Genomic DNA, 72089 nt, shown 5'->3' with positions numbered 1-72089 from the left:
GAAATACACTTATTTCAAACTAATTCTTCAAACAATCTTGGTAAAATGTAGAACTTTTTCATATTGCGTTATTGTTTATCTTTTAGTGTCTTTTAAAATGTGAAGTCTTCACGAGGGGTTCATAGCATCTATTCCATAAACTTTATAATTACCACAAAGATTTTATTGTCAATTGAAGTTTAGCCTCTTCCTGTAAGTTTCTGATCTATGGTTTATCTGTTAATTCTTTTTCTACGTAAAGAACTTACGTAGGGTCTTCTTGGTCCTCTACTACTAAAAACATTGTCATTTCTTCCCTGTATGTTCTTTTTCAATTGATCTCATTTTCCTTTTCAGAAATATTTGCTTTCAGATTTACTTCAGTCTTCATTTCCTTCATTCTCATCATCCTGGCTCTCTCTAATGAGGTTGTACTTCCTTACCTTCACCCAATCCCCACTGGATGACCTTCCTCCCACCTTTCTGATCAGATGCTTTGTGGAGGACATGTGTGTTTTCCTGCTGCCACCATCTCAGTCCAAGTATGACGTGTGTGAAGGGGCGAGCAAGAGAGTGACAAGTGAGCATTATTAAGTCACTGAATTTGCTTTTTTTGACCTGACTTAAACCCAATACAGATCTGCTCTTTCTAAGTTTTAATAGAATTTGTAGAAGAGATTTAAAAACAAAAATAGCTAGCATCACTCTATCCCATTGGCTGCAAAAACCACTACTGGATTCCAGAGTAGTCACTTTCCTCTTTGGAAACTTGCATCTGTCAGAATTCTTTTGAACGTAAATGACAGAAAATTCCTTCCAACGTGACTCGGGCAAACAGGAAGATTTTCATCTCACTCTGCTGAACAGGCCCAGAGGACACCACTGGGAGCTGGGTTCACTCCTCTTCTGGCTCATTTATGCACCATACTGCTTCCATTCTCAGAATTCTCTCAAAGATGGCTGTGAGGGCATCCATTCCCAGTGAAAAAACAAAATCCCAGAGTTTCTTCTGGGACAATACATTTTTGAAAAGTGGGTAATGACTTCTCTATATAGCAGCAAAATGAAAGATTTAACTGTCCCTGTAAACGCCTTTGGGTTTAAGGTAACTTTTGAGTTACTTTCTATGGTACATACCCAATAGAAGTGTTAACTGAGTGATAAAGGAGCACGTGAATATTTACGTCCCAGTGTTAATTGCTCCAGGAAAAAAAAAAAAAATTTCCAGTGTAAAGGAAAGGAAGATGAATGAGAAGAAGGAAGAAGAGAGGAAAGGGTATTATTTTGGTGACCTAGATTTGGATTTTATCTCAAGCTGCTAATAGATGCATAACCTGAGCAAATTACTTGGTATTTTTATGGCTCAGTTTCTCTCCACCATGGAGATAATACTTGTGGAGTGCTTTTCTCCCAGTACCATGCTGCTGAAATGCAATGCTGTCGGTTAAGCTCTTTACACAGCTTGCATGTAGAAAGCTCTTAATAAATATCAGTTATCATTATTAGTTTAATTATCATTAAACCTGAAACATAATAATAGACTCTCAGATGCTGGTTTCCTCCATTTTTACTCTGTTCATTCTTTCCTTTAGCTGTAGTATTTAGTTTTATTCTATTAGTTTATTCTATTCAAGGACTGACCCAGGTTTTGTGGGGCCTAAATCTCATACAGTTTTGAAGGCCTTTTAAGAGAAAGCATGTAACATTGTGAATAAAAATTAGAGACACGTTTAAATTTGAAAATTTAAATTTAAAAAATGATAATAAACTACAAATACATAAATAATGGTAAATCGTGTTATAAATATCACAAATCCAGAAAATGGATAATATTTTAATTTTAATAAATTACCTCCAGACACACTTCTAAACTACTTATTTTTCTTCTTTGGTTGCTGTATCCTGTCACAGCAGTTTTTTGTTTTTTTTTTAATACAGCAGTTTTATAATGTTTTCAATGGGGAGAATAAAAAAATAATCCAGTCTTTTCTTAGGATGGCCAGTCAAATTCATTTTTAAAGTATTGATGGTTTAGCAAAGTTTCTTTCAGCTTTACAGCTCGTGAGTGATAATGCCACACAGGTAACTCCAGCTCCAGTTTCGCTGAGATAGCACTACTTTTAGGGGCAGATCCTCAGATGATTGTAGCGCTTTGATCTCGATCTGGATGTTCCTTGGTAGCTTCGATTTCTAGGTTGGCCAAGTCCAAGCTACTGCTGTTTCCTGTCGCACCGCTGCCACTTGTCCTGGTGTGGGCAGGAGGAGGAGGTGGTGAAGACCCATGAAATCCTGTCAGTGAGAGACCCTTGAGTGGGGAGCAGGGCAGAGTTTCATTCACGTCCTTTTCCTTGGCATCAGAGAGTCTGGATACTCTTTGAGGTTTTCCTGGGACAGGGTTTTCACTGGGCCCTGGAGGATGTAGAGGTAGGGTAACCTGTAAACCTCATCTATGGATCTAAGATCACACACCAAGAGGGCAGAGAGATGATGCCCCATTTTGGCGTGCTGATTCTTCCCTGTGTCGGATTTAACTAGCAATTAAAAATATAGGATGCAGGCAATATTTGGGAAAAACTAAAAAATTATTCACCGTTTATCTGAAATTCAAATTTAACTGGGCATCCTGTATTTATTTGGCAACACTAACACTGTGGGCCTACATGGCAGCTTTGGAAAGAGTCCATGCAAATAAGATGCCCTGAAAGTTAAGTTTCCTCAGCCTCATTTTAAATCTGCCCTCTGATTCTAGTGTAAAGCTTAACATTTTTTCCTGTTAAATGGGATGTTGAATCTAAAGTACCTGATTTGAATAGAAGCTCAAAAAGATGTTTTTTGTTTCCTTTTTCCTTTAATTTTTTTCAATTTGGCTCATTATTCTAACATGTTGATTATTTAGGGTCTTAATTCTATAGCACATTATAGTACTAGTTTTGTCTGATCCTTAAATTATGGTCAGTCAGCTCCCTTAACATTACAACACAGGCAAATTATCTTTGTTGTTGAAGATTGTAAGAACTGTCAATTCTGAGTCCTACTGCATTTGTAAAACAGAAGGCCTAGTAAGGGCTAGATTCCCAAACTAGAGAATTTAAATTTATTCTTTGATTATGGGAATCCTCTCACAATGTATACATATATTAAACCATCACATTGTACAGTTTAAATAGATTACAATTTTATTTGTCAATTATACCCAATAAAGCTAAAAAATAAAACTCAACACTTGAAAGCAAAAACCTACATACCTCACTTATGTGGGATTTGGTCAAGAATTATGTTCAGTTCTAGTTGTGGTTATCAGCTTTTGGCACCTCAGGCCATAAAAGAAACAAATGTGGAATGTACTAGACCACCTGGAAAGAAAAAATAATTCTTAGGTAAGAAAAGCTTACACAGCTTTCTATGTAAAATGTCATTGCTTATAAAAATGAGAATTTTTTTTAAAAAACTGTAGTCTTGAAAAAATACAAAATTTAAGAGAACAAGAAACCTAGAGAAATTTATTTTCTATTCTAGCATTTATTATTTCCAATGACAATATTTGATTGGGTCTATTTATTCTATTTGTGTGGATTTAATATGGGGAGCCCCTAAGGGAAGATTTTTTTTTGGGGGGGGTAAAACATCTCAAAGGTGGTCTTTCTGCCCCCTAGGGTTGGTTACATGAATAGTCGCTTTGGCTCATGCACTGTGACCTTGGCCAATCAGCTATGGCTAGAGAAGGAGGTTTGGATTTACTCAGTACACAGCATAATCTATAGCAATTTAGGAGTAAAGAATTGGCTTGGGTCACTCTCTCAATGGTAGACAGATGCCTTAAGATTTATAACTTCCACCTGAAATCTGATAAGAACAACAGGCTATTGATTTTCATCAAAACCATAGAAAAATATTGATGAGGATGAGGCCAGGAAGAGAGAACTAAAGCCCATCATTAGACTAGTCTGCACCCTTTGGATGGGGATATCATCATTCAATCACTCACAGCTAACTGTTCTAATATCTAGACCATCTCCCCCTTCCCATTGTGTACATGAGGCTATCATGAAAAAGTTTGCTAGTAACTTGTTAAAATCTACTTTATAACATCTTCTTCCACTTACCAAATTTAGTAATACTGTCAAAAACCAAGCAATGATGTTGGTCTGCAGTGACTTGTTCTTGATGAAGCCATTCTAATTCTGGTCTTCACTGCTTCCTTTTCTAAGTGTTCACGTATTTTTTTAAAAAACTATCTCTTCTAGGATTTTTGTCAAGCCCTATAATCTGTAATTCAATAAATCTACTTTCTTCCTCTTCTGAAAACTGTAGCAACACTTTCCATTCTTCAGTCTCCTGGCATGTCTCCTGTTTTCCACGGTTTTCCAATGATTACCCGCAGAGTGGTTCAGTAATTATAGCCACACATTCTCTATGTTCCCTGAGACGCAGTTTAGCCAGGCCAAGAGATTTGAAATAATCAGAGCAACTAGGAACTCTCTCATGATTTCTCCTGCTTCCTAGGTTTCAAATCATTAATATTTACTCTCCACTTTTCCTGATTCCATGAGTTGGCAGAGATAGATGCTTATGGGATCCTTAATAGTTGCCATTGGTCACATCTAGTTCCAAGTCTTTGGAAGGACCTGCACCTAATCTTCAGAGGCAGAGTCAAAGGCACAATCTGAGGCACAACTAATAAACACTTAATATTTTATACTCTTAGAAGTTGCTTACAACTGTGATGCTTCACTTCTGTGACCACCAGAAGCACGAAGACCATGGCAGTCTATTATTGCATGTTCTATTGTTTCCGGAGTATATTTATTTAATAATTATGAAGTAAAGCCTAAAAAGCCTGGTGCCAGCAAGTTCTAGTTCAAGATGGCAATGTAGGAGTATCCTGAACTGACTTCCTCTCACAGACACACCAGATCTACAGCTACATATAGAAAAATCTCCTCTGAAGGAAACCTGAAAACTAGGTGAGCAATTCCTACACATTAGGTAAATGAGAAAATCCCACACTGAAATACGTAGGAGAGGCTGAGACAATCTCACTGTAATTCCCACCCCTGGCATGGCAACCTACAAGTGGAAGGGAACCCATAACCCTGAGTGTCTCCCTGAGGAGCTAAAGATTTGAACTCCATATCAGGCATCCCAACTTTTAAGACCTGATCCTAAGAGATTGGCCCCCAAAATATCAAGCTTTGAAAGCCAAGAGGGCTTGTGTCCACAAGACCCACAAGGCTCTAGTGAATTGAGAAACAATTCTTTAAGGGCTTGCATAGATTTGGCTACTCCCAAGGACCAGAGCCGAGGCAGCTGATGGAAAAACACTCAGTCTTCCTATGAAAGAGTCCTATTTGCTTATCTTCATAACTACGGCCTGAAAACAGACTCTAACTAAAAATATATCTAAGGGCCTACTATAATCCTCTCCAAAGACCTCGGAGAGTAGGTACTATCTTTACCTTCTCCCTCGGCCTCACTCCCAGTCACCAGTATCTCTTGGAAAGGAATTGGTACACACATCTGGTGCCCCCTTTTCTGCAGCTTCTACCCAGGGAACACCCCTTGATCACCTGCCTCTGGTGGCCAGCAGGGCCTATGTTTGCAGGTCTCATAGCACTGTAACAAATGGAGAAACAGTTTTTTGGGGTTTAAGATTTTTTTTAAAGCTTATTTTTCAGATTTACAGAAAAATTGCAGAATTTCCATAAACCCCACACACAATTTCTGCTATTATTATTAACGTAATAACAATAATAATATTATTATTAACATCTAACATTAGTATGGTACTTTTTTAAAGTTTTTTTATTCTTGAATTTTATTTTATTGTTTTATACTGCAGGTTATTATTTATTTTATACATATTAGTGTATATATGTCAATCCCAATCTCCCAATTCATCTCACCCCCCCCAACCTTCCCCCCTTGGTGTCCATACGTTTGTTCTCTACATCTGTGTCTCTATCTCTGCCTTGCAAACCAGTTCATCTGTACCATTTTTCTAGATTCCACATACGTGCATTAGTATGCGTTAATATACGATATTTGTTTTTCTCTTCCTGACATACTTCACTCTGTATGACAGTCTCTAGGTCTATCCACGTCTCTACAAATGACCCAATTTCATTCCTTTTTATGGCTGAGTAATATTCCATTGTATATATGTACCACATCTTTATCCATTTGTCTGTCAATGGGCATTTAGGTTGCTTCCATGACCTGGCTATTGTAAATAGTGCTGCAATGAACATTGGGGTGCATGTGTCTTTTTGAATTATGTTTTTTTTCTGGGTATAGACCCAGTAGTGGGATTCCTGGGTCATATGGTAATTATATTTTTAGTTTTTTAAGGAACATCCATACTGTTCTCCATAGTGGCTGTATCAATTTACATTCCCACCAACAGTGCAAGAGGGTTCCTTTTTCTCCACACTCTCTAGAGCATTTGCTCTTTGTAGATTTTCTGATGATGCCCATTCTAAGTGATGTGAGGCGATACCTCACTGTAGTTTTGATTTGCATTTCTCTAATAATTAGTGATGTTAAGCAGCTTTTCATGTGCCTCTTGGCCATCTGTATGTACAGAACTAGGACAGAAAATCTTAAAATTTGTATGAAGATACAAAAGACCCAGAATAGCCAAAGCAATCTTGAGGGAAAAAAATGGAGCTGGAGGAATCTGGCTCCCAGAATTCAGACTGTACTACAAAGCTACAGTAATCAAGACAATCAATATGGTATTGGCACAAAAACAGAAATAAGTCAATAGAACAAGACAGAAAGCCCAGAGATAAACCCACACACCTAAGGTCAATTAATCTATGACAGAGGAGGCAAGGATATACAATGGAGAAAAGACAGTCTCTTCAACCAGTGGTGCTGGGAAAACTGGACAGCTATGTGTAAAAGAATGAAATTAGAACACTCCCTAAAACCATATCCAAAAATAAAATCAAAATGGGTTAATGACCTAAATGTAAGACCGGATACTATAAAACTCTTAGAGGAAAACATAGGAAGAACACTCTTTGACATAAGGCACAGTAAGATCTTTTTTGACCCACCTCCTAGAGTAATGGAAATAAAAACAAAAATAAACAAATGGGACCTAATGAAACTTAAAAGCTTTTGCACAGCAGAGGAAACCATAAACAAGATGAAAAGACAACCCTCAGAATGGGAGAAGATATTTGCAAATGAATCAATGGACAAAGGATTAATCTCCAAAATATATAAACAGCTCATGCAGCTCAATATTAAAAAAAAAACAAACAGCCCAATCAAAAAATGGGCAGAAGACCTAAATAGACATTTCTCCAAAGAGAAACAGTTTTTTAACCAGAGCACAGTACAGAGACAGCAGACTAAAATACACCCCCAGTCTTTCTGTGAAAGCCTATCTTCCTAGCTGTGGCCTGATGGTTTATAATTAAATACAGATTTAAGGGCTTAGTACCATCCTCTCCAGAGACTGGGAAGACAGATGGTGCCATCTTTGTGCTCCCCCTCTGCCCCAAGCCAGGTTGCTGGTATCCCTGAGAAAGGAGCTTGTGTACACATCTGGTGACCTGGCCTTTGGGGCTGTCACCCAGAAGACACATCCCTTGACAGCCTCGATTTGGTGGCAAGTAGAGCTTTGTGTTCACAGTTTCAACAGGATGGTAGAAAACAATAAGACAGTCCTTAACTGGCGGTTACCCCAGAGCTCAATGCAGAGGGGGCAGACAGACATGCTCATCTCACAGTCTTCCTCTTAAAGAGCAGTATTTGCCTACTTTAAAACCTGCTGCCTGAGGGTCTGGTTTCTAGTCAGCCTGAATCTAGGTGCCAACTGAAATCCTCCCGTTTGGGACACTGACAGGTCTTTGCACACCCTCAACTATGGGGAGCCACCAGGAATAAAGTTGGCTACTTGGGTAATCAGAGCTTTGAGAGACAGTCAAGAGCTAGGACAGGGCTGATCACCTATATGAGGCCATTCCTTCAAGACTGGAAGACGTGGTTGTTTTATCTAATCAGAGAAACCAGCACAGAGAGAGAAGGAATATGAAGAAAGAGGAATATATTCCAAACAAAAGAACAAGACAAAACTACAGAAAAAGACCTTAATGGAGATTAAGTGATTAACATGACAAAGAATTTTAAATGATGGTCATTAAGATGCTTACTGAGCTCAGGAGAAGAATGGATGAACAAAGTGAGAATTTCAACAAAAAAATAGAAAATATAAGAAAGTACCAAATAGAATTCAGAGCTGAAGAATACAATATCTGCACCGAAAAATACACTACAGGGGTTCAACAGCCGAGTAGACGAAGCAGAAGAAAGGATCCACATACTCAAAAATAGGGCAGTAGGACTCAACCAATCAGAGCAGCAGAAAGAAAAATGAAAAAAAGTGAAGATCACTTAAGGCACTTATGGGGCAACCTCAAGCAGATCAACATTTTAATATTATAGGGATCCCAGAAGGAGAAGAAAGAGAGGAAGGGGCAGAAAACTCATTTGAAGAAATAATGGCTAAAAACATCCCTAACCTGGGAAAGGAAACAGACATCCAGGAAGTCTAGAGAGTCACAAGTACGATGAACCCAAAGACTCACACCAATACACACTATTGTTAAATTGTAAATAGCTAAGACAAGGAGAAAATCTTGAAGCAGCAAGAGAAAAACAACTTGTTACATACAAAGGGAACCCCAAAGGACTACCAGCAGATTTTTCAGCAGAAATGTTGCAGGGTGGAAGAGAGTGGCACAATATTCAAAGTGTTGGAAGAAAAAACTGCCAACTAAAAATATTCTACCCAGCAAAGTTGTCCTTCAAAATTGAAGGAGAGAGAAAGTTTTCCAGATAAGCAAAAGCTAAAGGACTTCATCAACACTTGACTGGCCTTACAGGAAATATTAAAGGGACGTCTTTAAATTGAAAAGGAAGAATGCTAATTAGTAACTGGAAAATGTATGAAAGTATAACTCTCACTGGTAAAGGTAAGTATATAATAAAATTCAGAACAATCTACTGTAAGACTGGTGAGTTAATCACTTATAGCGCTAGTATGAAGGTTAAAAGACAAAAATAGTAAAAATAACCAACACTAGAAAAATTTGTTAATGGATACAAAAGATAAAAAGATGTAAATTATGACCTCTAAAACAAAATGTGGGGGGGATGGAGTAAAAATGTAGAGCTTTAGAATGCATTCAAACTTAAGTAGTTATAAACTTAAAAGAAACTGTTTTATATAGCTACATGGTAACTACAAAGCAAAAACCTATAGTAGATATACAAAAGAGAAAGAGAAAGAAATCTAAGCATACCACTACAGAAAATCATCCATTTACAAAAGGGAGAGAGCAAGAGAAGACAGGAACAAATGGATAACAAAACAGCCAGAAAACAGTTAACAAAATGACAATAAGGACATACCTATCAATAATTATCTTAAATGTAAATGGCAAGCAAATGACACACAGTGGATGAATAGCTAAAAAAAAAAAACAACCCATCTATATACTGCCTACCAGAGACTCACTTCAGATGTTAAGGATGCACAAAGACTGAAAATAAAGGGATAGAAAAATATACTCTATGCTGATGCAAACCAAAAGAGGCTGAGGTAGTTATATTTGTATCAGAAAAAAAATAGATTTTAAGACAAAGACTGTAATAAGACACAAAGACAGCCATTATCTAATAATAAATGGGTCCATCCAAAAAGAGGCTATAGGATTTGTAAAAATGTATACACCCAACATTGGAGCACTTAAATATATAAAGCAAATATAAACAGACCTAAAGGGAGAAATAGACAACAATACAACAATATTAGGGGACTTAATATTCCACCTTTCTTCGATGAATAGATCATGAAAACCAAAAAAAAAAATCAATAAGGAAACATTGGCCTTAATGAGATGTTATACCAGATACATTTAACAGACACATACAGAAAATTCCATCTAAAAGCAACAGAATATACATCTTCTCAAGAGCACATGGTACATTCTCTGGGATAGATCATGTTAGGCCACAAAAGAAGTCTTAATAGATTTAAAATCATAATCTTTTTTACCACAACATTATGAAACTAAAAGTCAATTATTAGAAGAAAACTAGAAAATTCACAAATATGTGGAGATTATACAACATGCTGTTGAACAACCAATGGGTTAAAGAAAAAAAAAGAGAAATAAAAACATATCTTGAGACGAATGAAAATACAACATACCAAAATTATGGGTTTCAGCAAAAGCAGTTCTAAGAGGAAAGTTTCTAGTGATAAATGCCTACATCAAGAAACAAACATCTTGGATAAACAACCTAACTTTACACCTCAAGGAATTAGAAAAGGAAAAAAACCTAAGCCTAAAGTTAGTAGAAAAGTAAACAAAGATGGAGTGAAAATAAATGAAATAGAGATTAAAAAGACAACAGAAAATGTCAATAAAATTTCGAACTGGCTGTTTAAAAAGATAAGCAGAATAGACAAACCTTTAGCTAGACTCACTGAGAAAGAGAGAGAGAGGAGTCATATATAAAACCAAAGTGAAAGAGGAGACTACAACTGATACTACAGATACAAAGGATGATAAAAGACTACTATGAACAATTATATGCCGACGAATTGGACAACTTAGAAGAAAAATTTTTAAAAAGCCTAGAAACATACAACCTACCAAGACTGAATCATGAAATATAGAAAACTTAAAACAAACCAATTACTAGTAAGGATATTGAATCAGTAGTCAAAAAATCTCTCAACAGAAGTCCAGGACATGATGGCTTCACTGGTGAATTCTACCAAACATCTAAAGAAAAATTAATACTAATTCTTCTCAAATTCTTCCAAAAAACAGAAGACAATGGACCAATCTAAACTCATTTTATGAGGTCAACATCACCCAAAAACCAAAACCAGATAAGAACCATACAAGAAAATTATGGGTCAATACCCCTGATGAACATAGATGTAAACATTCTCAACAAAATATTAGCAAACCAAATTCAACAATATATTAAAAGGACCATACACCATGATCAACTGGGATTTATTCCAGGGATGTAGTCATGGTACAACATCCACAAAAATCAATGTGATATGCCACATTAACAAAACAAAGGATAAAAATCATATGGTCATCTCAGCAGATGCACAAAAATATGCTGACAAAACTCAACATCCATTTACAATAAAGACTTTCAAAAAAGTGGGTAAAGAGGGAATGTCCCTCAACATAATAAAAGCCATATATGACAAGTCCACAGCTAATAATATACTCAACAGTGGTAAGCTGAAAGCTTTTCTTCTAAGATCAGGAATAAGAAGGATGCTGACTCTCACCACTCTTTTTTTTTTTTTTTGAGGTACACGGGCCTCTCACTGTTGTGGCCTCTCCCATTGCAGAGCACAGGCTCCGGACGCGCAGGCTCAGCGGCCATGGCTTACAGGCCTAGCCGCTCTGCAGCACGTGGGATCTTCCCGGACCGGGGCACGAACCCACATCCCCTGTATCGGCAGGCAGACTCAACCACTGCGCCACCGGGGAAGCCCCTCACCACTCTTATTCAACATAGTATTGGATATCTTAGCTACATAAATCAGACAAGAAAAAGAAATAAAAGTCACCCAAATTGGAAAGGAAGAAGTAAAACTGTCACTAATTGCAAATGACATATTATAGAAAACCCTAAAAACCCCACCAAAAAACTATTGGAATAAATGAACTCAGTAAAGTTGCAGGATACGAGAATCAGTTGCATTACTATACACTAAGAATGAACTATTAAAAAGAGAAATTGAGGGCTTCCCTGGTGGCGCAGTGGTTGAGAGTCCACCTGCCGATGCAGGGGACACGGGCTAGTGCCCCGGTCCGGGAAGATCCCACATGCTGTGGAGCGGCTGGGCCCGTGAGCCGTGGCCACTGAGCCTGCACGTCCGGAGCCTGTGCTCCACAACGGGAGAGGCCACAGCAGTGAGAGGCCCGCGTACAGAAAAGAAAAAAAAAAAGAGAGAAATGGAGAAAACAATCTCATTTATAATTGCATTAAAAAGGATAAAATACCTAGGTATTAAATTAACCAAAAAGGTGAAAGAGCTATACACTGAAAGCTATAAGATATTAATGAAAGAAATTACAGATGACACAAATAAGTGGAAAGATATTCCATGATAATGGATTGGAAGAATACCATTCAAATGCCATACTAGCCAAACTGACCTACAGATTTAATGCAATTCCTATCAAAATTCCAATGGCATTTTTCACAGAAATAGAACAATCCTAAAATTTGCTTTGAACCACAAAAGACCCCCCAATAGCCAAAGCAATCTTGAGAAAGAACAAAGCTGGAGGCCTCATGCTCCCTGACCTCTAATTCTATTACAAACTACAATAATCAAAACAGAATGGTACTGGCATAAAAACAGACACACCAATCAATGAAAGAGAACAGAAAGCCCATAAATAAACCCACATTTATATGGGTAATTCATCTATGGCAAAGGAGGCAAGAATATAAAATGGGCAGAAGACAGCCTCTTCAATAAATGGTGCTGGGAAAACTGGATAGCTACATGTAAAAGAATGAAACTGGACCACTATCTTACACCATACACAAAAATTAACTCAAAGTGGATTAAAGACTTGAATGTAAACCGTGAAACCATAAAACTTCTAGAAGAAGACAAAGCAGGGACTTTCCTGGTGGCGCAGTGGATAAGACTTTGCGCTCCCAATGCAGGGGGCCCAAGTTCAATCCCTGGTCAGAGAACTAGATCCCACATGCATGCCGCAACTGAGAGTTCACATGCCACAACTAAGGAGCCAGAGAGTTGCAACTAAGGAGCCCACAAGCTGCAACTAAGACCTGGCACAACCAAATAAATAAATATTTAACAACAAAAAAAGGAAGAAAACAAAGCATTGAGCCTCTTGACATTGGTCCTGATGATGATTTTTTGGATTTGACACCAAAAGCAAAGACAACAAAACTAAAAATAAGTGGGGCTGCATCAAACTAAGAAGCTCCTGCACAGCAAAGGAAACTATCAACAAAATTAAAAGGTAAAAAATAAAATAGGAGAAAATATTTGGAAATCATGTATCAGATAAGGGCTTAATATGCAAAATATATAAAGAACCATACAACTCAATGGCAAAAAACCCCAAGCAATCTGACTAAAAAATTGGCAAAGGATCTGAATAGACATTTTTCCAAAGAAGACATACAGATGGCCAACAGGTACATAAAAAGATGCTCAACATCACTAATCAGAGACATGCAAGTCAAAACCACAATGAGATATCACCTCATACATTAGAAAGGCTATTATTAAAAAGACACAAAATGTTAAGCATTGGTGAGGAGAAAAGGGAAACCTTATCCACCGTTAATGGGAACGTAAATTGGTGCAGCCACTATGGAGAAGAGTATGGAGGTTCCCCAAAAAATTAAAATTAGAACTACCATACAATCCAGCAATTGCACTTCTGGGTATTTATCCAAGGAAAATAAAAACACTAACTGGAAAAGTTATCTACACCCTGATGTTCACTGCAGGATTATTTACAATAGCCAAGATACAGAAACAACCTAAGTGTCCACTGATGGATAAATGGATAAAGAAGATGTGGTATATGTATACACACACACACACACACACACACACACACACACACAAAATGGAATATCATTCAGCCATCAATAGAATGAAATCTTGCCATTTACAACAACATCAATGGATATTAAGGGCATTATGCTAAGTGAAATAAGTCAGACAAAGACAAATATTGCATGATCTCACTTACGTGTGGAATCTTAAAAACAAACAAACAAACAACAACAAAGCTCATAGATACAAAGAAGGGACTGGTGGTGGCCAAAAGTGGTGGGTGACACTACTAGGCATATACCCAGGGAAAACCACAATTCAAAAAGATACATGCACCCCAATGTTCATTGCAGCACTATTTACAATAGCCAGGTCATGGAAGCAGCCTAAATGCCCATTGACAGATGAATGGATAAAGAAGATGTGGTACATATATACAATGGAATATTACTCAGCCATAATAAGGAACGAAATTGGGTCACTTGTAGAGATGTAGATGGATCTAGAGACTGTCATACAGAGTGAAGTAAGTCAGAAAGACAAAAACAAATACCGTATATTAACGCATATATGTGGAACCTAGAAGAATGGTACAGATGAACCGGTTTTCAGGGCAGAAACTGAGACACAGATGTAGAGAACAACCATATGGACACCAAGCGGGGAAAGTGGTGGGGGGGCAGGGGTGGTGGTGAGATGAATTGGGAGATTGGGATTGACATGTATACACTGATGTGTATAAAACTGATGACTAATAAGAACCTGCTGTTTAAAAATATAAATAAAATAAAATTCAAAAATTAAAAAAAATAGGGGGGTGGGTGAGGGGTGGGTAAAATGAGTGAAGGGGCTCAAAAAGTACACACTTCCAGTTATAAAATAAGTCCTGGAGATGTAAGTTACAACATGGTTACTATAATTAAGATACTGTTTTATATATTTGAGAGTTGCTATGCTAAGAGAATAGATTTTAAAAGTTCTTATCACAAAAAAAGAAAATAATTTGTAACCATATGTAGTGATGGTCATTAACTAGACTTACTGTGGTGGTCATTTCACAATATACAAATACCGAATGTTGTACACCTGAACCTAATATAATGATACCTGTCAATTACATCTCAATTTTTTTAAAAACAAAGGGCTGGTGGGGACTTCCCTGGTAGTTCCGTGGTTAAGACTCCACACTTCTGCTGCAGGGGGTGCGGGTTAGATCGCTGGTGGGGGAACTAAGATCCCACATGAGGCCAAAAAAAAAGGCCTGGTGCTCTTTTCTTCATGAAAAGAACCTGAACTGTTTGCTTGTTTCTTCGTTTTATTTTGTTTTTATTCTCCCTCACTTAAATAATGATGTGATAATGGTTTATAATGATATCTCATTTCACAATCAAGTGATAGTAAAAGAAACGTTAAGATTACAGCCTAATTGGAATGAGAAATCTAAATCTTTGTGTGATACATTGGAATATAAAAGTGAAAAAAGAGTAGCTAGTTCCTATATTAAACAAGCACAATCAGCAAGCCTTTGATACTGCTTTTTTCTGTTAACATTGCTGATATCAGAACCTGAAATGAGTTCCCACAGAGAAAATTTGATAAAAAGTGTTCAGGATACAAGCACTGCTTTGATGCCCCAAGTCTAACACAATGTCAGACACTTAGTAGCCACATTACAATGTTTGCTTAATTGAGTTTACATGCCACATGAAAAAAATGCAAGTTAGGGGCTTCCCTGGTGGCACAGTGGTTGGGAGTCCGCCTGCCGATGCAGGGGACGCGGGTTCGTGCCCCGGTCCGGGGGGATCACCGTGCCGCGGAGCGGCTGGGCCTGTGAGCCATGGCCGCTGGGCCTGCACGTCCGGAGCCTGTGCTCCGCAACGGGAGAGGCCACGGCCGTGAGAAGCCCGCGAACAGCAAAAACAAACAAACCATAAATGCAAGTTAAATCTTGGACTCTGAAAACCATTATAATTATTTCACAGAAAGCAAGGGTTCAGGGAAAGAGAAAGGGGATTAGGACTGAACATACGTTATGGGGACTGTAAGGGCAACAAATGGAAATATGTTGCATAACAAAATATTTTACCTTTTATTGGCATTTGAAGCAGCACAATAAGGAGAAAACTTTTTCTTTCTGCCAGTGTTCTTTAAAAACATGGGATAGAAAGAAACATTTCAGGCAGATAGGAGCTAAAAACCCCAGCTTCATGGCTATTGGAAACGGGCTTTGTTGTTGTTAAGAGCTTACCTGCTGGTACAGATCTGTAGAATTTAGGGACTTAATTCTTACCATTTCCCAGCTGAGTTCATATGAGACTACAGAAGTCACAAGTCACAAGCAGTCCTCAAAACTGATGGCTTCCCCACGGAGGCTTGCTTGTAACCTCGAAGGAGACTCAGAATCTGAACCTTCTCGTACCTGTTCTCGAAAGGAATGGGAGGAGAGGAATGAGCTACGCCTGCCTGGTTCTTTATTTCAAGCTCATCAGCTAGGTAAACGCACTCCACCTGGAACTTTGCGTGCAAAGGGCGGAGCATGAGACTTCTGCCTGGAGAAATTCTTCCTCGTGAAAACCAGAGAGTCAGAAAATTGTTTTGGCTCAAGAGTATTTTAACACTTTTTGGCTTACAATGTGTTTACATATTCAACTCCTTCCCAAACTCTAGAAGGTAAGCAGGGCACATATTATCTCTGTTTTTGTAATTACGAAGTTGAGATGCAGTAATGCTGTCTCACAGTCACCTGAAAGTCATTACACCAGAATGAATCTATAATCTAACACCCACCCTTCCCCAACACCTAACTGGTAGTTCCTCAGGAGTCAGATAATGAGGAGTAATCCTTGATGATTTCCAGGTTGTAATCCTTTCACCTAAGATGATTTCAACAGCCTCTATCTACCTACCATCTATCTATGGGAGAAGCGGAGCAGTGAGGGAATTTGGAATGAGGAGCCTTTGGCAGAACCTGTGTTAGCTCCAGCCCTAGTGACACAAATAAGTCTCTCGTCCCCTTAGCTGAGTGTCAATAGTGTGATTTTTGGGGGTGGAAGTGAGGAAGACTTTTTAAAGATAAATGCACACATCATAAGCATAGCACTCAATGAATTTTTACAAGAAATCTCATCTGCAACAATGAAGCAGCATAGTTTAAAATCTTTTAACAGAATGGTAGCATATATATCTTATAAGTGAACAGCTCAATAAATTTTCACAAATTGAACCTGTGTGTAACCAACACCAATCAAAAGAATGTTACCATCTCTTCTAATCTCTTGTTCTCTTTTGATTACCCCCACCCAAGGGTAACTTTATCTGAACTTCTAAGAGAATATATTAATTTTTAAACTTTTTAGGAATGGGCTCATATAGGATGTATTCTTGTGTCTGGCTTCCTTTGCTCAACATTATTTTTGTGATGTGTATCCGTATTATCGTGTGTATTTGTAGATCACCCATTCTCATTAGTGTATTGTACTACATCGTGTGGACCTACCTGTTTAGTCATCCTTTCTGCTTTGGATAGCATCTGGGTAGTTTACAATTTGGAGCTATTATGAATAGTACTGATGTGAACATTCTTATTCAATATCTTTTGGTGGACAAATGTACTTACTTATCCTGGGTCTACGTCTAGAGTGGTATTGCTAGCTCAGAGGCATGCAATTGTTTGGCATTTGTAGGTGCTAGCCATTTTCCACAGCGTTTACTCATTTATACTCCCACTGCAATATATAAGACTTCCAGTTGCTTCACATTCTCACAAGTTGTTGCTATAGGCCTCCAAAATGTCCACATCTTAATCCCTGGAACATGTAACTATGTTATCTTTCCTGGCAAAAAGAACTTTGGAGATCCATACTGGAAATCCACTATTAATTCAGTTTCTTTCTGAGGATCTTCTCAGTTCTTTACTATTAAAATCTTGAATAACCCTCACATTGTAAGCATGAAGATTATCAGAAAAAATTATTTGAACCACTGCAGAGGGGAGACATCTGAGGGACTTTGGTTCCAGACAGTGGGAATCATGGTGAAGTTTTTATAATGTGTATGGAAGAAATGATTCGGTTTAAAGTTGAAAAAACCAAAACCTCAGAACACCTGGGGTACATTTTAAAGTTATTTATATCTGACATGATAAGCAGTAATTAACATTCATAAACTATCAGTTTCTCTTACATTAGTCATATTTTGGATTTTCTATATCTATTCAAAATGTTTTCTGAACCTCATGTCAGAAAGTCAGACATGTCTGTTAAAGCAGAACAATTTTTAGACAGCATATCTTCACATTGAATGGGAGGCTAACAAAATAGTGAAATTGGCAATGATGCAAAACTGAATTGAGTCACATATAATCATACTTTAGAACTTCATGTCAATAAGATTAGCTCACCAGAGTTCTTCATTTAATTTACTAGGTCATAAATTCAGTTTTCTTGTAACAATATAAAAGGGACTTAAACACATCATGTGAGTACTTTTAGATATTTCCTCATAGTTGTGCATTCATTAAAGTTGACGTTCTCCTTTAAGGAGGATGATGTTTCTGATTTTATATTTTGTATTTTTACCAACTGGCTTTTCTCTCTGTGCATGTGTTTCAGTTCTTTTTCTTCAAAGTGTTTATATTTCCTTATTACTTCATCTTCCTAATACCTCCTATGCCCTCTTCTGAAATCCATGGCTGTTTCCCCTCTCTCCCACCTCTCAAGCATGTATAGAAAGTAGAATACACATATGTGTGTGTGTGTGCATGTATGGATGGATGGGTGGATGGATGGATGCAGGTCTGGTGCCCATGTGGAACCAATCATCTGTGGAGGGGAGAGGAATTGGGGGCCAATGAGAGTTAAGCACTACTACTTATGACTGTCCCTTAGGCAGGGCAGCTTCCTTAGAGAGAGCAGTGTATGTGACTCTCCTGTGACTGATATCCTTAGCACATTCTTTGCCTTCTTCTCCATCTCTTCTCCTGTGCTGTTCTTTAAATTACTGTTGCTTTCACCAACTCCTTTCACTCTTTCAATTTTTCCTGGGTGACCTCATGGCTTTAACAGCACTTGCTCTATCTTTAGCTCAAATGACTTAAATGAACTCCAGATTCTGGATATCACATAGGCACTAAACTCAGCATATTCCAAAAGAAACCCATATTTTACATCTCCATGCTGTAAACTGTTCCTTTTCCTGTATATCTTATGTCAGAACTATGAAATGCATATAAATATTTGTTTTATTTATATATAATATTTAACATGATATAAAACACACATGCTATAATTAACTTACTGTGTTTTATCACCATGGCCAAAATCTCCCTTACTTTAACATAAATCCAATTAGTTCATAAAGATATTATAAAATAAAAAACACAAAAATGTATATAGAGACAAGCAAGTTTTCCTCTCATTTCTGACCTCCAGACTACAGTTCTCTTCCTCATAAGTAACCATCGTTCCCAATATCAGCTGCATCTTTGCAAAGATATCCTTTGTATAAATTTCTATGCATGCATATTTTTCTTAAAGTGTACATCCTGCATTATATTCTTCTAAAAGTTTGGGAATCATTTGTGCATACTGTTTTTTCCTTGCTTTTTTTTTTTCACTAACAATATGACTTGAATATTTAAAAATAAAATAAACACAGAAATATTTGTAGTTAGAATTTACATAAGAGAAACTGCTTATAGTTTTCTCATTTGGGTTCTTAAAACTAATTGTACTTTAATCCTGTTAAAATATATGCTTTCAAGGAGGAAGTACTTTAAGCTACTGGTGAGTTGAAGTTTGTTTTATATACTTTTTATTATTAAACTAATATATTTTTATTAAAGATATTTATGTATGTTTTCACTTATTATCTAGAAGCTATACATTTTTACATCTTTAGCTACTTTTTTCATATGTACCACTCTATTTCTAAACAACAAGCTCATCTTTAAAAATACATTCTATTTCACCAATTCTAGACATCATCCACTGATATTGTTTTTGTTAAAAAAAATGGGTTAACTCTCTTACACAGTCCCTCTTCTATTAATTCCCCTACTCCAATCTTCTAATATAATTATATAAGAATTTTGATTAAAGAGGTCAAGGTGGTGAAACAGGAAGATGTGGAACTCATCTTCCCCCATGAACACGTGGAACAATGCTAATGGAAACCTAGCTGGAGACTGGCAGAAAGATTCCTGTACAACCAAGGCTGTAAGAAAGAGCCACATGGAATCAGGTAGGAAGGGAAAAGTGATTAGGTCAGGACTTGTGCCCCTGGGAGGGAACTTACAAGAGGAAGGAGATTACACGGGTAGAGATTCTCCCTGGGGAGTGAGCAGTTTGAGCCACATATTGGGCACCCCAGCCCTGGGGTCTGACACTGGGAAGATGAGTACCCTTGGCTGATTGGAGGGCTGGTGGGACTAACAGGAGTGCTGTGGAAAGCTTGGACACCACTTGTGAGGAGTGCACACATGCTTGCTTACTCCCAAAACAGGGCAGAGAGGGCAGATTGAAACTACATCTAATGTTTCCCATGACCACTCAGCTTGCACCCCTGTCTGAACCTAGTGACTGCCCTGGCTGCACTTGCCTCATGTCACAGTCCACACTGGGGTGAGAGCTGCTGCAGCCAAGGGGAGAGCTTGGCTGTGAGGCACAAAGGTGGCTCAGACCTGGAGCGGCATCTGAGCTGAGTGGGGCCAGCCCCTACTGGTGCTTACAAGGCAGCACATCAGAAGTGGTTCTAGTTGCTGACGGTAGCTGGGGCTGACACAGCCTGTGCCCAGACCCACATCAAGTGCCCGCACCAGCCCCTCTTATTCCAGCACTGTTCACCTCTGGGGACAGGGTGCTAGTGCTGAGAGAGGGGAGAGCACACACTTAAAGAGAAAGGAGCCATCTCAAACCTGACCCTCAGGGTTTCTGCTCCAGAAACTTGGAACCTGCCCCGACACCAGACAGGGCAATGACAGCCACTGAGCAGAGGAGAAGCCCCAGCTCACATCTGGCTCTGGCCCTAGCCTCTTCATCTCAAGCCCCAGTTCCCGCCAAGCTGGTAGTTGCCAGCACACCCTGCGGAAAGACATGACTTGTGCTCATGTCAGATCCAGCTCTCCCGCCAAAGCCACAGGGCACACACAGACTGTATAGGAACACTCCCACACAAGGAAGCCCCTTCAAGGCTGCATAGAAAACTGGTTCACCTAAGTTCATAGAGACAGAGAAAGACAAGCAGAATGAGAAGACAGAGGAATTTGTTTCAACTGAAAGAGCAAGAGAAAACACCTAAAAAAATAACTAACAAAACAGAAATAATTGACCAGAAAACGAGTTCAAAACACTAGTAATAACAATGTTAACATAATTAAGGGAAAAGAATAGATGAATGGAGTCAGAATTTTAACAAGGAACCAGAAAATATAAAAAAGAACCAGTCAGAAGTGAAGAATACAATAACGGAAATGAAAAACACACTAGAAGAAATGAACAGCAGACTAGATGATAAAGAAGAACATATAAGTGATTTGGAAGATAGAATAATGGAAATCACCCAATCAGAACAGCAAAAAGAAAAACAAATTTAAAAATGAAGACAGTTTAAGGGACCTCTGAGACAACATCAAACATACCAACATTTGCATTGTAGGGGTCCCAGAAGAAGAAGAGAGAGAAGGGGGTTGAAAATGTATTTGATAAAATTATGGCTGAAAACTTTCCAAACCTGAAGAAGGAAACAGATACTCAGGTATAGGAAGCACAGAAGGTCCTAAACAAGATGAACCCAAACAGACCCACACCAAGATATTTCACAATTAAAATGGCAAAAATTAAAGGTAGAGAATTCTAGGTGCTATCCTGGTGGCACAGTGGTTGAGAGTCCGCCTGCCAATGCAGGGGACACGGGTTCGTGCCCTGGTCCGGGAAGATCCCACATGCTGCAGAACGGCTAGGCCTGTGGGCCATGGCCACTGAGCCTGCGCGTCTGGAGCCTGTGCTCCACAACAGGAGAGGCCACAACAGTGAGAGCCCCGGATACTGGAAAAAAAAAAAAAAAAGGTAGAGAATTCTAAAGGTAGCAAGAGAAAAACAAAAAGTCATATACGAGGGAACCCCCATGAGGTTATCAGCTGATTTTTCTGCAGAAACTTTGCAGGCCAGAAGAGAGTGGCATGATATACTCAAAGTGCTGAAACATGAGATACCCTTACCAGCAAGATTATTATTTATAATTGAAGGAGATATAAAGAACTTCTCATATAAGCAAAAATCAAAGGACTTCATCAATATTAAGCTGACCCTAAAATAAATGTTGAAGGGTCTTCTCTAAGTGGGAAAGAAAAAGCTATAACAAGAAGTAAGTATCTATAGGAAAGGAAAAATCCCACTAGCGAAGGCAAGTTTATAGTAAAGCCTGAGGATTAACCATGTAAATAAGCTAGTACAAAGATTAAAAGACAAAAAAATGCAAAATCAAGTATAACTACAATAATCAGTAAAGGGATAAACATGAAGATGTAAAATATAACATCAAAAACACAAAATGAGGGGGAGGGAAGTAAAAAATGTATATATTTTAGAATGTGTTTGAACTCAAATGACTACTAATTTATAAGAAGTAGATATAGTTATAAGTCAACATATAGGAATCCCATGGTAACCACAAATCAAAAACCTGCAATAGATACACAAAAACTAGAGAGAAAGGAACACAAGCATACCACTAAAGAAAATCATCAAGCCACAAGAGAAGAAAATAAAACAAGAAGAAAACAGAGAAGAACTACAAAAACAACCAGAAAATGAGTAACAAAATGGCAATAAGTACATACCTATCAATAATCACTTTATATGTCAACGGATTAAATGCTCTAATCAAAAGACATAGTGTTGCTGATTGGATAACAAAGCAAGACCCCTGTAATGCTACATACAAGAGACTTGCTTCAGAGTTAAAGACAGACTGAAAGTGAGGGAATGGTAAAAGATATTTCATGCAAATGAAAGTAACAAGAAAGTGGGGTAGCAATGCTCATATCAGACAAAATAGACTTTAACAAAGTATATAACAAGAGACACAAAGGGTACTATATAATGATAAAGGGATCAATACAAGAAGAGGATATAATACTTATTAACATATATGCACCTAATATAGGAGCATCTAAATATATAAAGCAAATATTAAGGGACATAAAGAGAGAAATTGACGATAATACAATAATAGTAGGGGACTTTAACACCCCACTTACATCAATGGACAGATCATCCAGACAGAAAATCAATAAGGAAACAGTGGTTTTAAATGACACATTAGACTAGTTAAATATATATCTTCAGAATATTCCACCCCAAAACAACAGAATACACCTTCTTTTCAAGTGCACATGGAACATTCTCCAGGATAGATAACATGCTGGGTCATGAAACAAGTCTCAACAAATGCAAGGGGATAGAAATTACATTAAGCATTTTTTGTGACTGCAACAATAAGAAACTAGAAATCAATTACAGGAAGAAAAATGGGAAAAGCACAAACAAGTGGAGACTAAACAACATGCTACTAAAAAAACCAATGGGTCAATGAAGAAATCAAAAAGAAAATCATAAAATATCTCAAGACAAATAAAAATGGAAACACAACTTTCCAAAATCTAGGGGATATGACAAAAGCAGTTCTAAGAGGGAAGTATATAGCAATACAGGCCTACATTTAGAAACAAGAAAAATCTCAAGTAAACAACCTAACTTACCACCTAAAAGAATTAGAAAAAGAAGAAAAAATAAAACCCAAAGTCAGGAGAAGGAAAGAAATAATAAAGATCAGAAAGGAAATGAATAAAATGGAGACCAAAAATAGAAAAGGTGACTGAAACCCAGAGCTCCTTTTTCAAAAAGATGAACAAAGTCAATAAATCTTTAACTAGGCTCATCAAGAAAAAAGAGAGAGGATCCAAATAAACAAAATAAGAAATGAAAGTGGAGATATAACAAAAAATATCACAGAGATACAAAAAAATCATAAGAGAATATGATGAACAGTTATATGCAAACAAATTGGACAACCTAGAAGAGATAAAAAAAACGTCTAGAAACACACAACCTTGCAAGACTGAATCAGGAAAAAATAGACAATCTGAACAGAACAATCACTAGTAGTGAAATTCAATTTGTAATTAAAAAAACAAACAAAAAAAAACTCCTAGCAAACAAAAGCCCAGCACTGGATGGCTTCAGAGGGGAATTCTATCAAACATATAAAGAAGAGCTAATACATATCCTCAAAATATTCCAAAAAACTGAAGAGGATGGAAGATTCCCAAATTCATTCTATGAGGCCACCATTACCTTGATGCCAAAACCAGACAATGACACTAAGAAAAAAGAAAATTACAGCCCAAAATCTCTGATGAATATAGATGCAAAAATCCTTTTAAAAAATTAGGAAACAAAATTCAACACTATATAAAAAGAACAATACAACATGATCAAGTGGGATTTGTTCCAGTGATGCAAGGATGGCTCAATATTCACAAATCAATCAATGTGATACACCACATTAGAAAAGGAAGGATAAAAACCACAGAATCATCTCAACAGACACAGAAAAAGCTTTTGACAAACTTCAACATCCATTCATGATAAAAACTCTTATTAACATTGGTATAGAAGGAACATAATAAAGGCCACTTATGACAAACCCACAGCTAACATTATACTCAACAGTGAAAAACCTGAAGTCTTTTCTCTAAAATCAGGAACAAGACAAGAATGCCCACTCTCACCACTTCTACTAACATAGTATTGGAAGTCCTTGCCACAGCAATCAGACAAGGAAAAGAAATAAAAGACATCCCAAGTGGAAGGGAAGATGTAAAACTGTCACTATTTGCAGATGACATGATATAGATACAGAAAACCCTAAAGTCTCCACCAAAAAACTATTAAAACTAACAAATCAATTCAGGAAAGTTGCAGGATACAAGATTAATATATGGAAATCTGTTGCTTTTCTATATACAGATAGAGAAGGCAAGAAAAAAATCTCATTTAAAACTGCATCAAAAACAATAAAATACCTTGGAATAAACTTAATCAAGGAGGTGAAAGACCTCTGAAAACTATAAAACATTGATGAAGGAAACTGAATATGATAAAAAGGAATGGAAAGATATCCCATGTTCTTGGATTAGAAGAATTAATATTGTTAAAGTATCTGTAGTACCCAAAGCAACATACAGATTTAATGCAATCCCTGTCAAAATACTCATGACGTTTTTCACAGAACTAGAACAGATAATCCTAAAATTTATTTTTAAATTTTTTTTCTAATTAATTAATTAAGGCTGTGTTGGGTTTTGGTGCTGTACATGGGCTTTCTCTAGTTGTGGCGAGTGGGGTTTACTCTTTGTTGCAGTGTGCAGGCTTCTCATTGTGGTGGCTTCTCTTGTTGTGGAGCATGGGCTCTAGGTGCACGGGCTTCAGTAGTTGTAGCACGCAGGCTCAGTCATTGTGGTTTGCGGGCTCTAGAGCACAAGCTCGTTAGTTGTGGTGCACAGGCTTAGGTGCTCCACAGCATGTGGGATCTTCCCGGACCAGGACACGAACCCATGTCCCCTGCATTGGCAGGTGGATTCTTAACCACTACACCACCAGGGAAGCCCAATCCTAAAATTTATATGGAACCACAAAAGATCCTGAATTGCCAAAGCCATCTTGAGAAAAAAACAAAAACAAAGCTGAGGTATCACACTCCCTGACTTCAGACTATACTACTTAGCTACAGTAATCAAAACAGCATGGTACTGGCATGAAAACAGACACAAAAAGATAGATCAGTAGGACAGAATAGATAGCCCAGAAATAAATCCACACATATATTTTCAAATAATTAATCTACAACAAGTGAGGCAAGAATATACAAGAAAAAAAAGACAGTCTCTTCAATAAGTGGTGCTGGGAAAACTGGACAGCTGTATATAAAGAATGAAATTAGAACACTTTCCCACATCACATACAAAAATAAATTTAAAATGGATTAAAGACCTAAAATTAAGACCCGAAATCATACAACTCCTAGAAGAAAACACAGGCAGAACCTTCTTCAATTTAAATCATAGCAATATTTTTTGTGTGTGTGGATCTGTCTCCTAATGCAAAGGAAACAAAAGCAAAAATAAACAGATGACACCTAATTAAAAGTAAAAGCTTTCACACAGCAAAAGAAAGCATCAACAAAACGGAAAGACAACCTACTGAATGGGATAAAATATTTGCAAATTATATGCCTGATAAGGAGTTAATGTCCAAAATGTATTAATAGCTCATACAACTCAGTATCAAAAAAATAAACAACCCAATTAAAACTGGGCAAAAGACCTGAAGGGACATTTGTCCAAAGAAACAAACAAACACATGAAAAAAGGCTCAACACCACTAATCATCAAATACAAGTCAAAACCACAAAGAGATATCACCTCATACCTGTTAAAATGGCTATAACCGAAAATTCTACAAATAAAAACTGTTGGCGAGGATGTAAACAAAAGGGAACTGTAGTACACTGTTGGTAGCAATGTAAATTGGTACAAACACTATGGACAACAGTATGGAGCTCCTCAAAAAACTAAAAACAGAACTAGCATACAATCCACCAATTCCACTGGTAAGTATATATCTGAAGAAAATTAAAACACTAACTTGAAGAGATACACGCCCCCCAATGTTCATAGCCATATTATTTACAATTGCCAAGATGAGTAAGCAACCTAAGTGTCCATCAACAGATGAATAGATAAAAAAGATGTAATGTATATATACAATGGGATATTTACTCAGCCATAAAAAAGAATGAAATTTTGCCATTTGCAACAACACGATGGACTTGGAGGGTACTATGATAAGTGAAATAAGAGAAAGACAAATATTGTATGATATCACTTATATGTGGAATCTAAAAAAAAAACCAAAAAACAAAACTAGTGAATATAAAGAAAAAGAATAGACTCACGGATACAGAGAATGAACTAGTGGTTACCAGTCAGGAGAGGGAAGGGGGAAGGGGCACGATAGGGATATGGGATTAAGAGTTACAAATCACTATGTATAAAATAAATAGCAACGAGGATATACTTTATAGCACAGGGGAATATAGCCCTTATTTTGTAATAACTTTAAATGGGGTATAATCTATGAAAATATTGAATCACTATGTTGTACATCTGAAACTAATATGATATTGTAAATCAACCATACTTCAATTTAAAAACTAAAGAATTTTGGTTAAATTGAGACTAAGTTTTACATTATTATTACATTGTAAGAATTCTCTTCTGTGTCAAGTGATGGTCTATGATTATCATTTGTATTTTTCCTGGAATATATAATAAATGTCTGTTTCCTCATTTACTTATGTTCTATGTGTCTACTGATTTTTTTCTCCAAATGCTAAAACATGTCTGTCAAATTCTATTAATATTTGCTGCCGACTCAAACGCATCAGGGCAATACTTACTTTGGAGCACATCCTGCAGAGGCCTCTGATCTGCCCTAGTTGCTCTTAGTAGCTCTCCAGGCTGCTACAGCATAGTGGCCTTACTCGGATTTCCTTTATCGCTTTCCTTCACAGGGTTTCCCGTCTTCTGTATCTTACATATTCCTTCTTTTGGTACTGCAACCTCTAAAACTTTTTTAAGAGTGCATGGGACGTAAACATGTTGCATGTTTGCAAGGATATAGTCAACTCCCATGTCTAAATGACAGTTTGGTGGGGTAAAACTTTTAAATCAAAGACTATTTTTCACGGAGAATTTAAAAGGCATTGCTCTGTATCTCTCCTTCCCCTACATTTTAGGTTTGCTGCTGAAAGTCTAATGTTATTTGATTTTCCATTCCTCTCTTCAACGAGCTGTTTTCTCTTCCTAAAATCTTTGCGGGTCTTCTCTTTTTTTTATATCCCAGAGTTCTAAAATTTTATCATGGTGTGCCATGTTGTGTATCATCCATTGTACTGTGTATGAGATAAACCCTTCCCATCTGGAGATTTTTGTCCTTTGATTCTGGAAACTGTCTTATATTAGTTCTGTAATTTTCTCTCCTTTGTTTTCTTTGCTTTTTCATCCTTGAATGATTGAGATGTTGGGCCTTCTATACTGATCCTCTAACTTTCTTAACTTAAAAAATTTTTTTCTGTCTTTTTGTTCTAGCTTTCTGAGAAATTTCCACAACTTTATCTTCCAAATCTGCTGTTGAATTTTTATTTTAGTTATTCTAATAATTGTTTTAAAGTTCTTATTTCGTTCCTTTTAAATAAACTTTTATTATTGCTTCGTGATTGAAATACATTCTCTAATTTTTTGAGATAAATGATATATTTTTTCCAGTTTTCTTGTGCTCCTTGCATATGCTGTTTTCTCTGGCCTCCATTTCTGTTATTTTTGGCCTGTTCTTATATCAGAGACTTTTCTCAAGTACATGGCAATGCTTTGCTCCCCACTCGTATTTACAAGGAGACTCTAAGAAGCAAATGGAATCATGGAGTGTAAGCACAGTCAGCTAGTAGACTTTACTGTAGGTTAACAAGGCAGCAAGGTGGTCTTATTACAGGAAACATGATGTGTATTCTCTTGAACTGTTCAGTTTCACAGTGAAAACTCCTATAATCCTCTGCCTTATTTTTTTTTTAACTTTTCATGACCCTTTATTCAGAAATGAATTCTGAGAAACCAAAAGCACAAACAACAATAGAAAAATAGGTAAATTGGACTTCATCAAATTTTAAAACTATCGTGTATCAAAGTACATTATCGATAAAGTGCAAATACAAACTGCAAATGGGTGAAAATATTGGCAAATCATATACCATTTGTTTTTACATCTTTATTGGAGTATAATTGCTTTACAATGGTGTGTTAGTTTCTGCTTTATAACAAAGTGAATCAGTTATACATATACATATGTTCCCATATCTCTTCCCTCTTGCGTCTCCCTCCCTCCCTCCCACCCTCCCTATCCCACCCCTCCAGGCGGTCACCAAGCACGGAGCTGATCTCCCTGTGCTATGCGGCTGCTTCCCACTAGCTATCTACCTTACGTTTGGTAGTGTATATATGTCCATGCCTCTCTCTCGCTTTGTCACAGCTCACCCTTCCCCCTCCCCATATCCTCAAGTCCATTCTCTAGTAGGTCTGCGTCTTTATTCCTGTCTTACCCCTAGGGGGTTTTGAGAGAGTGAGGCAAGGCCCACAGCTCGAGGAGTATAGGCTTTCCCTTACCACGCTTACGTGTGGCTTTCGCTCAGTTTCTGCTGTGCCTTCAGGTCCTCAGGCCTTATAGGCTTCCAGAGGGCATTTTGGCTCAATTCACCCTTGTAATCCCCTTAGTAAGTGCCCACATGTTAGCTTTCTCCACTTTGCTTGGCCAGGTGCCAGTTTCCAACTATTTGTTAGTCATTTTTCTTTTCCAATGATTTATTGATATTCCTCATCTGCTGCCATCACCTCACCTTTCTCACCTTTGCCTTTATATTTGTACCTTTTAAAATATTTTACTGTCAACTTAATAAGGTTTCCAGAGGGAAAGGAAAACAAACTTATGTAGAGAATATATAATGTTTAATTGAAATAGCCATGAACAGGGAGGAAGCAAAGGGTACTAGGTGCTGAAGGATAGCTGGGTAGGGATCTCTAGCACAGGGCTTAGCCAATTACTGCCTGCTGGCCAAACCTGCCCTGCTTTGGTATGGTCCATGGGCCTGCTTTTGTATGGCCCATGAGCTAAGCCTGGTTTTTACATTTTTAAAGGGTTTTGAAGTAAAACAAAACAGAGGAATATGTGATAGAGGCCATATGTGGCCAACAAAGTCTAAGTAATTATCTGTCTCTTTACAGAAAAATCTTGCAGACCCACCTCTAGTGCAGTGACTCTCAACCTGGGAGCTTTAGAAACATACCTAGGGCTATCTCCCACTCTAGACAATTAGCAAAAATCCCTAGGGGTGAGCCTCAGGAATGGGGTGGTTCTAATGTTTAGCCAGACTAGCATGAAGAGTCTCCCTACTAAAAAACAGTATCACCCAACCCACCAAAACACCACCACAGCCACTAGCAACAAGACAACTTAAGACCCTGAAAACCTGCAGAGACATATTTGACTATTTGATAAGTTTCTATGCCCCTGCTTTTCTGTTTACTTTCTATTTATTTTTGGCAATATTATAGGTGCACATAAATTGTCTCTGCGAGTTTTATTATAAAATAAATAATAATTTATTATTTATTCCCCTCTTTCCCATTCTGCAGGAACAATCTGTTCAAAATTTTTTTGCCTGATTCTTCGTTCCACATTTGTAAATAATATGTTTAAATTGCTTCTTCAGTATTTTTCATTTTTACACATTTTTTATTAACTCCCACTATGGAGAAAGAAGATGTCGCTCTCTTTCACACCCTCGCCCTACCACACACATGCAAGCTTCCTATTCCGTACCCCATCCTTTTTAATTTAATGTTTTGTTAGAACAATATACGTTTTGTTAAATGTTAATTAGTATGTAAATACTATTCACAGCTGAGCAATGTTGTATCCAGTGATTGTTCCTGCACGCTTTTATATTCTTTCTGAAATTAGAAAGATTTAATAATAGTAAATATCTTGTTATTATATCTTTCCTTAGTTTTCCATATACATGTAGTAATTTTAATACCAAATTGTTGCCAGTTGTGTAGACCTCCTGTCAATAAGGACATCATGTGTTCTACCAAGCTCATCTTTGTGAAACAAGGTGCATAGCTGTCATCCTGGACTCTCTCTTAAACTTCCTCTGGGACTTCCTTTGCCTCTGTGTTGTGTGAAGTCCTCTGGTTTCTAGAGCCCACATCTTCCTCTTTCTTGGTATAAGACTTCATTTTGGAATATATCCTTCAGTAACTTCTTGAGGAAAAGTGCATGGGAGATCTCAAATGCTTGAGATGTTTTGTGCCTGAAAATGTCATTATTTCATCTGCACGTTATTGATGGTTTCCTTACAAATAAAATTCCAGGTTAAAACTTATTTTCCTTTATATTTTGATGGCATCATTCCACTGTCATCCAGCTTTCACCCTTGCTGTGAGAATACTCATTCTAATTTCTTATGTTGTGGTGTGGTAGCTTGTATTTTCCAAAAATGGCTGCAAAATATTTTTTTATCTCACAAGCTCTTCTACAATATGAACTTTTCACCCTTTGATTGAGTTGTGTGTACTTTTCCCTTGAACTGGGGTGGCTAGTGATTTGCTTATAATTAATACAATGTGATAGAAGTGATATTGTGGGAACTTTGAGGCTAGGTTAGAAAAAGCAATGTATTCTCACCTTGTTTGTGGGGACAGGCATTTGTGGAACACTGAGTTGTACTGTAAGAGTTTGAATACCCTAGGGTGGAAAGGCAAGATAGGGGAAGGGGAGTAAGAGGTACAAATTACTATGTATAAAATAAATAAGCTACAAAGATACATTGTATAACACAGGGAATATAGCCAATATTTTATAATAGTCATAAATGGAATAGCCAATATTTTATAATAGCCACAACCTTTAAAAATTGTGAATCACTATGTTACACACCTGAAACTTACATAATATTGTACGACTATACCTCAATAAAATTTTTTCAAATTAAAAATAAAATGTAAAAAAAAAGAGTTTGAGTGCTCGAGACACCATTTTCTAAGGAAACCCAGGGCAAAGAGAGAGGCCACAGGGACCGCTTCTGTCAACAGCTCCAGCTGAGTTTCCAGCTGACAGCATCAAATGCTAAATATGAGAGTGAATGAGACTTCAGATGATTCCATCCATCTACTGGATTAGCTCTAGCTGTGAGTCTTCCCAGATGAAGCTGCAGATGTTGTGGAGAAGAAACAGTGATTCCTATTGTACCCTGTCCAATTTTCTGACCTACAAAATCAAAGCGCATAATAAAATTGTTTAAGTCACCAAGTTTTGGGAGAATTTGTTGCATGATACTAGTAACTGGAAGAATATGTGACTTTAAAATTTTTTCTACAAGTTTTTAGGGTTTTATATTTGTTTTCAGCATTCTGAAAGTTTATGATGGTCATTTTACTCATTATATTTGGCATTATGTGTGTACTTTCAGTCTGAAAAAAAGTTCTTATCATTCAATTCTTGGAAATTTTCTTGAATTGCAACAGCAGTAATATTTTCCCTCTATTGTTTCTTTTTCTGGAGCTCCTGTTATTTAGATGTCAGACCTCCTGGGCTAATCGTTAATTTTTCCCATTTCTTATTTATTTTATCTTATTTTCCAGCTCTTAATCTTTCTATTCTAATTCTGGGATACTTCCTAAACTTTGTCTTCCCTGTACATATCATAGTTTTAATATCCAAGACATTTTTTCAGGCATCCTATTCTTTTTTCTTTTTAAAAATGTATGTAATTGCTCTTCTTATCTATACTACGATATTAGTAACCAACTTTTGTTTGCTTATTTTTGGTTTTTTTCCCCCTCTTTAACTCAACTAATCTCCGTTGCCTTTTATCTGTTTGTTTTGGTCTGTTCCTTTGATGTTTGTTTTGATCTTTGGTTGTTTTCTCATATTTAAGAATGGGACACTAAAATCGGGGAGAAGTGATTGATTGCGGGCTTACCGCTTGATATTCTGGGTGGGTCACTTCACCCAGAAGTGGGTGGGGAAATTTCTGGGTGGGGAAATTTCTGTGTCATTATTTTTGGGAGGGGGAAGGGCTGGTCAGATTCTAAGAGAGTGATTGACCAACTTCCTATCTGAGTGGAAAGGCCTAGCTATCAGCATCTAGGAATCAAGTGGGGAAGAGGGTTGAGTGACATTTTACTTGACACTCTTATCTTCATCTGTGTGTACTGTGTCTTCTGAGAATAAGCCTCTAGCCTCCAGGGGGAGAGGACAGTTGTTTAGTTATGTGGAATGGAAGGGGTGTAACCTGGCGTCTAACTTAGAATTCAACCATCCTCCAGTTTCTAACCCTACATTTTTCCTCTAGAAGAGCCTGATGTCTTCAATAACTGTGGTTTTAAGGGTTTGCAGTATGAATTTTATTTCCTAATTTTTCCTACCTGGCTTAAGATTTAGCTTTTAGGATTTAGTTTTGCTATTGCTAAGTCAGTTATCACTTATGCATCTCTCTTATAGCTTCTGAAATTTTGTGACTGGCATTTTTTTTTCCTTTTCTCTTTGTCCTTGGATGATATGCTTTTGAGACAGCTCTTTGATATGATTTTAATGGAATCCAGGGAGGCAGAGAAAATAGATGTATGTATTCAATCTCCTATCCAAACATCTGTCTAAATCTGCACATCAACAGATTCTCTGCAGCAAAATTTAGGATTTGTTAGCTAATCTAGATATGTATAATTAAATTTCTTTTCTTAAAAGATTATTACAAATTTTTATGCTGTAGTTTCTTAATTCAATAATAAGAAGCATTTTCAAATTAGTAACAGCTTCTGAGGAAGAAGCATATTTGCAATAAATATACATGTGTGTTGTAAGAGAGACTCTGATTTAAGAAAAACCCAAGTGTAAAATACCAGAAATCTTTGAATTGAGAAACTACCATAATTAACTGTAAAAATAAAATTAAGAAAAAATTTTAGCAACAAAGGGAAGAGAGAAAAAGACTTGTAGTACTTCATTAACTGTTTGTCTTATATTTTGACACTACTAATAGTAAGAAAAAAATGAATAATCATGGACTTATACAAACTTTAAAGTTTTACCTCAAGTCAAATGAAATCATGTTCCATTTGATTTCTTCATTAACATCTTAGGAGTAGTGAGTTTGACATTTTTAATCCTGAATTTTATGTGGTCAAACATTTAGATTTCATTTCTATTTGCTATTAAGGAGTTGAAAATGATGACATGTTATGAAAATTTCTAGAGTATCTTTGATAATCCTTAACTGAGAATTTTGAAGTATTACTGTACATGTGCCAATATAAAAGAGAAAATTCCAAGAACTTTGTGGTACAAGAAAAAGGGCATATGAGGTTTCTACACGTATCCTCGGGTTACAGTGAGGGAAAGTGTCCAACTTGGCAAAGTTAATTCTTAGAGCATTTGATTTCACAATGACTATTTAAAATGTTGCTTCTCTCGGGGGATGATTTTTAAAGAAGGGGATGGGCCATATGGCTGCCAACTAAATCTTTTTCTAGATATATTAAGAAACCTGATTTTTTAAAAATCAGAGGGTTTTTTATTTTGTTTTGTGTGTTTTTTTGTTTTTGTTTGCATTTTTACATTTCTACTATCTGACCACGCCCTGAGTCATTAACTCAGCTAATCTGATACCTCTGACTTCATATGGCCAGCACCAAATACAACTGTAGCCATGGACCCTAGAGTTGATCCTATCATTTTTCCTTTCTGGGGGTAGTGCGTTTCCTGGTTTGTTCCTGTTCTTGGTTTCTGGCCTCTTGCGTGGTCTGCGGCCTGTTGTTTCATACTCAGCCCTTAAATCTCAGGGCTGATGTTGCTCCTTTCGTGCTTATACTTGGCTCTGCTCCTTGGAATGGACTTGCCTATAGCCCTGCAGGATTCAGTCTGGTCCCTGAAACACAGACCCAGGATTTCCCGCTTTGCTTGTGTGTTACCAGGTTTAACTTGGCCCTGTCATCCGAACTCACACCACACTGGCAACCAGAGATAAAGAATGGTTTGTCGGATTGCAGGGTGTTTGTTGTGTAACGGATAACATCTCTTTTATTCCCTTAAACACAAAAGTTAACTACCTTTTATACATAATTATAAGCCTGTGATGAACTGAATGGTATCTTATTTTTTTAATACTTAAAACATTTATGTTTATTAAAATATAGTTGACTTATGATATTATGTTAGTTTCAGGTGTACTACTCAGTGATTTGACATTTGCATACATTACAAAGTGATCACCGTGATAAGTCTATTAACCATCTGTCCCCATACAAAGTTCTTACAATATTATTGATCATATTCCTTATGCTGTCTATTACATCTCCGTGGCTTATTTATTTTATAACTGGAGGTTTCTACCTCTTAATCCCTTTCATCTATTTTGCCCAACCTCCCATTCCCCTCCTTTCTGATAACCACCTGTTTGTTATCTGTATCTATGAGTCTGTTTTCATTTTGTTTTGTTTTGTTTGTTTTGTTTTTTAGATTCCACATGTAAGTGAGATTATATGGTATTTGTCTTTCTCTGTCTGACTTTTTTCACTTAGTGTAATACTCTCTTGGTCTATACATGTTATTGTAAAAGGCAAGATTTCATTCTTTTATGACTGAGTAATATTCACTGTATATTTGAACCACATCTTCTTTATCCATTCATCTATTGATGAACACTTCCGCCTCTTGGCTATTGTAAATAATTCTGCTGTGAACATTAAAGTGGATGATCTTTTCAAATTAGTGTTTTTGTTTTTTCAGGTTAATACCCAGAAGTGAAACTGCTGGATGATATGACAGTCGTATTTTTAATTTTTTGAAGGACCTCCATACTGTTCTCCACAGTGGCTACACCAATTCACATTCCCACCAGCAGTGCATGAGGGCTCCTTTCCCTCCACTTCCTTGCCAACTCTTATTTGTTGTCATTTTGATGAGACCATTCTGACTGATGTGAGATGTTATCTTATTGTGGTTTGGACTTGTATCTCCTTGATGATTAATCATGTTCAGCATTTTCCATGTGTCTGTTGGCTATCTGTATGTCTTCTTTGGAAACATTTTTATTCAGGCCTTCTGCCCATTTTCTAATTGGTTTGCTTTTCATTGCCATTGAGTTGCATGAGTTCTTGGTATATTTTGAATACTAACCCCTTGAAAATATCTCCCATTCAGTAGGCTATCTATTCATTTTGTTGATAGTTTCTTTTGCTGTGAGAAAACTTTTTAGATGCATATAGTCCCATTTGTTTATTTTTGCTTTTGTTTCTCTTGCCTGAGGGGACATATCCAAAAATATATTGCTAAGACCAATGTTAAAGAGCCTACTGACTATGTTTTCTTCTAGGAGTTTTATGGTTTCAGGTCTTACATTTATGTCTTTAATCTATTTTGAGTTTATTTTTGTATATGGAGTGAGAAAGTAGTCCAGTTTCATTCTTTTGCATGTAACTGTCCAGTTTTCCCAACACCATTTATTGAAGAGGCTGTCTTTTCCCCATTGTATATTCTTGCCACATTTGTGGTAAATTAACTGATCAGTTAAGTATAGATTCACTTCTGGGCTCTCTATTCTGTTCCATTGATCTGTGTGTCTGTTTTTATGCCAGTACCTTCCTGTTTGGATTACTGGAATTTTGTAGTATAGTTTGAAATCAGGGAGCATGATACTTCCAGCTTTGTTTTTATTTCTAAAGATTGCTTTGGCTATTCAGGGACTTTTGTGTTACATACAAAATTTAGAATTATTTGTTCTAGTTCTATGAAAAATGCCATGGGTACTTTGATAAGGATTGCACACTCCTTGTGGATAATGGTCATTTCAACAATATTAATTCTTCCAATCCTTGAGCATGGTATATCTATCCATTTGTTTGTGTCATCTTCAATTTATTTCATCAATGTCTTATCATTTTCAGAGTACAACTCTTTTACCTCCTGGGTTAGATTTATTCCTAGGTATTTTATTCTTTTTGATGCAATTGTAAATGGAGTGGTTATTTTAATTTCTCTTTCTGATAGTTTGTTATTAGTGCATAGAAACACAACAGATTTCTGCATATTAACTTTGTATCCTGCAACTTTACTGAATTCATGCATTAGTTCTAATAGGTTTTTCGTGGCATCTTTAGGATTTTCTATATAGAGTATCATGTCATATGCAAAGTGACAGTTTTACCTCTTCTTCCTTTCTAATGTGCATTTCTTTTTCTTCTCTGATTGCTGTGGCTAGGACTTCCAATGCTATGTTGAATAAAAGGGCAAGAATGGCATCCTTGTCTTGTTCCTGATCTTAAAAGATATGTTTTCAGTATTTCACTGTTGAGTGTGATGTTGGCTATCGGTTTGTCATATATGGCCTTTACTATGTTGAGATAAATTCTCTTTATACCCACTTTGTTGAGAGCTCTTATCATACATGGATGTTGATTTCTGTGAAAAGCTTTTTCTGCATCTATTGAGATAATCATAGGTTTTTTGTTTTTCAGTTTGTTAATGTGATATACAACATTAATTGATTTATGGATATTGAATCATCCTTGCATCCCTGGGATAAATCCCACTTGATCATGTGTATGATCCTTTTAATGTATAATTGAATATAACTTGCTGATACTTTGTTGAGTATTTTTGCATCTATGTTCATCAGTGATATTGGCCTGTAATTTTATTTTATTTTTTGTGGTGTCTTCATCTCATTTTGTAATCAGGGTGATGCTGGTCTTGTAGAGTGAATTTGGAAGCATTTCATCCTCTTCAATTTTTTGGAATAGTTTGACACGAATTGGTGTTAACTCTTTGTTAAATGTTTGGTAGAATACTTTGGAAGCCATCTGGTCATGGACTTTTGTTTACTGGGAATTTAAAAAATATGGATTCAATTTCATTATTGGTAAATGGTCTGTCCATATTTTCTATTTCTTCCTGATTCATTTTTGAGAGATGGTATGTTTCTAGGAATTTATCCATTTATTCTAGGTTAATTTTTTGTCATATAATTATAGTAATATCTTATGATCCTTTGTATTTCTGTGGTGTTGGTTGTAACTTCTCTTTCATTTCTCAGTTTTTGGAGGCTGCTCACTTTTATTCTTTTTTTTTTTAATTTTTATTTTACGTTGGAGCATAGATGATTAACAATGTTGTGTTAGTTTCAGGTGTACAGCAAAGTGATTCAGTTATACATATACATGTATCTATCCTTTTTCAAATTCTTTTCCCATTTAGGTTATTACAGAATATTGAGCAGCATTCCCTGTGCTGTTCAGTAGGTCCTTGTTGGTTATCTACTTTAAATATAGCAGTGTATACATGTCAACCTCAAACTCCCAGTCTATCCCTTCCCCCCACCCCCCTGGTAACCGTAAGTTCATTCTCTAAGTCTGTGAGTCAGTTTCTGTTTTGTAAATAAATTCATAGTATCATTTTTTAAAAATTCTGCATATAAGCAATATCATATCATATTTGTCTTTTTCTGACTTACTTCACTTAGCATGATAATTCTTGATGAGTCTGGCTAAAGGTTTATTAATTTTGTTTATATCTTCAAAAACCAGATCTTAGTTTCATTGATATTTTCTATTGTTTTTTAGTTTCTATATCTCCACTCTGACCTTTATTATTTTCTTCCTTCTACTACGTTTCGGTGTTGTTTGTTCTTTTTCTGGTTCCTTAAGTGTAAGGTTAGATTGTTTATTTGAGGTTTTTTTCTTTGTTTGTTTCCTGAGGTAGCCTTGTATAGCTGTAAACTTCCTTTTTTTTTTTTAACATCTTTATTGGAGTATAATTGCTTTACAATGGTGTGTTAGTTTCTGCTTTATAATAAAGTGAATCAGTTATATATATACATATGTTCCCATATCTCTTCCCTCTTGCATCTCCCTCCCTCCCTCCCTCCCTATCCCACCCCTCTAGGCGGTCACAAAGCACCGAGCTGATCTCCCTGTGCTATGCAACTGCTTCCCACTAGCTATCTACCTTACGTTTGGTAGTGTATATATGTCCATGCCTCTCTCTCGCTTTGGCACAGCTTACCCTTCCCCCTCCCCATCCATGCTCTTTACATCAGTTTAAAGTTAATCCTTAAAGATCACTATGGTGTGTTTAACAGATGAGGAAACTGGGCATCAAAAGGCACAGTGTAAACTTCCTTCTTAGAACTGCTTTTGCCATATCCCATACATGTTGGATTGTTGTGTTTTTGTTTTCATTTGTCTCCAGGTATTTTTCATTTCCTCTTTCATTTCTTCAATGACCCATTTGTTGTTTAGTAGCATATTGTTTAGCCTCCACATGTTTTTGTTCTTTTGCAGATTTTTTCTTGTAGTTGTTTCTAATCTCTTGCTTTTGTGGTTGGAAGTGATGCTTGATACAATTTCAAACTTCTTAAATTTGTTGATACTTTTTTTGTGGCCTAGCATCTGATCCATCCTGGAGAATATCTTATTTGCACTTGAAAAGAATATGGGTTCTGCTGGTTTTGGATGGAATGTTCTGTGTATATTTATTAATTCAATCTGATCTAATGTATCATTTAAGGCCAGGGTTTCCTTATTGATTTTCTGTCTGGATGATCTGTCCATTGACATAAGTGGGGTATTAAAGTCTCCTACTATTATTATATTACTATCAATTTCTTCCTGTATGTTTGTTAATGTTTGCTTTATGTGTTTAGGTGTTCCTATAGTGGGTGCCTATATTTTTACAATTGTTATATTTTCTTGTTAAATGGATCTATTTATCATTATTTAATGTCTTTGTCTCTTGTACAATCTTTGTTTTGAAGTCAACTTTGTCTAAGTATGCTCCTTTGGCTTTCTTTTTATTTCCACTTACATGAAATGCCCTTTTCTATCTCTTTAGTTTCAGTCTGTGTGTGTCTTTAGATCTGAAGTGAGTCTCTTGTAGGCAGCATATACATGAGTCTTACTGTCTTTTAATCCATTCAGCTACTCTTTGTCTTTTAACTGGAGCATTTAGTCCATTTACACTTAAAGTAATTATTGATAGATATGTATTTATTGCCATTTTGTTACTTGTTTTCTGGTTATTTTTGTTGCTCTTTTTGTTTCTTTTTTTTTCTTTTGCTTTCTTCCCTTATGATTTGATTGCTATCTTTAGTGTTATGTTTAGATTCCTTTCTTATTTTCTATATCTATTTTTGCTTTGTGGTCACCATGAGGTTCATATATAACAAGCTTTATATATCAATATTTGTGATGATTTTAACTTGATAATCTCTTATGTTCAAACACATTCTAACCATTTTACATTTTAATCCCCTCACCACATTTAATGTTTTTAACGTCATATTTTACATCTTTGTATTTTGTGTATCTCTTTACTTATTGTAGATACAGATGATTTTCCTACTTTTGTCTTTTAACCTTCCTACTGGCTTAAAAGTGGTTGATCCACTATCATTACTGTATGTTTGCATTTACTAATGAGATTTTTCCTTTTGTTAATTTTGTATTTCTAGTTGTGGCCTTTTCTTTTCCATTTAAAAAAGTCCCTTTAATATTTCTTGTAATGCCAGTTCAGTGCTGAACTCTTTTAGCTTTTGCTTTTCTGTGAAACTCTTTATTTGCACTTCCAATGTGAATGATAGCTTTGTTGAATAGGATATTCTTGGTTTTAGGCTTTTTTTTCTCCTTTCATCACTTTGTGTATATTATGCCCCTCCCTCCTAGACTGCAAAGTCAGATGATAGCCTTATGAGAATTCCCTTGTACATAACTAGTTGTTTTTTCCTTGCTGCTTTTAAGATTCTCCCTTTATCTTTAATTTTTACAACTTTAATTACAATGTGTCTTAGTATAGACCTCTTTGGTTTGATCTTGTTTTGGACTTTCTATGTTTTCTAGGCCTGAATGTCTGTTTCCTTCCCCAGGTTAGGGAAGTTTTCAGCTATTATTTCTTCAAATAATTTCTCTGCCCCTTTTCTGTCTGTTCTCCCTCTGGGATCCCCTAATATGGAAATGATGTTGTCCCAGTGGTCTCTTAAACTATCCTCATTAAAAAAAAAATTGGGGGGCTTCCCTGGTGGTGCAGTGGTTGAGAGTCTGCCTGCCGATGCAGGGGACATGGGTTCGTGCCCCGGTCCGGGAAGATCACACATGCCGTGGAGCAGCTAGGCCTGTGAGCCATGGCTGCTGAGCCTGCGCGTCCAGAGCCTGTGCTCTGCGGCAGGAGAGGCCACAGCAGTGAGAGGCCCACATACCGCAAAAAAAAAAAAAAAATTCAGGGGGTTCAGTTTGGGTAATTTCCACTACTTTGTCCTCCTGACTGCTGATTCATTCCTCTGTATCATCTAACCTACTGCTGATTCTGTCTGTATTTTTTTTTTTTTCGGTACGTGGGCCTCTCACTGTTGTGGCCTCTCCCGTCGCAGAGCACAGGCTCCGGACACGCAGGCTCAGCGGCCATGGCTCACAGGCCTAGCCGCTCCGTGGCATGTGGGATCCTCCCGGACCGGGGCATGAACCCGCGTCCCCTGCATCAGCAGGTGGACTCTCAACCACTGCACCACCAGGGAAGCCCCTGTGTCTGTATTTTTTAATCTGTTACTTTATTTTTTAGTTTGGTTTGGTTCTTCTTATATTTTCTAACTGTAGAAATTCTCATTGAGTTCATCCATTCTACTTCCCAGTTTGGTGAGTATCTTTATGACAATTACTTTGAACTCTTTATTAGGTAGATTGCTTATCTCCACTTCATTTAGTTCTTTTCTTGAGATTTTTGTCTTGTCCTTTTTTTTTTTTTGGAACCTATTCCTCTGTCTCCTCATTTTGCCTAATTCTCTGTATTTATTTCTATGTATTAGGAAGGTCAGTTACATCTCCAATATTGGAGAAGTGGTCTTTTATAGTAGGCATCCTATGGGGCCCAGCAGCACACTTCCCTATGGTCACCAGAGCTATATGCTTTAGAGGTATCCCCTATGTGGGTTACATTTTCCCTTCTGTTGTGGTGGGGGTGACTACTGTGGGCATAGGTAAGGCTGCACCCTAACCCACTTGGATGTGAAGTCCTGCCTCTGGTGGCTGTGGGCCCCACTGGTGAGTGGGGTTAGGTCCCCATGTGGCTGGCTGTGTGGCCTGGGGATGTGTGGCTGCTTCAGGCTTGCTGGTGGGTGGGGCAAACCTCCGATGCTAGAGGGAGGATTACAAAACGGTACTTCTCAGGTGACAGTATTGTTGAGGTATTGAGCTTTCCAAACTGCGGCCAGCATCTCCATATCCAGGGGGCGTCCCAAATGCCTTCTTCTTTCCAAGATCATGAAGTGGGTCTGACCCAGTTTTCTGTCAAAACTACTGCCTCTGTGCTGGGACTTGGAACATGTGAGATTTTGTGCATGCTTTTTAAAAATGGAGTCTGTTTCTTATTGCCCTTCAGCTCTCCCAAACATAAGGCCTTGCTCATTTTCAAAGCCAGATATACTGGGACTCATCTTCCTGGTGTAGAACTCTAAGGCTGGGGAGCCTGATGTGGGGCTCAGACCCCTTGCTCCTTGGGGAGGACATCTACAGTTGTGATATTCCTCCTGTTTGTTGATTGCTGACCCAGAGGTATGGGTCCTGACCATACCATGTCTCTATCCTTCCTACCCATTTTGTTGTGGCTTCTTCTTTATACCTTTACCTGTGGAAAATCTTTTCTGCTAGTTTTTAGGTTGTTCTCAAAGATAGTTGCTCTGTAAATAGTGGCAATTTTGGTGTGCTTGTAGGAGGAGGTGAGTTCAGGGTCTTCCTACTCTGCCATCTTGGCCACACCCTTCAGAGGCACCTTACTATACTGTGTTTTCTTTGGGAATGAATTATTTTAACTTGAGGAAACATTAATCATATATCAAGCAAAACAACTAATTTTAACCTGAAAATTATGAGAACAGGGCCACCTATACACACACACACACACACACACACACACACACACACACAGATGCAGAATTTAAATGAAGCTGGACAGTAGAAAGAAAATTATTACAGGGTTTGCCTGCTCCTTTGCCATCTTGTTGGTCTCTAAAATTTGCCTTTTTAGATGAAATCTGAAAGTGTATTTGTTGACGAGATATCCATTTTTCATGGAAAAAGTGTTTGTATAACTAATCTAAGAAATTTTATATTTACTGCTTAAATATTTATTGAGCTTCCTTCTTGTAATTTAAGGATATTTAAGTTATAAAACTAGAGTCTATATTCAAACATATCATTATGTGAAAAAAACTGGGAATTTTAGTCTTAGCTGTAATTCAAACAAGTTGTGATTTCTTTGGACAAGGCTATAATTCCATCTGGCATAATGTCTAAGAGGAAATGGAAACTGTGTATTTTCTAAGCAGTCCCTTAGTTTATGATTCATCCATATCTATGAGTCCCACTGATGACTTCTTAAGCTTTATCTCCAGCTCCTACCCCAGCCCTAACTTTTGAGAAATAAGTATACCTTCATAGCAATAATCTTATAAAATATGTGCAAAGCTATGATTCTCATGTAACTGAAAATATAATTAACGTACCATCATAATATAAATATACCTTCATCACACAAAGTACAAAATTATGTATAAATCTATAGTTTTTATATAACTGAAATTAGCAACATATTAAAGATGACCTAGCTAAAGCAATCTTGAGAAAGAAAAACGGAGCTGGAGGAAATCTGGCTCCCTGACTTCAGACTATACTACAAAGCTATAGTAATCAAAACAGTATGGTACTGGCACAAAAACAGACATATAGATCAATGGAACAGGATAGAAAGCCCAGAAATAATCCCCCACACCTATGGCCAATTAATCTATTACAAAGCAGGCCAGAATATACAATGGAGAAAAGAGTTTCTTCAATAAGTGGTGCTAGGAAAACTGGACAGCTACATGTAAAATAATGAAATTAGAACATTCTCTAACACCATACACAAAAATAAACTCAAAATGGATTACCCACCTAAATGTAAGAGCAGATACTATAAACCTCTTAGAGGAAAACATAGGCAGAACACTCTGACATAAATTGCAGCAGTATATTGTTGGATCAATCTCCTAGAGTAATGGAAATAAAAATAAAAATAAATGAATGGGACCTAATTAAACTTAAAAGCTTTTGCACAGCAAAGGAAACCATGAACAAAATGAAAAGAAAACCTACAGAATGGGAGAAAATATTTGCAAATGATACAACTGACAAGGGATTAAACTCCAAAGTATATTGTATAAACAGCTCATGCAGCTCAATATCAAAAAAAGAACCCAATTAAAAAATGAGCAGAGGACTCCTCTGGCCCCCTTTCTCTCGGACCAGTGAACCTCGCCCAGGAGTGCTCCCTGATAAAGCTCACTTGAAGCTTTCCTCTGTTTCGCCATGCCGTTTGTTAAGATCCGACCTTGCATTTGGTGTCGAGACCCGGGAGGGGTACCAAGCCCCGCGGGTTACTGCGCGGGCCACTCCTCCCCTCCCCCAGGAGACAACCAGGGAACCTCTATTCATCCACCCGATCCAGCAGAAAACGGGGTAAGTCCCCCTCCCTTGTTCCCTCTGACCCTCAGAGTCCCTGCCCACCGGACTCCCTGTCCTTAATCGCGGTCGCGTCAGGGATTCCTCCGTCCTCTCTCCGGGCCTCGGGCAACTGTGGAGACGTCCCAATTGCCTGACCACTCTCCGACCCGCCGGGCCTCGGGTGATTGTGGAGACGTCCCAATCGCCTGACCGCCCTCCGACCTGCCGTGAATTGGAGACTGAGACCAGGGACGCCTCTCTCCCTCTCCATTCACTCAGGGACAGACTGGGAGTCATGGGAACCTCACAATCGAAACCAGATCCGAAGACGCCCCTGGGGTGTCTCCTAGCCAATTTTACAGCCCTCGGTTTCTCCCAAGATCTCCGTCGCCGACGGCTTATTTTCTATTCCACTGTGGCCTGGCCACAATATCCTCTAGACAATCAATCCTGAAGGGACTTTCGATTTTAACATCCTCCGTGATCTAGATAATTACTGCCGCAGGACGGGCAAATGGTCCGAGGTCCCCAATGTTCAGGCCTTCTGGTATTTGCGCTCCCGCCCCTCCCTTTGCATCAATTGTTCTACCTCTCAAATCCTCCATGCAAAACCTCAATCCTCTTGGATTCCTCCCCACCAACCGACCCTCCCGAATCTCTCGCCTCTCCCCCCTCCAGAGCTCCTCTCCAACCTCCACCCTACCCTGAGGCGGTCCCTCCTCCTCCCGAACCCGCTCCGTCCCTCCCCTCCAACCGTTCCAACCGTTCCCCGCCTCCCTCGATGGTTTCTCCTCCCACGCCCCTTGCTTCGCCAATTAGTGCACATACACGCTCTCACGACTCCCAAGATTCAAATCTCCTCTGCCCTCTGAGGGAGGTAGCAGGAGCGGAAGGATTAGTTAGAGTTCATGTTCCCTTTTCTCTCCAAGATCTCTCTCAAATAGAAAAGCGATTAGGCTCCTTTTCTGCCGACTCTTCCTGCTACATCAAAGAATTTCGCTCTCTCTCTCAAGCTTACGATCTAACCTGGCACGATATCTTTGTGGTTCTGTCCTCTACCTTAACCCCTGACGAAAGGGAAAGAATTCAAACTGCTGCCCGAAACCATGCAGATCAGGTTCACCTTACCGACAACTCCATGCCTGTCGGAGGGACTGCCGTACCTGGCACCGATCCAGGCTGGACTTATCAGGATGGCCAAGATGGCCGCCGTAAACGCGACCTCATGATCCAATGCCTCCTGGCTGGCAAGCAGGCCGCCGCTCATAAGGTAGTCAATTTTGAAAAACTAAAAGAGATAACCCAAGAACCTAACGAAAATCCAGCTATCTTTCTCAATCGCTTTACAGAGGCCTTAACTCTCTACACCCGGCTGGACCCCGACACCCCGGCAGGGGCAGCGGTCCTAGCCACCCATTTTATCACCCAATCAGCCCCGGACATCCGAAAGAAATTAAAATGGGCAGAAGACGGCCCTCAAACCCCTATTCGAGATCTGGTAAAAATGGCCTTTAAAGTCTATAATGGCCGTGAGGATTTGGCAGAATCCAGCCGACAGGCTCGGATGCACCAGAAGGTGGCCCTCCAAACCCAAGCTCTTGTAGCCGCCCTAAGGCCGGCCATCTCCCATGGATCACAGCATCCACGGGGTCCGCAAAAGGCAACCCCGCCAGGGGCCTGATTCAAATGCGGAAAAGAAGGCCACTGGGCTCGCCAATGTCCCAATCCCCAACCTCCTTCTAAGCCCTGTCCCAGCTGCGGGCTAGGAAAAAAAAAAAAAAAATGAGCAGAAGATCTAAATAGATGTTTCTGCAAAGAAGACATACAGATGGCCAAAATGCACATGAAAAGATGCTCAACATCTCTAATTATTAGAGAAATGCAAATCAAAACTACAATGAGGTCTCACCTCACACTGGTCAGAATGGCCATTATCATAAAGTCTACAAATAATAAATGCTGGAGAGGGTGTGGAGAAAAAGGAACCCTTCTACACTGTTGGTGGGAATGTAAATTGGTACAGTCTCTATGGAGAACACTATAGTGATTCCTTAAGAAACTAAAAATAGAGATACCATCTGATCCTGTAATCCCACTCCTGGGCATATATCTGGTAAAACTATAATTCGAAAAGATACATGCACCCCAATGTTCATTGCAGCACTATTTACATTAAGCAAAACATGGAAGCAACTAAAATGTTCATCAACAGATACATGGATAAAGAAGATGTGGTATACTTATACCATGGAATATTACTCAGCCATCAAAAGGAATGAAATAATGCCGTTTGCAGCAACAAGGATGGACCTAGAGATTATCATACAGAGTGAAGTAAGCCAGACAGAGAAAAACAAACATTATATGACATCACTTATATGTGGAATCTAAAAAAAAAGAAAAATGATGCAGATGAACTTGTATACAGAACAGAGATAGACCCACAGACATAGAGGACAAACCTATGGTTACCAGAAGGGAGAGGGAGGGTAGATTAGGAGTTTGGGATTGACATACCTACTGTATAGCACAGGGAACTATATTAAATGTTTTGTAATAGCCTATAAGGGAAAAGAATCTGAAAAAAATGTATATATATAAAATATATGACTGAATCACTTTGCTGTACACCTGAAACTAACTCAACATTATAAATCAACTATAGTTCAATTTAAAAAAACAAAAAATTAAATTAAAAAAAGATGACCTTAACTGTTATGGTTACATGTCTGAGTGTTCTGTTGAAGATTCAGAAATTTTACTAATGATAAAATAAAGACAAATATAAAAATTAAGTGCTATTTATTCCATGAAATTTACTTGTCTTTATTTCAGCAAGTTCACTGAATGTTTTTATAATCAAAACTCATATAATTTAAATTCTAACAAGAGTAATGCTAAAGAAGACAACCTTTCTTGAGTTTTTATTATAAAACTGTTATTAATTTTAAATTAGGTAAACCTTATGCTGCTGAGGCAGTAGTTGTTAAAATTGTCAAAAAATTCTTAAAGCATTACTTAAATTAAAAACTGGGGCTTCCCTGGTGGTGCAGTGGTTGAGAGTCTGCCTGCCGATGCAGGGGACATGGGTTCGTGCCCCGGTCCGGGAAGATCCCACATGCCGCAGAGCAGCTAGGCCCGTGAGCCATGGCCGCTGAGCCTGCGCGTTCAGAGCCTGTGCTCCGCAACGGGAGAGGCCACAACAGTGAGAGGCCCGCGTACTGCAAAAAAAAAAAAAAAAACTGAACTGAGGCAGTGCCCAGTCCTGTATATAATAAGCTTGGAAGTTGCCACTCCATTCTAATGACAAGTTAAAACCTAAGCAACCTGAAAAATCAACAACTCTTAGATATGAGAAAGAAGTGAGGTCATAGGGCAAACCACTGCCTCCCAAACTGGAGGGACTGACAGGAAAATATAGAGAATTACAATTTCCTGGAGCAGAAACTCATGAGCTGAATTGTCTTTGGAAATGGTGTTGGAGTTAAAAAAAAAAAAAACAAAAAACCCTGAACTGTAATTCTGTAATTGACAAATTGTTTGAGGCTCATTGTGGAAAAAACTGAGAGAGAAATTCCAAGGGAACTCAGTCATCAGGAGCCACTCACACTTTTGTGAGTTTTCCTCCATGAGCTCAAGCAGGTTCTCATAATAAATACTGGAAAAAAATCCCCCTTTGCTTCTGACAGGGGGAGGGAAAAAGAAACCATTTTAAAATACACTGGAGAATTCTGTGTTTCTTAACAAGGTCTGTCCCCAAGAGAAACTAATTAACCAGAGCCTAATCTGCTGGGGTTTTATCAGATCCTAATTGACCTAGGAGAAGGGAAATATGGTAGCTGGCTCTAGCCTTCCATGCACAGGAAAGGAAATACCAAACTCCAGCCTACTATAGCCATCCTGTCCCACCTAAGAGCTCAGGAGAAACTGATAAACAAATGTGAAGTTCACAGTCCAGAGGTACAGGTTCCTTAAAAGACTGACACATAATTATAGGTCTACAGAAGGCTCTCCTTCACCTTATCACCACATTACTAAAGGCCTACTTACAGCAGTTTCTTTTATCCAGCACATTATGCCTAGCTACCAAGATAAAATTACAAGACATACCAAAAGGTGAAAAACACAACTTAAAGACAAAGAGTAAGCATCATAATCATAGTTAAATATAGCAGGGACGTTGGAATTATCAGACCAGAAATTTAAAACAACTATGATTACTATGCTAAGAGTTCTAATGGATAAAATAGATAGTATTCAAGGACAGATGAGGGCAATGTAAACAAAGAGAAGAAAATTCTAAGAAAAAAACAAAGGCTAGAGATAAAAAAAAAACAGAACAGAAATAAAGAATTCCTTTGATGGGCTTATTAGTAGACTGGACATGGCTGAGGAAAGAATTTCTGAGTTTGAAGATATCTCAATAGAAACCTCCAAAACTGAAAAGCAAACAGAACAAAGATTGAAAAAAAAAACAAAAAAAACCACCCAAACAGAATATCCAAGGCCTACAGGACAACTTCAAAAAAGTGTAACATAAGTGTAATGGGAATACTAGAAGGAGAAGAAAGAAAGAAAGGTACAGAAGAAATATTTGAAAAAATAATAGCAGAATTTCCCTAAATTAATGTCAGACACTAAACCACTGATGCAGGAAGTTCAAAGAACATCGAGCAGGATAAATTCCACAGAAAAACAACAGCTAGGTATGTAATTTTCAAAATACAAGAAATCAAATAAAGACAAAAATCCTGAAAAAAACTAGAGGGAAAAAACCCCACCTTCTCCATAGTGGAGCAAAGATAAGAATTACATCAGACTTCTCTTCAGAAGCCATGCAAACAAGAAGAGAGTGGAATGAAATATTGAAAGTGTTGAGAAAAAAAGTACACGAACCTAGAATTCTGTCCCTTGTGAAATTATCCTTCAAAAGTGAAGGGGAAATAAAGACTTGTAAGATAAACAATAATTATGGGAACTCTTTTGGATGAAATGTTAAAGAAGTTGTTTACCGAGAAGGTAAATGGCATGGTACTTCATGACTCTGTTAGTCAGTTATTTAATATGGGCTGCTTCTACAAGAGTTACTGAGCTTGGACCATCCCATATCCAAGGGCTAGCCTCATAATGGGACTCAGCTGAGGTCTGCTGGCTGATTACACTCGTTCCTTGGGAAAGCATAGTCCATTCCTGGAGCAGGTTGGTCTCAAGGATGTAACCAAGGTTAATCATTCTCCTCCTCCACCAACCATTCTAGATTTGCCTCAACTCTGGTGAGCACCTGGGCTGGTCCAAGTGGTTTACCTACCCCTGGGGTGTCTGAGCTCAGTCACAATGTCTTTCTCATAGCTGTGTGGTTTGATCTGTCCCCTTATTATCCAAATTAGGCAAGAGGAGGTGTGCCACTAGATCTCATGGAGATCAGCCACAAAATTTCCTGTCTCTACTATGCAAAAGCATGTTTATCTCACCAGATGGAATTGCTCCTGCCAGTTTGGTGGCTTCTCTCTTTTCTTGTTGCTCTCTTGTCATGTCAAGTGACCAAATGGAGCTGAACTTGAAGTTTATTGGGACTTTTGCTGTGTCCTCTTGTGTGCACACTCTCCTGTAGGAATCACAGGCTCCAAACCCACAAAGCCCAACGTTGTAGGGAACAAACACACACATTATCCAAGTGGATCACTGGCTGTGATGGAAAGAGAGACACTCCTATTTGTAGCCTGTAGTACTAGAATCCATAATTTTTAAATTCATGACATAGAATCATGTACTAGTCATGCTTTAGGGTATATGTGCAGTTTCAATATGGTTCCTCATCCCTGCATGGTATCTTGGGGCGAGTACCTCTGATGCACTTGCAGCTCACCTGAAATTTACACCCTCATGTTTATCATTGAATGTGGTCTTTTCTGGGAGAGGCTGCCTTGTTTGAGGCCTCTCTCTGCAGCTGAGGCTAACCCTTAAGTTGCTGAGAGCTTGAAGCTGTCCACTAAGTCCTCCCAATAGTAGGGGTAAAAAGTGCTTCTTTGAAGGAGGATCTGGGTAGCATATATCTATGTCTACCACATGGGGTGTGTGAGATGCAGTCCTTAGAATATATTACCTGAGATAGGAAATCTGTGGGTCGAACTTCTCCTTACTAAGACTTGACCAGGGCCCCTGTTTTCTTTGTTTTGCACACTGTCCCTTGGAACATAATCCTGTTCTCTCCTGGGACGCTGTAAGTGAGAACTGACTCACAACTCATGAGCATCTTCCTCTGCAGGCACAAAGATTTTAGAATTCCCACTCTGCTAAGTCAATTAGCAATAAGGGCACTGTTTATCTCTTTCAATTGTTTGGAATATTTTGATATCTCCATCCCACTATTATTCTCCTCTCCAATATTCTTTGTTATCTTGTTCTTTTACAATTCTAACATTCTCTTGGAGCTCTTTTCAAAGATTATTTTGGGGGGCGGGGAAAGGAATAATGATAAATCATGGGTGAAGTAAGTTTGATTTAGAGAGAGATGAAACTTGTTTCTATAATGCAACTTCTCTGTGGATTCTTGCCCTGTATCAATCCAACCAACTCTTTCCCCATCTCCATGTCTACACTTCACAACACTGCAGGAGGCACTGCAAGGTCATGTGGCATTTCTGTCAGAGGACACTGCACTATGGGTCAGAGGGTCCATTGTTTTTCTGTCTTTGTGACTCTGATGCTTTCCTACAAAGGTAGGATCAGCTTTGGTAAATTGGATTAAGATGGGAGGAAGGAAGCTACATTTTCTAGTGTATAGTCTTATATTTACATAAAATTTGCATTAACTATTTTATTTTGGAAATTATCCTTGGCCATTTTACTTTATCTTATTTCAGGGTTTTCTAAAAAGTCAATGACAGAGAGATGTGATTTTTTAGTTTTGTTTTCATTATGTTTCTTCTGTTTTACCTAATATATTTTGCTGCTCTGTTTATATCTCTATATAAAACCATGCCTGTATCATGTTGCATGAACGGTAAAGTTTTCTCTTGATAATTAAAAAACTGAACTAAGAATTTTCCACATCACATTAAAAAACTATTATGTTGTAAATTATGACAAATCACTATCACAGGTACTTTAAAACTACAGTAGTCTCTCCTTATCCCCAGGGGATATGTTCCAAGACCTCCCAGTGAATGCCTGAAACTGCTGATAGTACCAAACCCTGTATATACTATGTTTTTCCTTATACATACATACATACCTGTGATAAAGTTTAATTTATAAATTAGGCACAGTAAGAGATTAACAACAATAACTAATAATAAAATAAAACAATTATGACAATATACTGTAATGAAAGTTATATGAATGTGGTCTCTCTCTGTCTCTCAAAATATCTAGCATTTTCATGGACTAGTCATGGTTTACACTTAATGGCCCAGGATCCCATATGGTTTGCCATTTGTCCTGGCTAAAATATCTCAGTTTGGACAATAAATTCTATGGTCATCTTACACAAATGGCACTTGGAAATGCTTTTAGAGAGAGGGGAAGAGCAAGGATTTGGGGAGAAAACACATATTTGTTTAATGTGTAAATGAATGAGACCAATAAAATGGTGGGATGAGGGGAGAGGGAGGATGAAGAGAGGGTCTTAAGTTCTTGGGAGGGACTCAGGTTCTTTAACATGTAAGATAAAGAAGCATTAGCTAGCTGGCTTTAAGTGTTTCATTAATCTCTTTCTGGACAGACTCAGATCTCTCTGGAAAGAGTTCATCTAAAGACTAGATTTATCCTGTTTTTGAAGGAATTCTAATCCAAGAAGGTTGAATGGATTGCTTAGTTTCCCTGTGTGAAAATAGTGACACGTCCCTAGTTTGAGATCTTTACTTGCTAAAACTGATCTCTTTATTACTAAGTTTAAACATTTCCCCCGAGTTTAAAATTAATTCCTCTTCAGTATATTATTTGCATTTTAGAGACCTATTTACCAGCTGGAGTAGAGCTTCTTTTTCTCCACCTTTTTTCCTTCCTTCCTTCTTCCTTCCTCCCTCTCTCTCTCTTTCTTTCTTCCTTTTTGCTCTCTTTCTTTCTTCCTTTTCTTTCTTTCTTTCTTCCTTCCTTCCTTCCTTCCTTAATTAGAGATTTCCATGAGCTATATTGCATGATTTCCTTTCACTCAATTTTAATAGATTAAAAGAAGGTACCAAAGACAAAGAGAGAGAGTAAGCAACAGAGAGGCGGGGCGGGGTGGGGGGGGCTTCAGTGATTTTATAATCTTGCTTCAGGATGGCTTCTATAGGAATTACCCAGCCTTGACAGGAAAAAAAATAGAATGAAAGGCCACAAATGTAGGTAATGACCACTCAAGAGGCTGCCAACCACATACTCTTTCTATACTACTGGGGTTTAATAATTGCTGTCACATTACCTGGGAAATAGGCCACATGAATAAATATTTTTCCTACCACTTGATGCAAAAGATGGCCTGGGCAGGTCATGAAATCCTAGAGCTTGCCAGTGAAAATGTTTGGCCTGCTCTGGCAGAACCCAGAAGATGTGTCATCTCTCGTGGACTGTCCTTCTGACCCATGACCCATGTCATGTCATTCTTGAGACAGAATGAGTCTAATGTTAGGAGGAGTTTTGGAGAATTCCAGTGGACAGGTTCTATTTTTCATGTACAGTCTTTATATATGGTCACATGTTTCTTACCTCCTGAATTTTAGGAATGTAATGCTGAAGTCAGTGTTGGCCCAGCTTCATTTAAATGATATGAGGCAAGAGAAAGGCCTTAAGGCTTCAGTTACAGGAACCCAACCCAATGGAAAAAAATAGATTCCATTGCACTCAGGGGAATAATTCAAGTCATTTAAACAATTCAACTTCTAGGTTCTTCAGGCTAATCCCAGTCACAAGATAGAAGGAGCCTTCTAGGCAGACTAGAAGAATGATGCAAAGAAGGAAAAACAAAATAAAACTACTAATCAAAGTATTTGCCAATCTCTGTGAAACTGTAAACATGTATCTGAAGGCAGAATGTTTTTAGTCAATGATGACTGACAATCCCACATCAATGTTCCTTCAGACTGTGGCATCACATACACATTGAGTACCCACCAAATAAAAGATTTGATCACTGAGGGTTTAGAATAAAAATGCTATAAGAATCTGGAGTACATGACTATTGGAAAACCATGAACAAACACTATAAATGGATTGGTGTGCTAGAAAACAACTACTGGGAGAATAATTGACATATGAATCTTTTAAAAACCTGGAGATTCTAGAAGATAATTATTTTGGTTGTATAGATAACTTCGGACATTCAGAAAAATTCCTTAATTTATTGCAGAAACATGGTAAAATGTTTTATAGGATCAAGGTAATTATAAGCGTGAAATAAAGTAATCTGATATATAAAATGATGGTTGAAAAGATTTTGAGGGGTGGGTTAGAGAAATGTGTGTGTGGTAGAGGTGGAGTGGGGGTGATCTCAGCCTATTCTAAACTAGGATTCAGACTACTTTGAATAGGTTTGATGAACTGTTGTCACCAAGAAAGCATTTGGCTGGAGGAAAAGATTTCATGTGTGATTAGTAGATAGAGCAAGGTGGTGGTGGGGTGAAGACAGCTTAGTATCTGTCTGTATTGGATACCCCGGTTGGTCTTTGGGTCATCTGAGTTATGGAAAACAGAGCTCCAGGTGAAGGTTGTCAAATCAGTGTTTATGAGGAGATGGTGTGATGCTCAGATGACCAAGTCTAACCCAGAGCGGAGTAAGAGTTTTGCAGTAAATACCGTGTGAATGAGGCATGCTCAGGATATCTGAGAGCTTCTTGGATTCCTGAAGGGTCTGTTTATTTTGTGGCAGTGGGACCAGTTCTTCTCAGGCAGTATAATCAATGATAACAGGCTAGAGAAGGGCACATCTGAATATATGCGAGGCACCCTCTGAGAATTCAAGGAAATCTTTCTGAGTTGGGGGCAGGTGTCTTACTGGGGGTGGACATGTTACATGAAATACATGTCTTATTCAAGAAGGGCTAGAGCCAATGAAATGTAAGTCATTATGTAAATTTGACCCCACTTATAAACACAAGCTGGTAAGGTCTGGAACTAGTCAAGTTAAAGATCTATAACAAATAATGCAATGCCCCACCTTCTGTTCCCTCCCACAGTCTCCTGAGCAAAGGGAATAAGCTATGCTGTGTATTTCTTTGTATTGACACCATCTCTTGGAATTTTAGCCTCTGTGGTATGTTGTTTGTTTAAGCTACAAGATGTTATGAACAAAGTAATCAGAGAAAAAAAAGACCCACATGGGCTGTTAACCACATTGGCTTTTTGGCCCAACACACTTTAAATTTAGATAGGCTCTGAATCTTAGTTTATTTGTTGGCAAATGTTTAGAATTAACAAAACTATTTGTTGTAGTCGTTCCAAGGAAGAAGACGATGAAATCCCTGTTTTCCATATAAAATGAGCCAACGTCTTTCAGGCAGAGATATCCTGAGGATATACATGCTTTTATAAAGTCTGGTTAACATTTCTGGAAGAATCTGTTATTTGTTTCCTGTCAAACAAGTTAGTACAATTTTGCTGACAACAGCCCACCAGTGACAGACTGGAATCAGAACAATAAGCAGCTTCCCAAAGAGAGTTTTGGAAACATCTTATGACCCTTAAAGACTTGTGATAAATTTTATCTTACAAAAAGAAAACAAAAGATTGTTGGATTTTATTGCTAAAGTAAAGCAAGAAAGATCTAATTGTCTGAGGCACATAGATTAAATAGTTTTCTAAATGAGAACTTAGTCTATTCTCTCAGACAAAAGCATCTTCTTTTTACTTCTTTTATGAAGAGTCTAAGAATCCCTAGAAAACCAAGTATTTTGTTCCCTCCGTAAAGCTCATCAGTACAAAGCATTGATTTTAGTTACAGAAGATTACTTTTTAAATAAAAACAAATATCTATTAATAGGGGAATTGTTTGTTTGCTTGTTTGTTTTTGCGTTATGAGGGCCTCTCACTGTCGTGGCCTCTCCCGTTGCGGAGCACAGGCTCCGGACGCGCAGGCTCAGCGGCCATGGCTCACGGGCCCAGCCGCTCCGCGGCATGTGGGATCTTCCCGGACCGGGGCACGAACCCGTGTCCCCTGCATCAACAGGCGGACTCTCAACCACTGCGCCATCAGGGAACCCCAAGGGAATAGTTTTATTACTTGTTTATATCTATGTAATGGAATACTATGTGGCCTTTAAAGAGAATGAAGAACATGCATGTGTACTGATGTGGAATTCATTCGAAGACACTCTTTGTTTAAACAAGGAGCACATGAATGCCTATATCTTGCTACCATTTGCAGTTTAAAAAAGGGGAGGTGTCATAATGTGTGCATATCTCTAGTGGCCTCTGGAAAGGAGTCCAGGGTATGGGGAAGGCAGAGTAGGAGGAATAATGTTTTTATTATTTATTATGCCATCCATTGTACTGTTTAAGTATTTAAGCACATGACGATATTTCTCATTTAAAGTAAACAAATAAATCATTGAAAATGTAACCACATGTGCAGCTTTGACCTTCCTCTGCTCCGAACACATGCCTTTCAGCCCTGTCCTGTCCTCATACTCGGACTATTCAAGGGACCTTGAGGATCATCTGGTCAAACTGCCCCGTGTCATGGCTGAGGTGCAGAACAGAGCGGAAGATACTTGCCTAGGGTTAAACTCTTTGTTAGTACCAAAGTCCAGACTAGAGCCCTAGGCTTCTTAATGCCAGGGAATTGCTCTTCTCATCCTGTGTTCCTTTAGGAGGGAGAATAAACAGCTTTAGCCTTAAGGATGACCTTCCCCTCCATTCCTTCTCCCTGGTGCTTCTTGCAAAGGTTCAACCCTCTGCCTCTTGTGTCCCAGGACGCACTGCTTAGCTTTTAGGCATCAGTTAACTAGAATAACAAAACCATAAAACTCAGGCCTTCTTAATTGGAGGTCTGCCTGTATAGGTTTCAGAAAATCCTGTGTCTAAGTAAGAGCTAAGAATTCTGGGGAGAGAGCGCAGTTTTCTCTGTGAGCTTCATTCCCAAGTAAGATGAAGTACACTTTTAAACCTGAAAGAGACCTCAGCAGTCATCAAGTCGAATCCTACTCAGGTACATACATGTCCTCAACAACAACCTGCTTTTCTGCTAGAATACATCCACGTGCTGTGGAGTCATCGCCAACAGCAGTAAAATTCACTTGGGTAGTTAGCGCTATGCTAACTACCTGTGCCCCCTGCAGTGGAAGCCCAGAGTCCTACCCACTGGACCCCCCCAGGGAATCCCAGTTCGCTCTATTTTAAAGTGTTGGAGTGAATTTCATTCTTGCTCTTGTGACAGCCCATTTCTATTATGTGTTGTCCTTTCTTCGACACCCAGACTGATAGAATAGCCACCATCAGGAACATGCTGTCATAAAAGGGACAAAATAGAGCTCAGAGGATATCACAGCAAGAAATTAGTGTTCAGCCAGAAAGTCTGTACTTTTAGGCCAGAATGGTTACATGCCCTCAGCCAACCAATGGGAGCCAGAAAGAGCTGTTATAACATGTGCCTGGAAGGCAGAATGATGGAAATATTCAATGAGCAGTAGTCATTGCTACCACCTTTCTCCCTGAATAAAGAGCCAGAAGTCCTGTCAGAGTTTTAGCAATTTCTTGCTGAAATTAACTCACTTAAAAAAAGAAATGAACACACTTAGAAAATGGAGATGATTGAAAAACTCTCACGGCAGTAGGACATACGATTGTGGTTGGCAGTTATAGGGTGCCTATTCCCCCCTCTCCACTTCTCTGGGCACTGTGCTCCACACTCACCCCTTGCTGAAGACATGAGTCTCTCTGGTCATGTTTGTACATGTCATCACGTTTCCCCACGACAGACTGAACTAGGGATTGACACCTATCCCAGTGGATGCCAATCTGCTGGCTAGCCTGTAAGCAAACATATTTTCTGAGTCACAGAGTCTATAATCAAATGGGTGTGGGGCCTAAGAATTAAATGGTTCTATAGAATTGGGCCTAGGGCAGGCATTTTCAGCCATGATCATAATCCTAAATTAATCAATCAGAGATTGGGCAGAGTAGCCAATGATAAGGGAAGATGAGTGGAATAAAGGGGATACAGGATTATATGTGGTTCTGGAGAAAGAGAGAGAGAGAGAGAGAAGGAGCTAGAGTGCAAGAGAAACTTCTTGCATCTTCAGTGGTTCCAAGATCCCAGCTCCTATTCCCATGAATAAGGTCTTATTCTGTTCCTCATTTCTGTGAGGTAGCTTTACAGCCTTTTAATAAATCCTTGTTTGAGCCATTTGATTATCTATATGAATGGAGAATCCTAGTTACTCTGTCTCTACCTAGATTGTCACCCCTGGTCTATGCCGGATCTATGTAGAAATTTTGGAACTCATGCTGGGGTGTACAGTTGGGGACTAATAGAAAAGAATCTCACTGTAAACCTTTATTAACTTAATTTTCTTATTTTCTGTATTCTTGACGCTCTGGCATCTGGGACCTCACTGACTTTGAAGAGATTACCGCTCCCAGGTTACCTAGTTCCTAGAGCTAGCAAACACCTTGCCTGGGAATACACCTTTTGTATGCAAACAACCAATCCAGAGGCCTCCCCCCACCCCACCCCAACCCAACCCCTCCTTGGTTAGACTCTTAGACTCCAGGCCAATGTTCCCCTGCCTTAATCACCCCGGGGTAAGGCACCAGACAACTTGGGACAGCCGCTACACCCCAGAGCCTGCTGAAATTATTCAAAGCAGGGCAATCTTAAACCTGCTTATCCTGGCTTCCCCCGCTTTGTCTATTCCTTCCCACAAAAACCACAACAAAGGTTCCTGCACCTGCTTTCCTCTCATGTCCTTGGATCCCAGATTGACCCTGGTGCTTCCCCATGTGGCCCCCTGAATTGTGTGCCACATCTCCTGTTTCTAGGGATCTGTGAGTATAAAACTTCATCCTTCACAACAGTCATTTCTGTGTCTGCTTGTCTTACCATACATGATTAAAAGAAATCCCAGGTACATATTAAAATAAAACCTCTCTCTGTTTTCTTCTGGGCCTCCACCTTAGGTTACCTATTGATTAATCTGTCTGAAGAGGTAGGACCCTCTGTTCTGGTAGGTGGTCCTCTTAGATATTCAAATTGTAAGCTGTTTAGGTACACAGAAAAAATAGAGTAAAGGAAGTACTTTTCCTCCCTTAAATTTATATTATCATTACAATGAATGATAATATAATTCTCTCTAAGCATATTTTTATGTAGAAAATCAGTTCTAATTGTCACAGGCATGCTCTCTCTTGGACAGAACTTAGAAGCACATGGATACATTCTTCCTCTTTTATTCCAAACACTGTGAAAACTACCATTCTTTATTATGACAGCAAGACAATGACCTCAGTTCTGTCAGAATTAAATTACTGATACTAAAATCCTCTCGTTAGGGTTTTAAGTGGAGTCTGGGACACTCCTAGACAGTGTTTGGCTAGGGGACACGAAAATGCTTGAATAATGATTTTGATATATCTCTCTAGGGGAGACTCAAGGCACAATTTTCCTCTCTCTATAAACTCATAGCTTTGCTTCTGTTTGTAATAACCTGACATTCAATCACTATAGAGTTTATTGAGAATATTTACCTCCCTTTAGTCCCAGAACCTCAAGACAGGGGACAGTTTAGGACAGCAGGATTTTATTTATTTCCCCACTTAGTGCTGGTGTAAAATAGAAAAGTGTAACCCAGCAGTCTTGGGTTCCCACACACTGAATTAGCTCTTTCTGGCTCAGGAAGAATGGGCTATTCAAGCTTGATACGCCAGGTAAGGAAACCCCATGATTGCCCTCAGGTGTATTTGTCAGGGTTTGGTCATAAACACAAAACTACTTTAAATATTTCAAGGAGAAAAGAATTCAATAGTGGGACTTAAGAGATTACAGGGAAGTGCAGAAGTTAATATTGAAGCTACAGCCACCTCATAATCCTCACACTGGAGGGTAAGAGACACGTGTGCAGTCTGAGGTAGCTTCAGCAAGCCACGGCTACTAGTCTACCACAGCATTTCTGTAGCAAGAATACACCTATTGAGTGTCACCATTGCCTCTCATTTGTTAGCTGTACTAAACTCTGATGGGAAGGCACCATGCGAAATGTAGCTCCCAAGCTTCCAGCCCTGTGACACCACAGGAGAGTATAAAAGGTGCAGAAGTGATCCTGAGTGCTAAAACAATCTGTCCCACCATTTTATCAGGACATTATAATGCCTTATCACCCAGACACAAAAGCTGTTTCTAAAGGCCTAACAATTTCAAATGCAATCACAAAGGCCTGCCCTGTTTCAAGGGTAGGGAATATAGATTCCATCTCTGAATTTTAGGAATATGAAAGAACTTGTGAATATGCTTTCAAATGATCATGATACTATATCTATTTTTAAAAATTTAAACTAGGCTTTGTTGTAGACTTAGGTACAGGCAATTTTCACAAAAGGTTCCACGTCCATCTGAGTGAACAGCATGTTCTCTTTTACTGTGGCACAGTTTAATATGGATTTTTCTATATGTTCTACTTTATTGTGTGATTTAGAACTGTGATAACTTTTCTCATTTTTCCCACTTTTCTCATTTTTCCCACTTGATTTTACTAGATTTAAGAGGGGTATGTTAGTTTATTTGTTTGTGTCTCCTTCTTTATTCATCTCCTCCTGTCTCTGCTCTAGGAAGTAGCTGCCGTGCTATTTTATGTATAGATATTAATAACATGTTTCATTATGCATTTTGGTCCTTAGCATTATAAAGCATCCTTTTCTTGGTCTCATTTTCTATTTTGGGGGCTAAATTATGGCTTGTTTGAAATCAAGATTGGGATTCCTTTTACTTATTTATTTACATTTTTGTTTGCCATCATCTCATCTGCATCATCATGTTTCTGAATCTCCCTTTTTTGGATGTTTCCATAAACACAGATTAGAATTGCACTCTGTTTTGGTAGACAATCTGAAATTTTCCATAGGTGTGATATCCTATTTACATTTAATTAAACTACCAGTATCTTTGCCCCAGTTCAATCATGTTATTTTATGCTATATTTATTCTGTGCATATGTTTCTGTATATAGAAGTATATGTATGGACACACATACTTGCAGTAGGTAGAATTGTTGGGGTGGTGGGGTTTTTTGGCATTTATTTTGGTATTTAGGAAGATTTTTAAAAGACTTTAAAAGAAAATTTTTTTACAGCAGTTGCAGGTTCATAAAAAAATTGGGAAGATAGAGATTTCTCATATACTCCTTGCTGCCATACATGCATAGACTCCCCCATTATGAACATCCCCCACCAGAATGGTACATTTGTTACTATTGATAGACCTACACTGGCACACCATTACTACCCAAAGTCCATAGATTACTTTATGGTTCACCCTTGGTGTTGTACATTCTATGGGTCTGGACAAATGTATAATGATGTCTACCCACTATCACAGTATCATGCAGAATATTTTCACTGCTCTAAAAATCTTCTGTGCTCTACCTATTCATCGTTCTCCTCCCCCCTCCTCCAACCACTGAGCCTTTTACTGAATCCATAGTTCTGCCTTTTCAAGAATGTCATATAGTGGGACTCATATAGAATGTTGCTTTTCCAGATTGACTTCTTTCACTTGGTAAAAGGCATTTAAGTTTCCTCTATGTCTCCTCATGGCTTGATAGCTCTTTTTTTTTTTTTTTTAGTAGTCCATTGTCTGGATGTACGACAGTTTATTTATCCATGCACCTATTGAAAGATATCTTGGTTCCTTCCAAGTTTTGGCAGTTTTGAATAAAGCTGTTATAAACATCTGTGTGCAGGATTTTGTGTGGAAATACAGTAAGTTTTTAACTCCTTTGGGTGAATATCATGGAGTGAGATTACTGTTTGGTATGGTAAGAATATGTTCAGTTTTGAAAGAAACCACCAAATTGTCTTTCAAAGTAGTTGTAGCATTTTATGTTCCCATCAGCAATGAAGAAGAGTTCCTGTTGCTCCACTTCCTGGCCAGCATTGGTGTTGTCCAAAGCCACTCTAATACAGAAATATAGACAAATGGAACAGGATAGAAAGCCCAGAGATAAACCCACATACCTATGGTCGCCTAATCTATGACAAAGGAGGCCAGAATATACAATGGAGCAAAGATAGCCTCTTCAGTAAGTGATGCTGGGAAAACTGGACAGCTACATGGAAGAGAATGAAATTAGAACGCTCCCTAACACCATACACAAAAATAAACTCATAATGGGTTAAAGACCTAAATGTAAGGCCAGACACTATAAAACTCTTAGAGAAAAACATAAGCAGAACACTCTTTGACATAAATTTCAGCAAGATCGTTTTGACCCACCTCCTAGAGTAATAAAAACAAAAATAAACAAATGGGACTTAATGAAACTTAAAAGCTCTTGCACAGCAAAGGGAAACATAAACAAGATGAAAAGACAACCCTCAGAATGGGAGAAAATATTTGCAAACAAAGCAATTGACAAACGATTAATCTCCAAAATATACAGACAGCTCATGCAGCCCAGTATCAAAAAAACAAAAAACCCAATCAAAGAATGGGCAGAAGATCTAAACAGACATTTCTCCAAAGAAGATATACAGATGGCCAAGAGGCACATGAAAAGCTGCTCAACATCACTAATTATTGGAGAAATGCAAATCAAAACTGCAATGAGGTATCACCTCACACTGGTCAGAATGGCCATCATCAAAAAATCTACAAACAATAAATGTTGGAGAGGGTGTGGAGAAAAGGGAACCCTCTTGCACCAACCCACTGTTGGTGAGAATGTAAATGGATACAGCCACTGTGGAGGACAATATGGAGATTCCTTAAAAACATAAAAATAGAACTACCATATGACCCAGCAATCCCACTACTTTGCCTATACCCAGAGAAAACCATAATTCAAAAAGACACATGCACCCCAATGTTCACTGCAGCACTATTTACAATAGTCAGGACATGGAAACAACCTAAATGTCCATCAACAGAGGAATGGATAAAGAAGATGTGGCACACATATACAATGGAATATTACTCAGCCATAAAAAGGAATGAAATTAGGTCATTTGTAGAGACGTGGATGGATCTGGAGGCTTTCATACAGAGTGAAGTAAGTCAGAAAGAGAAAAACAAATATTATATATTAATGTATATATGTGGAATCTGAAAAAATTGGTATAGACAATTTTATTTACAAAACAGAAATAGAGAGACAGATGTATAAAACAAATGTATGGCTACCAAGGGGGAAGGGGTGAGTGGATGAATTGGGAGACTGGGATTGACATATATATATACTATTGATATTATGTATAAAATAGATAACTAATGAGAACTTACTATATAGCACAGGGAACTCTACCCAGTGCTCTGTGGTGACCTAAATGAGAAGGTTATCCAAAAAAGAGGGGATATATGTATACATATAACTGATTCACTTTGCGGTACAGTATAAACTAACACAATATTGTAAAGCAACTATACTCCAATAAAAATTTTTAAAAAAATTTTAATGGGCAAAAGTAACATGTTATTAGAAATTAGGATAGTGATTACCTTTTGGTAGGAAAAAAGGTAGTAATGGGGGAGAAGGAAGGCTTCTGGGGGTGTTGGTAGTATTTTATTTCTTGACCTGGGTGCTAGTTACATGGATATGTTCACTTTGTGATCACTCACCTAGTTATATATTTGTATTTTTCCTATATAAATATATATGTATATAAAAAGTACTGTACCTTGGTTTAAAAGTTTATTTTTAAAAAGTGAGGGAAAAAAAGAAATGCTGCACAAGAGCACAATACCTGACAATGCCAAGAAAATTTGACCTGTCAGTTGCCCAGAGTATTTTCCAACAGTTACACAGAACATGTATTGCCAATTCAATGAATGCTGGTCTATGTTGTGGAAAAAAACAAACAAACAACAACAAAAAATGCCACTCTAATAGGTGTGTAGTGATATCTCATTGTTATTTTAATTTGCATTTCCCTTATGGTGTGGAACATCTTTTCATATGCTTATTTGTCATCTGTGTATCTCCTTTGGTGATGTGTCTCTTAAGCTCTTTGGGCCATTATTTAATCAGGTTGTTTGTTTTCTTACTGCTGAGCTTTAAGAGTTTTGTATATTTTGTATAATGGTTCTTTATCAGCTATGTCTTTTGCAACTATTTTCTCCCAATCTGTGATTGTCTTCTCATTCTCTGACATTGTCTTTAAAGAACAGAAGTTTGAAATTTTAATAAGTCCATCTTATCCATTGTTTGTTTCATAGACTGTGCTTGGTGTTATATTTAAAAAGTCAACACCAATACCCAAGGTCATCTATGTTTTCTTCTACATTATCTCCTAGGAGTTTTATAATTTTGCATTTTACATTTTGGTCTGTGATTCATTTTGAGTGAATTTTTGTGAAGGGTGTAATATCTGTGTCTAGATTCTTTTTTTTTTTTTTTTGCATGTGGATGTCTAGTTGTTCAGCACCATTTGCTCCTTTATCAAAAATTAGTTGACTATATTTGTGTGGGTCTATTTCTAGGCTTATATTGATCTATCTGTCTATTCTTTCATTAATATCACACTGTTTTTTATTTTTGCAGCTTTATAGTAAGTCTTGCAGTTGGGTAATGTTAGTCCTCCAACCTTGTTCCTCTTCAATATTGTGTAGGCTATCCTGGATTTTTTGCCTCTTCTATAAACTTTAGAATCTGTTTATTGATACCTACAAACTTGCTGGGAGTTTGATTGGGATTGCATTCAATCTACAGATCAAATTGGAAGAAAACCATCTTGACAATATTGAGTCTTCCTATCCATAAACATGAAATATCTTTCCATTTATTTAGTTCTTTGATTTTGTTAGTCAGTTTTGTAGTTTTCCTCATATAGATTTAGTACATATTTTGTTGGACCTATACCTAAGTATTTAATATTTTGGGTGCTAATGTAAATGATACCATACATTCAATGTTAAATTCCACTCATTCATTGCTAGTATATAGGGAAGCAATTGACTTATGTGTATTAACCTTGTATCCTGCAACCTTGCTAAAATTGCTTATTAGTTCCAAGATTTTTTTTTTTTTTGGTTAGTTCTTTTGGATTTTCTCCATAGACGAGCATGTCATCTGTGAACGAAGAGTTTTATTTCTTCCTTCCAAATCTGTATACGTATATTTTCCTTTTCTTATCTCATTGCTTTGGATAGAAGTTTCAACAACATGTTGAAAAGCAGTGGTGAAAGGGCACATCCTTGTTTTGTACCTGATCTTAGTGGGAAAGCTTTCCATTTCTCATCTTTAAGTGGAATATTAGCTGTAGTTTTTTTTGTAGCTATGTTTTATCAAGTTGAGGAAATTCCTCTATATTCTAGTTTACTGAGAGTTTTTATCATGAATGGGTGCTCGATTTTGTCAGATGTTTTTCTGTATCGATATGATCATGCTATTTTTATTTTTTAGTCTGTTATTGTGATGGATTACATTATTTGATTTTTGAATGATGAACCAACTTTGCATACCTGGAATAAGTCTTACTTGATTGTGGTATATAATTTTTTTTATACTTGTTGAATTCATTTGCCTAAAATTTGTTGATGATTTTTACAACTATGTTCATGAGAGCTATTAGTCTGTAGTTTTCTTTCCTTGTAATTTTTTGTCTGTTTTGTCATTTGGATAATGCTAGCTTGTAGCATGAGTTAGGAAGTATTCCTTATGCTTCTATCCTCTAAAAGAGATTTTAGAGAACTGTTATAATTTGTTCCTTAAGTATTTGATAGAATTCACCAGTGAACCCATCTGGTACTGATGCTTTCTCTACTGGAAGATTATTAACAATACGTATTTTAATTTCTTTGAAATATATAGCCCTATTTTGATTGCTTATTTCTTTTTGTATGAGTTTTAGCAGATTAGATCTTTCAAGGATTTGGTTTAATTCATCTAGATTATCAAATCTGTGGTCATAGAGTTGTTGGTACTATTCTTTTATTATCTTTTTAATGTTCATGGGGTCCAAAGTGATGGCCCTCTTTCATTTCTGATGCTAATAATTTGTGTTCTCTCTTTTTTCCTTAGTTAGCCTTCCTAGAGATGTATTGATGTTATTTATCTTAAAGAACCAGATTTTTGTTTTGTTGATTTTTCTACTGATTTCCTACTTCCAACTTAATTGATTTCTGCTCTAATTCTTATTATTTATTTTGTTCTGCATACTTTGGATTTAATTTACTCTTCCTTTTCTAGTTTTCTCAGGTGGAAACTTAGATTATTGATTTTACATCTTTCTTCTTTTCTAATAAGTACATTCAATGCTATAAATTTCCCTGTATGTAATGATTTTGCTGCATCCCACAAATTTCATAAGTTGTGTTTTCATTTTAATTTAGTTCAAAATATTTTAAAATTTCTCTTGAGAATGGAGAAGCTATACAACAAGGTCAAGAACTAGGATTTGGAACTGTAATACACATCCTGTAGCATTTTAAGAATTCTGTGCTTTGGTTACAGTTACCATGCTTACAATGCCATACAAACCTTCTCCAGCAGCTAATCTTTTCCATTTTTACATGACTTTCAGATTGTGTCAGTTTCTAAACTTGTCCTCAAATTTTAAAGATACTCCTTAAGTCCCTTCTGTAGCATCTATACTACATATTGATTACCAACTTTCTGATGATTGGAATTAAAAACTACATATCATACTAAACTAAAAGTTCATTGAGGGGCTTCTGCTATAATGTTAAAAACTGGAAAAAGCATCACTTCCAATATAACAATAAGAAAACCTCCCAAAATTCATAAAATTGCCAGCACTTTGACAAAGTTATACCTTTTCTTCAACCAACCAGAGAACTGAGTTTCATAGGGTAACCAACAACCTGAAAACTAAGAAAATATAGGTGGCTCTGTTAAAACATGGGAAAGTGAGTTTACCTGGGATAGAGCAAGGGAGGAAAATGGGACTACCAAACAAGTGGGTAAGAAGAAATTACCTAAATTTTTAATGAATTGCTAAAGGCTAACTGTGGGCTAGTGTAAGAGTATAGAACAGGGGTTGGAAAACTTATTTTAATAGGTCAAATAGTAAATATTTTAGGCTTTGTGAGCCATAAGGTAACTCTTGCAACTACTGAACTCTGTGTTTATAGTGCAAAAGCAACCATAGACATTAGGCAAATGATTGGGTGTGGCTGCATTCCATTGAAACTTTATTTAAAAAAACAGATGACTAGCCCACAAACCATAGTTTTCTGTGCCCTAATGTAGAATACCTGAAAATGACAGACACAAAGGCAGTTTGTATCCACTTCCAGACTCTTTTCCATGGACCTCTCTGGTTTCTCATGAGATAGACTGAGAGCAGGGCAGTAGACCAGAAAGAGGCCCCTGGCAATGCAGGACTGAGGTAGGGGAACAGCAGTGGGGGATCCCTGGATCCTTTTTTCTATCTTTTGTATGGTATAAAAACTTTAAGCCTCTGGGGAACTGGCAGCAAATACTGTCTTTCTCAGACATAACTGAAGACCCATTGGAAGGGAAGGGAAGGGAACAGAAAAAAAACCCTTCAACGCCTCAGGGAAGGAAAGGAATTTCCCTTGGCCCAGACCATTAGAGGTCAACTACAGCTGGCCAAGGGGCAGAATCACTGAAAAATCTCTTTCTGTGAGACACAAGAGAGGGTCTTGCCTAAGACTGAAGATAAAGGTAGAAATAGAGAATATTCCCACCCTCCACCACCAGGCTTGCTAGCATTGAATAACAAGTAACAGCAGTCTACCACTGGGGGCAGGGCAAGAAGATAAAGAGAGACCTCCTTTGAGGAGGTCTTCACAGAAGAAGATTAAACTTGAGACTGAAAATGGAACATTGAAAAATATTCTTTGGAAACTCAACCCCCACCTTAAGTACAGGTAATTCTAGAGGAATCTGTAGTCAATAGTGTGCAGAAGGTTAAAACATTGAGCTAGCAAAACCCAAACCCTACTCAACTTTTGACTAGATTGACACAATTCCCCATATTAAATGTATAGCAGAAAAAGAGGCATGCCCAATCCAGGCATATATCTATATCTATATCTATATATATGTCTATACCTATATCTATATCTATACCTATACCTATACCTATATCCATCTCAGTCTTTACTGTCCTACACGTGATATCCAGCTTTTAACCATAAATGATGAGATTCACAAAAATTCAAAAGAAAACAACTTTCTACCAAGAGACAATGCAATCTGCAGAACCCAGATGTTGGAGTTAATAGGCATGGTATTAAAAAGAGAAAACTATGAGTTATGTGTTAAAGGTGCTAGTGTAAAAGAAGAATAACATACAAGAACACATGGAAAATTTTAGCAGAGAAATGGAAACTGTAAGAAAGTATGAAATGGAAATGCCAGAAATAAAGATATAGTCATAAGATAAAGATCACTCAAAATAAATGATTCAAACGAAACACAAAGAAAGAGGGAAAAAAAGCCAATACATCCAAGAGCTGTGGGACAATGTCAAATAGTCTAATATATGAGCAATTGGAATTCCAAAATGAAAAAAGAGAATGGGGAGAAGATATATTTGAAAATATAATGGCAGAGCATTCCCCTCAAACAATGAAAGATTTTAAACCACAGATTTGGAAAGCTCATAGAAGACCCAGTAGGATAAATACTAAAAAGAAAGGAGGGAAGATGAGGAAGGGAGGGAAGTATGTAGGAGGGAGGAAGAAAACACCTAGACACATCAATACCAATGATCGAGATAAAATCTAGAAGGCAGCCCAGTGGAAAAAAAGATACACATGGAGGAACAAAAGTGAGAGTTACAACAGACTTCTTATTAGAAGCTATCTAAGTCTGAAGATGATAGAGGGGCATCTTTATAGCACTGAAAGAGAAAAAAATGGTCACCTCAGAAATCAGGGCCCAGTTAATCTATCACTGAAAAATGAAAGAGAAATAAAGAATTTATGGACAAGGAAAAAAAAGAATTCATTATCAGCAAACTTTTACTACAAGAAATGTTAAAAGAGTATTTTAGGTAGAAGGAATGTTATTAGACAGAAACTTGGATCTATACAAGAAAAAAAAATGTTGGAAATGGTAAAAATGACAGTAAATATACAATTTACTTTTCTTATTTTGATAATACTAAAAGATAATTGACTAAAGAAGAAGTAATGTGTTATGTGTATACAATGTATAAATGTTTATTGAAATCATTTTATTTATTTAAACAAAATTCACATTTTATTTAGGTTGAAATAAGCTATAAAAAATTGATTTTCTTCACCAAAAATAACAGCAATATTTTATGTATTATTCCTAGATAAACCACAAAACACTTATATTTGCAGGTTTTCTAGGTTTTGCTTGTAAATCAAGATGAGGCAGTAGATACAGTCATGGGAAAAGACAGAAGAAAACAGAGAAATCAGTTGTCAGTATCCATGGCCTCTGATCCTGTCTTGACCATAAGATAGAAGTGTTCAACATATACCTGTCAAAAAGCTTATGAAGATGTAGGCTCAATAAAGGAATGTAAACAGCAACAACCACATGTGGAACAACAATGGCAGGCTCTTCCATTCAAACTTTGACTATAACTTGCTCCTTTAACCTTATTTGATAAAGACAAAATCTACACTGAAATCCTTGTTTGGCGAGCTCACATGTTTCTATTACAGTCTGATAATTTTCTTAACTGTCCCTTACAGATTTTTAACAGCATACTTAAAACTTCTACTATGCAAAGGTCAGTCATGAGCTTCACTGTAATGTTTTATAAAATGTATTCCTTCCTTCCATACCTCCTCAAAATTTATTTCTTCAAAGAACTGATAACTCAATACCTGACAATTAGATCCACCGTGATATAACTTATGTCTAAAGTGACTTAACTAATACAATTCCAAAGTGCCATTAGCAGAGATCACACAGAATGTAACATGGTACTTTCATGTTATCTTCTGGAAGAACAGTTAGGTCTCCAAAGCATGGGACTTCAAACAGGTCATTTAAACAGGCAGATTATCAATGACTAACGTACTCAATGGGAGGCCTACAGGTCAAGATATTCAGTGACTAAGTGACCTACGTACACCTTGCAAGTTTTCTGTAAGATATTTTCAAATTTCTTACAGACTTTTTCAAATATCAAATGTAAGAGAAAGCCTATTTTAAAAGTCTCTTAGGTATTTTCAATGGTTTCTGAATTATCTGTAGGAAGCTCTGACTTGTATAGAGTTTGATGTATGTATCCACCACTAAATCCAAATCGTGTTTTATATCAAAATTTACGTTAAGCAAAGCCAAGTTACTTGAACTTTGGTCTGTCAAAGTGTTCCTCGGGTATGCTTTGCAACGTTTTCACCCATTTTCATAGCATTCATTCTGAACCTTCATCACAGGAAGAATGCATAGGACCTTCAGCAATGCATAAACATTAGGAAAAAACTTGATGTCTGGCAGATGAAGGGCTTCATAAATAGTGGATGGAAGTTCTATATCTTTCCCTTTGTGTTTCCACTTGATTCTCCAACAATGCAGCTCAGCAGACAGCGTGTCAGGATTATGTAAATCACTTCTGTACATGTCAGCATGATGCTCCTCTGATGTATTGAATCTGAGCTGTCCCATGACAGAGGGTACTAGAGATAAGCATTTAAGAGCTTTGAGGTGCTGTTCTGAGAATATTTCTTTCAGTTTCTGAATAATGTGTTCCACTGTTGGAACACTTAGAGTTTCTTTATAGTAACTCTCAGAGGTTAGCTGAGATTCCAGGTTACTGTGCTGAGCTCTGCGAAATTTCCCTGGGAGTTTCTTCTGAATATCAAGTTTGGTTGCCAAATTTGTGGCTTCCTCAAACCAAAACTCATGATAAACTTCGATATTTTCCATCACTTTATTTAGTGAATGCAGCACTACAGTCAAACTACTGGCTGCAAAGAAGACATCGGAGGTTTGCCCCTGAAGATTTTTCCCAAAGGCTCTTGTGAAAGAAAGAACATTTTTAAGAACAACAATGGTAATGATGAAATCAAAATCTGTTACCGCACTACAGAGTACAAATGCTCGGCCAGCTATACAGTTATTCCATTTAACATTTGTGTCACTCTTTATACCATCTAAACATAAAACCAGTGCTTGTACGAGGTCCACTAAGATTTCAAAAGCATCATGCTTGCCTGTCCACTGAGAATGGCAAATTTCCTTCAATTCTCTGTCCCTTTCTGCATTGTTCTGAAAGAGGACAGAAATTACATTGTCAAGTTCTAAAAGCAATTGTGGTGATGGATGGAAGCAAGAACAAACTTCCCCAATTGTTCCTAATGTGACAGATACTCCCATAACAGGCACTGATTTTGCCAACCACATATTTAAGGTACAGGAAGAGCACAGTGTGTAGATAGTTTGGGGGTATTTCTCTAAAAGTCTAGAAGCAACAACTATCTTTGGAAGCAAATCCACTGGACACAATGTAAGCCTGGCCACGACAGTACTCCATGTTTAATCCCCACTTCTCAGTTATCGTAGTGTGAAATTTCACAGCCAAATTTTCTGCATCAGCTGCATAAGGCAGGAAGCCCACAAATTCCTCTCTCAGGTTGTGAGCTTCGTCAACAAATCTCACCAACACAGGCAGGTGCTCTTCCCTTGCTATGTCCACCACATCGTCAGTGATGATGGAAAAGAAGTGAGAGCCTCTCACTTCCCTGAGGGTTTCTTCTTGAGTGCAGCCCTCCCTGATCTCTAGCATCCGTTTCTGCTGTGTTTTCGAACAGAACAGTGTGTTAGCTGCTGTTGTCTCAAAGCGCTTTCTCAGAACCTCTTCACCAGAACGGATCCCACACTCCCGCAGTGCTTGAAAGTTATCAGGAGTAAACAGACCTTCTGGGATTTCATCAGCTTCACGTCCATCCAGACATGAAGACATGTTTTCCCATAAGAATCAAAATTTCAAATAAAGATTTTAAGTATTCTTTGTTTTCCTTCTCTTCAAGGGTTAAAGGTAAAATGTCTTCATCCTTCTCTTCACCCCCTTCTTCTGCACTGGGGTTCTGAGCATTGCTGTTGTTTATTTCCTTATGTTTTGGTTCCTGTTCAGAAGTTTCATCAGGTTTTTTTTTTTTTCTGTTTCAGTGTCCTGATTTCATCCTCACTCAATGCTTTTATTCGTTTTCTGTGTCTACTGTGTGGATTATTCAAATGGCTGGTAAGACCAAATATTGTTGGTATTGCATTATCTAGAAGAACTGTCCTTTAAGGGCTAGTTCTACAGATCAAAGAAGTCTCAAAGTGTATGGCACACAATCGATAATGTTTATTTAGTTGATCAGGTATTTTATCTTCTAAGTCTGCTCTCCTGCACTTCTCCACTTCTGGCATCTGGCTGGATCAAGCGGGAACCTGAAAAAGGCCAGGTCCGACTGCGTGCTCTTCCGCGTGCAGCTGGGGATCCGCGCAGAGGTTCGGCACCGCCATCTGCCCGCCGGCCGGCACAGAAAACAGATTATCTCTAAAATTCAGTTTAAATTCTATCTAAAATTTTTGTCTAAAAGGGAACTTATTGTGTGAACATTTATGTATGATTTTCATTGTGGTTCAATTTCCAAGGAGGACTTACTGCTTTTCCCACTCTGATATCCTTTGTGCTTTAGAGAAGAAAGAGCTGAATTGCCCAGTTTGATACATTGCAGCTTCCCCCATTTGTTTATACCAGACATTTTTCCAACAGCATTCTCTAAATTTATGATATCATTTGTCTACTGTCTTCCCATGGCATCTAAATTGCAGTTCTGCTTTTTGTAAAATCAGATTTTGTGTGTGTTGTGTGTGTGCGTGAGAGACAGGGAGGGAGAAAGAGAGAGAGTGAAAGAGGGAGGGAAATTGGAGGAGAGACAGAAGACTAGAGAGAGGAGAGGAAAAGTCTTTTATTACAGCAGAAAAAACTATTTTATTATATAATTTTTCTTGTTTTGGGTAGAAACTGATTTGTAAAAAAAGTTCATATTTTTATATGCACGTTCATCCCTCTTTTTTCTGTGTGTATAAATGGACTATTATGCTTTGAGGTTAAAGCAAACATTTAACTCCGTTTTCATATGTTTCTGTGTTAGGCTGTGGGCAAAAGAAGTCTGCCGCAAAAATTTTGTGGTGCTTAGTAAATATAAATTTGATACAGCCAGGAGTGATGTAATGTGGTAGGTCAGAAACCCCATTCATCTTAAGACCC

This window comes from Leucopleurus acutus, assembly GCF_964270905.1.
Source record: "Leucopleurus acutus genome assembly, chromosome: 5".
Lineage (NCBI taxonomy): Eukaryota > Metazoa > Chordata > Mammalia > Artiodactyla > Delphinidae > Leucopleurus > Leucopleurus acutus.
The sequence above is the reverse complement of the archived record's forward strand: the minus strand, read 5'-3'. Positions refer to the sequence as shown.